The sequence below is a fragment of the Pelecanus crispus genome, chromosome 3 (genome assembly GCF_030463565.1).
Source record: "Pelecanus crispus isolate bPelCri1 chromosome 3, bPelCri1.pri, whole genome shotgun sequence".
Lineage (NCBI taxonomy): Eukaryota > Metazoa > Chordata > Aves > Pelecaniformes > Pelecanidae > Pelecanus > Pelecanus crispus.
In genome coordinates this window covers 44,275,857-44,347,945 of record NC_134645.1, presented here as the reverse complement: position 1 = coordinate 44,347,945, position 72,089 = coordinate 44,275,857, and the positions used below count along the sequence as shown (strand labels likewise).

General features: G+C 40.8%; 1 protein-coding gene across 1 annotated transcript; it reads right to left on the bottom strand.

The window, feature by feature from the left end:
- Positions 1–22,351: 22,351 nt before the first annotated feature.
- Positions 22,352–62,679, bottom strand: LRFN2 (leucine rich repeat and fibronectin type III domain containing 2). The gene is made up of 2 exons (XM_009482817.1): positions 61,307–62,679; positions 22,352–23,270 (listed from the first exon to the last, which is right to left on the bottom strand). Exons 1-2 carry the CDS (start codon positions 62,677–62,679, stop codon positions 22,352–22,354), a joined length of 2,292 nt encoding a protein of 763 aa, XP_009481092.1.
- Between the last annotated feature and the right edge of the window lie 9,410 nt (positions 62,680–72,089).

Here is a 72,089-nt window from a genome sequence, read left to right as displayed (position 1 = left end):
ATCAGGGGACTCACCTGTGCCATTGAATTTGGGTTCCCCCACTGAACAAAGTGGAATTTCTCATTCTGTGAAGAGTCCAAGAACCTAATTATTCATTCAAGGTCAGAATAATTTGATTCAGTTATGTTTTCCTGACCTATTAACCAATGGCCACCTCTCTCTCCTCTGTCTAAGGATACTCTAGAGAGGAAATCTGAAATGTTCTGAGGAAGAATAACACACTTTTGCCACTCAGCTTCTGAAGGAAAACAGTAGGTCTGGTGACCTTAGCTTTGTACTGGGTGAGAAGGAAGAAGTTTATTCCTATGAGTCAAAGGACTGCATTGAGCAGCATATTCCTCAAGGAGAGTAGACAACCTGCTCAGATTTCTCATGGAAATTAGTAAGTCTTGGTAGATACCTATCTCCATGAAACATATATATAGCCTTTTCTGAATTATGTATTCCAGGTGTTTTGCCTTGGACATGTTGAAAAGAGAAGAAGAGGGTGTGAGCACAACAAAGAAGGGGAAGGGAACTTGTCAAGATGGTATGGAATGAAGGAAAAAGGACATTATCAGGAGAAAAAGAATAGCATAGTAAAAAACAGGATGTGTATATGTGAAGGTGTAAGTTAGTATCTGAAGGTCTAATGCAGGTGGTTAAGGGGAAGCATGAAGTGAAAGATGTGCAAGTGGGAAAGAGAAAAGAATGAGCTTCAAAAAGATGTTTCAGTATTTTCACATCATAACAACCCTTTCTACAGCAACTGTTGTTTCATTAAAGCTGATTTCAGCTCAATTTGATTTTTAAGAGCAGAAATGGAAATAACAAATATTTTTTCCAGTTTTCATTTTAGTTTAAACAAATAGAAAGTGTTGTAAAAATACACTTAAAATTTAATTTTGAGGGAAAGAAAATATGACACTTTTGTCAATTTAATTTAATTGAAAATATAAACATTTGTTGTTTAGAAACTTTGGAAGCCAGATTGCAGCATTTTTCAGAACTGTAAAACACAGTGTGTTTGGTATGGTGAGGGTTTTTTTGCTCCAACTTGAAGGAAAAGTAATTCTGGAATATAGAAATCTCCAGCCAAAAGACATTCTGTTCTTGCACGGTGCTTTAGGTGCCACAGTCACCGTGAAGCTGAGTGCTTTCCATTTGCTGCTCTGCAACCCACCTTTGCTCATAGGTCACTGTAACTGTTCACCTGGGCTCTTGTGGCAGGGCTTTCCTGAGCTGCCAGGGCAATATTTTTTCCCTTGTTTCACTCTGTTCGTTTCACATGGTTTACCTCATGGCCTTGTACCTGCAAACCCACATGCCGATTGTATAGATGGTTCTTATGGGATGCAATTGCCATCAGCATGGAGAACTGCCCTTCCTGCCCCTTTCCTACATCTCATCTTATGGCTTTTAGTTTATATTTATGAAACCCAAAAGTTAGAGCATGGCAAAGTAGAGAGTGGCTGTCTAGATACCTGGACAGGATTATCTAATGAAACACATGAACAAAAGCTTAGCACTAATCCGTGTGTAATGCATGTGCCCAACTAAGCATGCTCCAGTCAGCATGAAGACTGTCATGAATGGGAACAGCAAATAGGATCTGGAGCAGGTCCTGATCAAAAGTACTAAGTGCTGGGAGACAAGAATGGCAATGGCTGTCATAACCTGCTGTGCTGGAGAGACCACAGAGGGGGATGCTCGTCTGGCAGTGACTCCCAGCTGGTCACAGGGAGAGGCTTTCCTTTGCTTTCCTTTTCTCTCTCTCTTTCTTTTCCCATTGTTTTTAATACCTTTGGTAACTTTGAAGTTGGCATATATGCCTTTGCCTCCAGACCCCACTAATAAGGCTTCGTGCATTAAGCCTGTCTCAATATCCTTCATGGAACACTTTTTCAAACAACTGTACTATTCAGTAAAGGCTGACTGTTGGTAAATGTGATTTATAGCAAGGCCTGCTTACTTTGAGTAAGAGAAACACATCTCTGTCAAACTCTTCCTGACTTGATCAAAAAAAGAGTTTTCTTCTCTCAGGACATAATAGGCCCCCAAGAATTTATCTGTGTCCTTATGTGGATTCTGAGTCATGAATTCCTGTTGTTCTCCCTACACAGAGTGAATTTCAGCTGGAGAGCAGAATTGGGCAAACCTGCACAGTCAGAGCATCAAGTGCCAATAGGTAGATTGCCAGGAAAGATCAAAGCCGAAAAGGAGAGCCAAAAAACCAAGCTGTTTGTTACTCTTCTCTCATCACTGCTTGTTTGCCCCCATACATTTCCACAGGACCTTCAGGTTTAAACATATTTTGTGTAGTCAGTTCCGGTCCTCTGACAGTGTTAATATATTCCTTGGCTAATATGGACTAATATATAACCAGTTAAAGGCAATGGAAAGAGTACGGTCATTGTTGACTAGAGTCAGATTTTGGGTCATGCCCAAAAGGGTTTCACTATCTTTGTTGCTGGTGGCCACCCAGAGAGTTTACATGACCTATTTATGGGGACTACGTCATCCTAATTCTGTGAAAGACACCCCTATATATTGCTAGTGAAGTGGAAAGGATTGATCAGCCTCTTGAAGTTCCTCCCTCTCTCCACAATGGCTGCAGAGGGAGCCTAAATGACTAATGTACGCTAGGCACTTAAGTTTTAGATGGCTAAAAGTAGTAAGACGAATCCCAGCATAAGTGCTCTGCTCCTCTTTATCGTGTGCTTTTCCTAACAGTGCTCCTGCTCTAGCCTCATCTAAAGAGCATGTAGCAGCACTATGTCCTGGCAAAGCACTTGCTTCTGCTCTCCTTGAAGTCAGTGCAAGTTTTTGATTGCTTTCCATAACTGCAGAATCAAGCCTAATGCCCCTTCTTGTTTGGTACAAATGCAAGTATTAAATAGCAAAGACAGATGCTGCTACCCCAGCAGCAGAGCACATTAAAGGGCTCAGCCTGTGGATATCCCTGTGCTTCCCTTGGCTGCCCAGTTCCCTCCCCACCCTGGCTGTGCAGGAGATCACACAGGGTAATTATGCATGTTTGTTTATTTCCACTTCTTAACCTAACCAAGAATTGATCACTCTTACGAAGTAGTTACCACCCAGGGGATGGAAATGGAGCCACATTTTTCTCCTGATTGGGTACACCTCGTCAGGTCCAGGACAGCCTTTGGCTGAATTCCCTGCCAGGGTAATTGGTAGTGACAATAGTATTGTTTTGCCACATAGCAATCAACATTGTAAGGAACAGCCAGATCAGAGAAACACGCAGGAGGAAGTGAATCAAAAAGATTACGGAGATGTCATGAGATTAGTAATTAACAAAGACCTCCAGAAAGGCGTGTCTTAAGTAACAGATGACTGAGCATATAATTATGAAGTGCCAGTTAATAGAATTAGCAGCAGACCACAGAAACTTCCAATATTGGCTGTAAACAGAGCTCAATAGAAGAGACAAACCGATCTTCCCTTTATTTTCCTCCTATATATCAACCAGAAAGATTTGCACGTGTGGGCTTTTTTTTTCCACTGTAAATAAACTTTATTGAGCTGTTTATTGGTGACTTCAGCCAGGCCTGTAAGACCTGTTGGAAAGAGTTTATTGTGAAACCAAAGAAGGGGGCTATATTTAGCTTACAATGACAGAGCTACCGTGAAACCGCTGTTAAAACTGTCAGCCTAGACTGACATTGCTCTGATCCAGTCTGATGTCTGCCATACTCTCTAAGCAATCTCATTTGACCTTCCTTGCGACACTTACCTATGATCTTGGTGCCGTATAGGCAATTAAAATATCACAACAGGCAAATTGTTCACTTCTTTCCATAAAATATGGGAAATTTTCTCAAAAACTTTATTTTTTTGGTTTACAAGTACAGATACCAAGTGTGAACAGAAGCCAGGAATATGTTGATCATCATTTCCAGGATAATTCTGAGAATTTGGCTGGAATGTCACAATAGCATTTTCTTCAAATTTTGTAAAGTAATACAGTTAACTTAACTATATTGCAGTAATATGCAGGAAAACCTGTGTAGTACCACTACTAGAGCCCATGCAGAAGTAAACCAGAAGACAATGCCTGTCACAAGGATCACAAAATCTGAATATCATGCTTAATGGATTTGCCTGCATAACTTTTTACTAGTTTATTTATATTATATACAGAGCTGCTCAAACAATGTGTGGTCCAGCCAAAACATATGCTAAATATATGGTTTCTATTAAGCTTTGCAGCATAAACAAACCACATAGCACAGCACACTGTCTGCCAAAAGCTGTCATGTGGCTGATATAGTCTTAAGGGACATATAAAATTAGAGCTTTTGGAAGTATGGCATTTTTTATGTCAAAGATGATGGGATTGAAACAAATATGATTGATTAGCCATATAGATGTCTTTATTAATACTTCCTAGGAAGTGGGTTTCTTGTTCTATGAAAATTTAATACTGATGGTGGTGGTGGTGGGGAACCACATTCTTTTCCAACTGGAATACAAATAGGAAGCATTCTTTAATTTATTTTTCATTGTTGAATTATATTTTGTTTCATTTCATAACAGAAAAAAAAACCATTTTAAATGGAAAACTATGCCTTTGATTTCTGAAAAGGAGCTGAAATGCTGTGTTCTGACAGTTCTGCAATATTTTCCTGAAAAACTGCATAAAAAAACTCAGGAGAAATGGCATACTCTCTTTTTTTTTTTTTTTTTTTTAATTTTATTAACCAGTAATTTCTGATTAATAATGACAAAAAAATCCTTTCAGGTCTAGTCAATATAATGTATATAAGTCTGGGATAATTCTATTGTCTTTAATTGCTTGTAATTTTCACTATTGTAAAAGAGCTCAGTATCATGTGTCTCAAAATTTCCTTGAAACTGTGTAAATCATTTAACGTTCTTGACATAATACTGATATATCTTCTCTGATAAAGGTCTATTTTTGCCCAGAATCTGGAAAGAAAAGGCATTTTCCTTCTTTTTATGACATTTTCTGAATCTTTAGTCTCTGCCTGTGTCTCTAGTGTTTCTGTTCTCCCTTTTTATTTTAATTTGTTCCAGTCTTGCTCCATTCTTCTGCATGGCAGCAGGCTCACCATTCCCCCTCCTTTGCTCCCAAACATTAGAAAGGCAAGGAGAGCTTTCATTTTAAAAGAATTGAACTGTGGGCACAAGTAACATGAAAAAGTGTGCTCTCCTCTGTATATTATTTGAGGAGGCAGGTACAGGGCTTGACTTGAAACTGTATTTTTTTAGTTTCTCTAAACTAAACATGGGGACCAACATGTTTGTTAGATATGCATTGCTTGATCATTCCCTTATGTTTTCCAGTGTGCTTCATTCACAAGGAAAAGTGGGCACCTTTAAGGCAGAGCCAGCAGCTGTTTAGAAAAGGAACAAGCAAAGATTACATCCACCAAAGGGGCATTATATAGATGTAAGCTAGCACAGCTACTGCCTCACAAACTTGAGTGCTGGGCAGCCATAGTGGGTAATGACAACTGGGTTCAGGACAGCCTCTCAGAGACTAATATTTATGCAGAAATAAATCAAAATAGTGATGAACTGGAGAAAATCTAAAGGCTCCTGAAACCTTCTTAACAACAAGCTTGCTCTACAGCTTTTTGTTGTTGTTGCTTCCATGCCAAGGCAACCACCTAGGAAAGTCAAGAAGGAAACAGGTATTTGTCTTTAGAGGTGTGATGGGAACAGTGTTTAAGGAAATATGGTCTCAGATTTGCCCATTCCCCTTACATACCCTTCCTCTCTGTAAAGCGATTATGAATCCAGTGTTACTTGCACTGACTGCTTTGCCTGCCTGTGTCCTTCCTTGCCTACAGAGAATCCTGCATGGAGCTTTTGGTACTTGCCCTGATTTTTTTGTTTTGTGCTGGGGCTATCAAAACAAAGACCTCCTGCCAAAGTGTCATCTCTCATTTGGGTGGATGTGTGGGGGTGTGTGTGTTCCTTTTACCTGGCTTTAGAAGCTCTTCTTTTATTAACTGCCTTTCTCTAGCATATGAGAAAGGCAGCCCTTGCCTCTAAGCCATATCTCACATTGGATAAACCTATGTCACACAAACAGCAAGAAGGGATTTGCCTATGCTGTGTCTTTAATCCAGTCTAATTCAGAGCAGATGGCTCTGAGAGCTGTGCATGGGTGCAGTACAAGCCTGTTCCTCTGCATGCCAGCGCCTGCTCACCATCAGCAGGGCAGTCCCCAGCCACCCATGCAGCCAAAGGGGCAGGAGCCTTCCCTGCTCTGTCCCCCACTTGCAGGAGTCCAGAGCATCTTTTCACATGCCTGCCTCATCTTATTATTTGTAATCTTCTGAAAGAGGTTAGTTAACGTTAAACCTTCTTCTGTCCCTTAAAATCCTGTGACCTCATTGTGGAGGAGGGATGCTATCCGGTTAGTGGCTTAGGGAGCCCTCAGCAAGGCAAGGAGCTGCAAGGTGCCCCATGCAAAGCTCAGCTAAGAGGTGACATCGAATCGACAGTGAGAAGTAATGGGTTAACTCGCTGTCTTCCTCTTTCAGAACTGGATTAAACGCACCCTTGGAAAATACCCAGTGATGGGTTTCCATAGCAGGCCCTGAGAAGGACTGACTGCTCTAGTGGGTCTTTTGAAACCTCTAGTTTCAGTGTCCTATAGCTGTCTGTCAACTCTGCTAGATGCTACAAAAGACAAAGTCAACAAGCTGCACCTAAACTGGGCTTTATTCTGAAGGGAGAAAGGATGTGGTTTCCCTCTAACCCAGTCTGGTACACAGGATCAATGGCCTCAAGTTTTCAAAAATCATGAGCAAGACTTACTCCAAACCAATCACAAGATACTATAGTGCTAAAATGATAACTTTGACATTTGCATTATCTTCTGGTTTTCCAATTCAGTCAAGAGGTTTTTTGCCTCAGTCAGGAGAGGTAAAAACTTCTTTTTTTTAATGGAAGCTGACAATCTGTCAGAATAATGTAAGTATAGGACCTTTATGAGAGACACCAGATATAGCAGTGTCATGATAAAAATCACTGACACTGGATCTATTTTTTGCCCTGAAGCACGCAGAGTGACAGCCCTTAGAATTTTTATGCCAGCAATAATAGCTGCAGATCCTATCATTATTTACCTAAATGAAATGTATAATCCTTTTACTGAAACATTTTCAGCTAGAAATCAGCCCTAATAATTTAGTGGATTCAGCCCAGGTACTTACACTGTCCCCATCAATCTGGTATCTGAACAGCTCCTAAAATTAAAACATACTAACAGTTTCAAGGTCACTGCCTGTTGGCAGTAATTAAAGTATTTTCCATGAAGAACTGATTGCTTTTTTTTTTTACATAGGATTCTATACTTGGTTTTGCATGTGGTCTGTCAATGCTAGAAGCTCATGGGATCAAAGAGATCAGATTTGAATCTGAAATCAGGCTACGTTGTGATTTTGGTCGTTCAGAGTAAGGTCAGCTACTCCACAAAATTTAAGTGTGTTTATGATTTCTGCCTTGGAGGGGAAAAAAAATCCCTTGCTCCAACAGAACAGGAATGCTAACAGTGGCCAGAGAGTAGGGAGGCAAGACAGGTTTTTTAAGTCTCCTATTCCTAAAGCATTGAGGACATGAAAAATGAGATCAGGAGACAAATAAAGGCAAACAATGAGATGTCTAAAGTGTTAAATAAATACTTCATGGATCACCTCCTGTATTTAGAGATTTGAAAAGCAATCAGACTCAATAATCTAGATGCTTTTGTAAATCTTATTCTCTATTTGTCTTCACAATTAGGTGGCCTAGATACCTTTGTAAAGGTCCTCTCTGTCCTAACAAGAATGTGATCATAATGCAAAGTTGAAAAAACATGAATAAGGTTTGGTTAGAGTCCCTCCTGTTAGGCCAGTGGCCTGCTTGATTCATGCACCAGGTCCAGCTTTTCAGACAGGTCTAAAAACACTGGATTCAATACTATGGGACCACAAATATGACACAATATCATGGTCATTAACCGAAAGGATGGGGGACAGTTCTCCGGGTAATCAGTGTTTTGTGATACTCTGGACCAAAACCCCTTGATATTTCTGCATGAATGGCTACTGCTGCATTAAATACAAGCTGTAAATGTATATCCTCTGTCACTAGCATGCTGCAGGGCTGGGCACGGGCCATCAGACTGTGTTTGTTGTCTTTCCTCAGCTAACCACTCTCATGGTATTAAGGACTGAAGCAGGGAAACTAACTGCATCTTCTGTCCCCTCGACCAGGTTCCTCTCCCTATGTGTTACCCAAATATCACTGTGTTCAACTGCTGTCCCAGCAATGGCAAAGGGAGTTTGTACCTAAGGGGTTAACAAGAAAACACATCCCGAGACTCAGCAAATCCACCTTTCTCTACTCTAGGAGTCTACCCCCACTGCTCCCCTGTGTGGTAATTAGCAACTGATTGTTTTGGACAAACCTGCTTTGTTTCCCTTGATTCAGAGATCAAAGTTGGGAGTACAGTTCTTTGGTATTTAATACATAAATCCCTCCTGCTTCAGAGGCATCCACTTAAAAGAGTACATTGGCCATATATATGTATAAGTATATATCAATTTAAGAGATTACATTTCCCACACAGCAGACAGAATGAAGAGCAGAATACCATGTTAAAAGGTGTATCTGGGAAAGGGATAAACTCAGTAATTAAATAGTCAAATTCCCATGCACCAGGTGTGGATGAACTTAGAGACCCAACACTGATGCAATGCGTTTATTGCTATTGAGTTTAATTTCACTCTTCTGCTCCAGAGTGTGGAAGAAAGTAATGGGAAATTCATGTAAACCAAGCCTGATACACAGGCAGACCCTTACCTGTACCTCTGTAAAACACTCTCTAAAACTGAAAAGTATGTAACCTGGTAGGTGCTTCATTGCTGCATAGCAGGAGAGCTATTAGGGAGCAGCTGTCCTAAAAGGCACCCCTTGTTCCCAAGTCACTCAATTTTAGTTGAACGTACCAGAATTCCCCATTCCCTCCCTTCAGCATCTTGGATGTGCGGTGGAGGGAGCTGCAGCAAGGAGCCTGCGAGAAGCGCTGCCGACAGCAGGTATGCGATAACATGTGGTAACAGGGATGTATGAGATGTGAAGGTGAGGAGACCTATGCAAAGCGCCACTGCTGCACCCACAAGTCAATAAGCTCGCCTTTCCTGCCCCACTTTGCTGTAGTCTCAGTTTTCTGTCTCATACTGACCTGACTCATGCCGGTCTTGCAGCAAAACTAGGATCCTGATCCCTGAAGTTCTTTAGGTACCCAGTCACCACTGAAATGAAGAAGGAAAAGGTATCTAAAGTGCTGTTAGGGGCAGTGTCTGAAGTTCTTGTCTCTTCTAAAAAGAGGAATGCATTTTGTGGGAATGAAGCAGTGGTGATACACTGCTAATATCCCTGACATTTAGTAAGGAAAGATCAGCGCAATCAGCACTGGAGCGAGCTGTTAGTGCAGTGTGTCTGCATTCAGACTCTTGCCTCTGACACTGTCCCCTTCTGTGACCTTGGCCATTTTACTTTGGTGCAGAAAAATGAAAATGTCATGGAAATACTTTAACAGGCTGGCAGTGGAAGCTGACAGAATGTGTGTGTGTGTGTGTGTGTGTACGTACGTACGTACGTATGTACATATGAATGCACACATAGTTTTATTTATCAAGGTTGGTTTTATTCCAGACATTTCCAAATCACCTGTGTATTTTCATAGGCATGGTGAAAGAAAGGAAACCAAAACCTGTACATATGCATAGTTTTTTTGTTTTGCACCAAACCTACATAAAGGGTATCCTAAAATGAAAGGAATGGTTTGAAATCTCCCTTGGAACAGAACAGTTGCACTGTCAGTATGTGGATCAATACAGGCCTGTCTAGTCTCTGAGCTTTCAGTTTCAGACAGAGAATAGTCTTATATCTACCACAGGTAAGAAGCATAATAAATTGAAACAAAAAATTTGTATGTGTGTCAAAGAAAAGGGAAGACAGATCAATGAAGACGTGATGCCATAGTTCATTTCTGCCAGTTCTTACTGTAAATTTAAAGAAATGCCCGAATAAATCAGCTGGAGTCCTCCTGTTCCTACCAGTGATGAGGACTATGTGTAAATCCAGTCTTCAAACAACATCAGAACTGTGCAACAGTCAGACAGGAATGGAGACAGTGCTTTTACTTTCGCTTTGGTGCCTGAGATTTATACACCCTGGAGGGCACTGTTTGTTTGATGTCCTGAATGCATATCATATATGAAGACTATTGAAGAAATATATTTTCACAGAAGTTAAAAACCTTGTGCCATACAATGACTGCAAAAAAACAAGCCTCCATTTTGCCTTCCTCCTATCCCACACACATCAAGAAATTTCCACGTGCTCGCACTCCAGATTTTCCTGCCAAGCCCAGTGCTGCCAGGCCATTGGCACCCTGCTATCGTGCTGGCAGGGACCCCCAAGAAACTGGGGGAACTGTAAAAAATGCACATTATCTCCCAGAAATCTGGGTGATCTCCTACTTTTGGGGCCAGGGGAAGTTCCTAACAAAATGTGTGCAGTTTGAATTCATTTAAAAGGCTCCCATTTGAGTCATGCTTTTCTAAGTGTTGTAGGCTGTCTGTAGTGATTTCTAAACACTGGGAGTAGACGTCTCGTACAGCTTAAGAGAGGTCAAAATGTTGTGAATAGGAGACAAGGTCAATATACACCTAGTGATTTGTTTTTGCCTGCTCGCTCAGGCAAATGCGTTTTTCCAGGTCAACAATTTTATTCATAGGCACTCTAGGCCAGATTCTTCAATTGGAATAAACTGGCAGAAGTGTTCTTGAGATTATACCCATATATACAAACTAAGAAGCTGCCCTGATGCCTCTAGCATGTCTTCACTATGTTTTAAGAGAACTCTGCCTCTGAGGGAGATGACAATACAGCCAGAAAAAAGTAGAGTGAAGTAAAACTTGAATACAGACTAATTTGGATGTTTTTATAAAGTCTTGCAGACTTCTCTCCACAAACCATTAAGTCCTAATTGCCACACTAATGTTATTTTATATTGTAAGTGCAGCTCCCAACTCCTGATATTATGGCACCCAGTGGAATTAAAGCAGGCACTTAGCTTTACCACCTTCTCCGCTGTAACCTTTTCAATCTGTGATTATTATTCTGTCAATGCATGCTTGTTCATTATTAGTTAAAGGTGTCTTCCCTTCCGCCAGGACGACATGCTGCTGTGTAAATTAGGGCCATAACTAACCTGGTTCAGTGCTGAAGCAAGCGTCTTTCTTCTGACAAGCCATGAATTAAGGGATTCTTTCCTCCCAGTGGAAGGATCCCTTCTCCTTCATTCCTAATAAGGGCAATGCTGAGGTGGATTTAAAAGGTCCTTTTCTGTTAAAAGGGTTTGAGCTGTGATAATCTCCTATAATCTGGAGACTAGGAACAAACTGAGCATTAGGCCTGGATTGCAAATCCACTCTCAGCCTTTTTAAAAATTATTTATTTATTTCAAAAGTCGTTTAAATACAGTACCTTCCTTTCCCCTTCCATAAGGGACATTAAGGAAATACCTTTCCAATTAGGAATCAAATTTGATTAATTATTATTAGTTAATCCCAGTTCCAGTAATTGCATTCCTCCTTCAAGAATTTCACAATCATTTTAGAAATTATACAGTGTTGGACTGCGAACTGCATGCTATAACTGTATGTTAGTCTCACAGCTGATTTTCTTGTTCTGAATGTGTATGGAGTAGATGCTGTGCAGTTCAGGAAACATCTTCATTTCTATTTTAACTCACTATTAAAGCTCTTAGAGATACATTTTCCAAATAAATCATCCAATGAATTTGATTTGTTTTGTTCTTGTTGTGTTTTCATTCATTAATTGCTTCTGACCTACCCTAATGTTAGTAAATCTCTCATTTGCACATAATTTTGGAGAAAGACATTTTATTCTAGGATTTATGATTATATTGTTAATTTCAGCTGTTACATTCCCTATATAGCTATTTGTGGTAGATCATATGTTATTACTTCTACTCACTTGCTGGATGAGAATAACTTTTTCTGTCTAAGTAATGAAGAAGACATGAAGAACCACAAACAATGAATGGAGAATATTTGTACTCATGCGGGAGTACTGTATGCTAATACAGGCAGTGGTAGAAGGACCATTCCCCATGCAGTCACATGAATGAAAAATAACTCACATAAATATTTATGAGATGAAGATAACATGGGATAGACAAACCACACTGGAACCAAACACATTTTGAGTCTGGCTGGGTTTTCACCAACACAGGTGGTAAAGAGAGCCTCATTCCCTCATCAGCTGCTTTATACCAGGTAAAAAATAACAGGGAACAAAACAGCCAAGGGACACTCTTACCAGTGCAGGAAAAGACTATCACCCAGCTGTTTTGGGAAGGGCTACTAAACAAATCATCCTGGGTGTGCTGAGAATGTCAGAAAAGGAGACAAAAATTTAGACCTGTAGAACTGCTATAATTTATACAGGTCTCTAGCACTGGCTAGGTTATATTGGGGGTTATAAGGCAGGTTAAGACCAGCAGAATGCAGATCCACCTCTGTTCAGCACATTTGGGGTTGAAGTTCTGTGCAGAAAGCATATGCAAATATTTCTGTCAAGAGTTATTTCATATTTAGCTCTAATTGTCCCACTCCAGTTTGTGCTTGGGCTATAAATCCAAACTAAATGTATTCTTGGAAGACTGGAGATTTACCCTGGTGGATTTTGGAGGATATTTGGTTTAATACACAGGATTTCATTCTGAACAGCAGTATGGCCTGTCTATACCCACCACAAGTATGGGGATAATGGGAACATGCCACACTGCACTCTTTATAATTATACTGATATATATAGACATATGCAATAAATAATACAGTAATTAGCTTATTAAACAGGTAGAGCAGATTCTCAGAAATATCCAGGAAAGGATGAGGCCTCTGAAGGGTATGAGATCCTCTCCTCACTAAAATGAGATCCAGGTCACCTGTCCTAGAGATTAATTCTGAAGCTCTTCAAAAGGTGTAATCCATATTAATGCCAGATACAATTTAAACATAGTGGCATTAACAGTCAATCTAACATACCTGACATAGTAATACCTTTTAGCTGTTTGAAAACTGGGTCACCAGTTTGATATTCCTAAGGGCTATACTTTGTCTCCTGTTGGAACAATGACAAACCAATGGGTCTGTTTAGTCAGTGTATTTACAGTTAATTAGTTTGTTTATTTTATGGTTGTTCTGAAGAAATCATCCTGAAATGGCCATCCCCAAACTACTAATCAGGAGTGAAAAGGTAGCAAGGCACCCCCAGTTTTGAACTGCATTCATGCCACCTCTTGGGAGAACACTGAAGGATGACAGATACCTCTCAGGAAATTTGGGTCCTCAGTTTGAGTGATGAAGGAGATGAGTTCATCTGATTATCTTGTTGCACTGAATAATTCAAACAACTGTAATTGTAATCATCAGTCACTGTAGTCAACAGGAAAATTGCAGCAGGGTAAGTGAGAAAGGAGTATGGCCAGAAAGCTGATCAGCCATGTTCAGCCTGCCCATTCTCCTGTGGTGTGTGGTTACTTCATAGCACCCAGTGGGCTGAGATGTATAGTAAATAAAAAATAGCCTCTTGCCTGAAATCAAATGATAAATCAGTGAAGAAAGGGAATGGAGGAGGTATGAAATTTGTGGGGGGAGGGTGAGGGGAAGGTGGTGGGTCCTGGGAGACCAGGCTAGTACAGTCTTTCCCTCTCAAATAAATTCAAGTTGTCACAGGCTTATCTAGATGGCAGAAGCAGGGGGCCTCCTTCTGGATTGAAGTCCTGGAGAAATCTGTAACCTGTATTCCCTAAGGAAGGACAAGTTTCTCAACCTCATTCAAGGTCATGCTTGGTGGTCTTTGTGGAGGAAGTCCAACCCAGGTGGCTCTGACCCTCAGACTGTTGGTGGCCGAGGCCAGCAGCATCACAGCGATTTGGGCACCCAGCAGCATGCAGGTAACTGTACCCAGAAGTTGCAGCCAAAACTATATTGCTCTGGTCTGTATTCATGTCTTCTAATCGATGTTAACCATTAGCCAGCACTCAGCATATTATGGGCAGTTACATTTCATTCATGTGAGTCTGTGTAGTCATTTTGGATGTGTTTGTGTAGCAGCCTAACTGCATAGCAAGCTGAGGCTCTCTGGCAGCTGTTAAAAGCATTTGTACTAATGGCCCCAGGACTGTTTACATTTTCATGCACCCACTGAGCTTTGCACTGGCCTTGCAACCCGCCTTTAAAGGTCCACAATCCCACTGGGGTGTCTTCAACAGAAAGCCATCATCATATGGCTTGTATTAAACAGGAAGACAGATAAGATAACATCTTCTACTGACCTTAAATCTAGGAATATCAGTTTATTTGGATCAAATTCATGCTATACCGAGTGTTTCCTGTTTCATCTCCAAATATTACTGTAAAACCTAGTACTGTGCAATGGTCTCTTGGAAGATGGGATCTTTTTTCTGTGTAATTTTTGCATTGTATGTATATCCAGAGGGGTATTTGAGTGGAAGAGAGAATATCTGGTCTTTTGTTTCTCAAAACCATGTAAGAAAGGCACTTTTTGAGGTGATTGTGGGGTTTTTTTGCATTATCATAGAATAGAATCATATAATCTTTTAGGTTGGAAAAGACCTTTAAGATCATCCAGTCCAACCACTAACCTAACATTACCAAGTCCACCACTAAAACAATTAAGGGTAGAGTAGAAATTTTGTGTTTCCTGGCTTGGTGGCTGGATTATTTTTAATGAAAGTAAAAACTAGGAATAATTAAGGTTGGAAAGGACCTCTAACATCATCAGTCCAACCATCAACCCAACACCACCATGCCCACTAAACCATGTCCCAAAGTGCCACGTCTACCCGTTTTTTGAACGCCTCCAGGGATGGTGACTCCACCACCTCTCTGGGCAGCCTGTTCCAATGCTTGACTACACCCTCCATGAAGAAATTTTTCCTAATCTCCAATCTAAATCTCCCCTGGCTCAGCTTGAGCCCATCTCCTCTTGTCCTATTGCTAACCACATGGGAGAAGAGACCAACACCCACCTCACTACAACCTCCTTTCAGGTAGTTGTAGAGAGCAAGAAGGTCTCCCCTCAGCCTCCTCTTCTCCAGACTAAACAATCCCAGTTCCCTCAGCTGCTCCTCATAAGGCCTGTTCTCTAGACCTTTCACCAGCTTCCTTGCCCTTCTCTGAACACGCTCCGGCACCTCAATGTCTTTCTTGTATTGAAGGGCCCAAAACTGGACACAGTATTCCAGGTGTGGCCTCACCAGCGCCGAGTACAGGGGGACAATCACCTCCTTGCTCCTGCTGGCCACACTATTCCTGATACAAGCCAGGATGCTGTTGGCCTTCTTGGCCACCTGAGCACACTGCTGGCAGAGAGTTTCATATTTGATAAAGTTGCTACTGGTTTTAATGTTATTTCTGTACACATTGGTCTGTGTTTAGTGACAGTGAGATACACAGGAGGTGCACTCTGGCCTTCTTGTAAATGAGGAATGTTTTTCATGATCTCTGTAAATACTCACCTGTCCATTTCCAAGCTCCTCAGGCAACCCAGTCTCAGATGACATGGACTTTTTTTTTTTTTTTTGGTCAGGCTTCACAGGCTTAGAGGCAGAAACTCCAAAACAGGAGTCATTCAGAGCTTGTTCTTGTCCCAGTTTTAGTTCTAAGTTGTGCTTTAATTGTTGGGGTGTGAATTTTGGAACAAATTCTTTGTTTCTTTATGGAGAATAGGATAAGGACCACCAGCCCATCAGGCTTTGGGACAGAGCTCTCTGAAGTTTTCCTGAAGGTAGTTTCTCTGAAGTAACTAGTGTTGACCACTATTACAGGATACTAGTATGGGAATGATTTATTGGACTAGCCAGGTCTAACGTGTTCCTACATTGCCATGCCTCCTGTCTGGGCTGTGACCTGTGCAGCAATCCCCTCCTGAGGATACTGCTTCACCAGGCCAAGCCTTTGCATATGACACTGGTTCCACAAGTGATCAGCATGCAACTCTCTGCTGCAGTAATACTTGGATCACATCAGTCCAATGAGTACCATTTTTCTGTCTATGGTAGATCAGATTTATAATCCTAATTATTTGAAGTTTCACATCTCTGAGTCATATTCAAAGGAAGGAAGATTAACACATCCCTTCTCTGGATTTCTGTTTAAGCCTCATTACCACAGGGTAAAAAGTAGACAATTCACCACATGCAGCCCTGCCTATGCTTTCTCAGATCCTACATTTCATACCAATGTACCAATAACATTGCCAAAGAGGACCAACTTCCCTGAAACAGCAGAGTCTCTTTTTTCTTGTGCAGACACCTATCTTGTGATTTGACTCATAAATGGTACAGGTGGTAATTAACTGCCCATTATTAAAATATTTCTGCATTGTTCATTGCAGGGAAGAGAATAAGAGTATTAATGCTTTTAAAATAAACTAGTCCCACAGAAGGAACTCTTAAAAGTGTCACAAAAGACATCCATTCAATTTCTCATTGCATGAAGGATATTATGGGCAAACATGGCTGAGCAACTTGAACAGTAAGTTGATGCCCACCTCTGTAACTGTAGTGGTAACTAATGGAGCATTCTTCTCTCCTATTTCCAGACTAAGATTAATGCATTTTAAAGTCAGGATTTACTTTCTCCTAGTACAGGCCATTGCAATATTTCTGTTTCCCACCAGTTTCTCTAGCCTCGTGTCCAGACTCCATATGACTGAGTATAACATGTGATGCTGTCTTCTCCCAAAATCAAACCAACTAACAAACTAAAGCACAACATTGTCAGCACGTTTAAGAGCACAAACGGGGCAGTGAATGCAGAACAGTAGCTCCCTATGGCTGCTTGCCTCCCTGCCAAACACGAGTCCTCATTGAAAGGAGACTTATCTGCAGCATGTGACGAGAGAATCAGGTGAATAAATGCTCTAACGTAGGAGTTGAGCCTTCGCTGTGGTCATATGAAACGAATGAATCCTTTTACCTCCAGTTAAGTTCATTTGAAGCACTGAACTCTCCCAGCTGGGATGCGATGCAGATTATCAACTAATCTGCTTCCTGGAAAGAGGAGGTTTCTGTTCCCTCTCTCTCTCTTTCCCATTAGTATTTCATAAAAAAATGTAAATGATCCTTTATTACCAAACTAGGAAATCTGTACATCACAAACCATACAGTTAAAGAGCACAACATGTACATATGTTCCCATGGACATGTATGCATGAATACAAATGCAGGCACTCGCTGATATATCTGTATCTGGATATAAATTTGTATGTCTGGCATTTGCCATCTGTTGGGAGTGTAATACCAGGAATAAGCATCTGGCACTGTTTCATATAGTAGGCCCTTTTGACAGCTGATGCTGGGGAATGCTGTACCTTTGGGGATTAAGGAGTAATTAATTAGGACAAGGAAAACATACTGCAGAACATAAAATTCCTATATTGAAAGCAAGAGTTTCAAGATACTCTTTGATTTCATTTGGCCTACAGCCTAAAACCAAATGTAATTTATTGTTTTTGGAGAGATCCCCTTGTCATATTTGGGGAATTTAAAGGTGAAACATGTAAAAAGTTAATAATGTCACTTGCTAATTCCACATGCAGAGTATTGTTACACATCAAGAACTGTCCAAGTATTGAATTACAAACGCTGAACACAGAGGGGAGAGTCACTGAGAAAAGGTTCCAGAGAAATAGGCTGCAAGGGGTAGAAGAGGGTGCTGCATGCACCATATGGTGTGCTGTGTGTTACCCATGGGTTAATGGGTACAAAACATTGCAAACAGATGTGACATTCAAGCTATTCAAAGACTAAAATGTTTTCTTGGTTATCAGGTGGAATTATTCATTGGCCCCCAGGTTAGAAAGTGCTTAAATCGTTGCTGCATTTATTGCACTGGCTCAGGCACTTCCAAGGGCTCTTTTTTGTCATCTGTCTTTGCAACACTTTGCTGTGTGAAGACTGAGAATGAAACAAGCAGAGTCTTTTGCAGTATTATTTTCTTCTGTTTCCAGAGTGAATCAATCCCATGGTGTGGGATATAACAGGGTTAGCAAAGGAAAAGATACAACCTTTTCAGTCTTGCATCATGCAGAGCAGAGGTACCTTTCATTGCTTTGTTGTTATGCATTGCTTTATGAGTGAATTAATCCAAATTGTAACTAAGTACTGGATATAGTTTGGAGATATATAAAAAGTTGTCTTCCTATAAGGGTACGAGGAAAGCAAATCAGTTGCTGTGCTCTAGAGCTGGCAAACTCAGAAAAGACATCTGAAACCAGAATTATATTCCAATTCATGAAATCTGTAAGGAGGATATAAATTGTAAGCAAATAGCATGGTCTGCTTTGCTACACATTTGTACATATGCAGACATATTCACACACACATACTTTAATTTTCATTTCATACAACCATTTGGTTCCTAGCAGACTTCAAATGAAATCCACATCATCACTAATTTCAGAAATTTCCATTTTGTCATCTTATTTAAATAGTCTCGAGGATTATGTTTTGGGGATTTGGGTATTTTTTTTTTTTTTAGCAGGACTAACTGTGTGCAGAATTTCACAGTGGAATCATATCCTGTTCTTTCAAGTAAATGGCATATCATCATTTTAGGAAAAAAGCTTATTCCACTATTATAAAAGATGTCAAAAAAATTAACTTCCAGGTGTTACATAGTCATATGCAGTTGTCTTTAATTATTCCCACAGGCTTCATTTTCAATTCTGTAGCACCTTTAATTTCACAGCCTTTTTCAGAAGGCTCTTGTTGATGTCTGTTGTCCTCCTTACTATCTGCTCTATTTATGAGACAGCACTGTTACTTAAGGCCTATATAAATTTCTCAGTGTTGGTTTGTGAGACGAGGGGACTAGGCCATTGGAGCAAGCTCAGCTCCTCAGTGGTGTGTGAAAATATTTATTACACCCAGATAAGTGAATACATCTTTTCACCAGCCACTGATGTGCAGCTGTGCTCAGAAGTGGAGCAAATAAGAATCCCTACCACATAGCAGCACTACAGAAAAATAATCAAATCCAGAGATGCTGACAGAGGTGTACACATGAAAATGGAGGCAAAACAAAGGCAAGGTAGAGATTGGTCAGTTCGTGTGTGGAGGACCTTGGGGTTACACTTATGCATTAGCAATTAGGGCATGGATTCAGGATGTAACCCAAAAGACAGAGCTGTCTTCAGCAGATCTCAAAGTGGTAAAGGGGAAGCCACAGGGTAATTTCAGAGGACTGCTTGGCCAGCTGTGTAAGCCGGGCAGTGGCTGGTGGCACCTGAAGGATAATCACAACCCAGGAGGTGCCTGGCACTGGCACCACCATGCCGCACTGGCTCTGTCCCTCTCTCATGGTTGGCCACTTGCTGACTTGCCACAGGGCTCCCTGCCTCACCTCTGAGTCCCTGAGTCCTCTTCCTCCCAAATGCTGTGAGCACCAAAGGTAATTGTTGAACTCTCGTTTCATTTTGCTCGGTACTTGCAAATTTGCTGATGTGGATTGAGCCTCATTCATTACAGCTAAATGAATTAAAGTCATGGTTAACAGTAACACATGCAGCTGTTAGACTGTGGACTTTATTACCTGGGTTCTTTGGCAACTATCCATTATTTTAAAACAGCATCCATTGGCTTATTTGCTCTAATCTTTTGTGAGAAAATGAAAGAGATGTTTTCCTTTTTAATAAAGAAAATAGTATAAGATATTGCTTTAGAAAATTCACAGCTGCATATGCTACTAGTATTGATGATGAACTCAATGGCTAAATTAAAAACAACCCAGATGTCATGTTCAAAGCAAAGCAGCAACATAATAAAAAAGTCCAACCACACCACAGCGTACCAAGGAAAAGAAAATAATTACATGAACATGTTTAAGAGACTTCAGTACAACATAAATGTAAATGTCATTAATGGTTAATGTGAAGGTGCCATCTGGACAGTTGGGTGTTGCAGATTCTGGCACTAGAGGTGTCATTCCTCTTGGAAACCATAAGAAAATCAGAGACTTTGAAAGATGTTGCAAACAAAGTTTGACTGGATCTCTTTTGAATATATTAAAGTTGGTTGTGAGCAATAGTCTGAGCAAAAACCTACAAAGTCAGGTCCTAAGCCTAAAAAGGCTTCCTCTTCTTTCTGTGGATTTTGGATCAGGGTTTAAAATATGTTAGTGATATAGATCTGTATAAATGTAATCACTGAAAAAGAGGTGAAATGCGTTTTCACAAGATCTTTTCTCATGCATTCCAAGAAGGTCTGTATTTCTTGATTCGTACTTTACACCTAAAATCCTGGTCAAAGATAGTTTGAGGGAAAGAGAAAGCAAACATCTAAATTTTCAAGATAATCTAAAAAATAATTACTGCTCCTTACTTAGGTTTCAAAGCAGACCACAGAACAGCAAATAAATGAAAAGCAGGTACTTTTCCCCAAGAATGTTTTTTACTGTACATTTTGTAGCAAAAAAAAGAAAATAAAGGAAAAAATATTCTGATCACAGGGATGCCATTTTCTAAAACTCCAAGTAGGAAACATGACGAATACAAGATCAAGTACACAGCCATGTCACAATATATCTCTGCACCTTTAAAAAAAATATACATAGAGTTTTTTCATGTGTTATTTTCTCTGTGCCTTGCACCCTTTCTCCACATCTCTTTTACAAAATCATAGTAACAATGTGCAATTTCAGAATGGTTCCCAGCAGCTGATCATTGGGAGCCAACAAATAAATAAACAAATGAAAGGACAGTTGCAGTAGCCACCAGAATGCTGGAAATCACCGTAAAGTCATTAAGGACAATGAAGTCAGCTGGGTGGGCCATGTGCATTTCCACAACCACAGCAACGCTCCCCAAAACCAAATCTGAGAATCAGTTTACATGCTCTAAAGAGCTCCTCTTCTTAGTTAGCAAGTACCTTAGTGAGGATGAGAACCAGGGGTGCAGGAGTACACTGGGGAATGAGGAAGGGCTATCTGTAATGGACGGGACACATGGGAGACCCCCTGCTCTGAGACACCCAAATTTAACTTGGTTTCCATGGCTAATTTGGAACATACCCAATCCCCTGAAATACACAAAAACTTACATTTCCTGCGATGCTACTGATACAGTCAAGCCGTATCATGACAACTATACAGACAAAGAGCTTTTGTCACAATAGGGTGGAAGTCTATGTTTTCTTTGTCAGTTCAACGGAGTGACAGTGTGATCTTTGCCAGAAGCCATTGGTATTCATAATGTGGAGAGTTCATGGGAGCTACTTTTGTTTTCCCTTTATCCTTTAATAGGAAATCTTGATTACTCTTTTTCCCATCTTTGATAGCAATGCCCCTACAGATACCAATGGTTGCTGCAATCTGCCTTGAGCATTGACAAGCAGAGACTATGAAGAAGCTGGAAGAAAGAGGATGATATTTTTAAAAATTTATTAGCCCCTAGATTTAATTTTTCCTAGGACATAAAGTGTTGGTATTGGAGGTGGGTTATACAGTACATCAGAAATTTGACCTTTGTACATATCCTTGTTTTCATCTGGGGGATTTGATAAGACTGAAAACAAAACCAAAAAGTGCACGGAAACATAATCTCTGCTGTGGGGAAAAAAACCCTCAAAAGCAGTAACAAGGCAAAACAGAACAGAAATCATTAAAACCCAACCAAAAGCCCACTCAACAAGTATTGTTTTCCCAGAAGTCACAGTTAACACCATGAGATTATGATGAATAATTTGCTCTGATCTGTCCCTGTGGATGCCCTGCCTGCACTTTTGAGAAAGTCACTTGCAATGACAACCAGATATATCCTAGCACCAGTCTTATATCCACAGAAGTATAGTTCTGTGGTTAAAAGAAAAGAAAGAGGTGCCCTTTAAGAAAAAAAGAAAAAAAAAAGAAACCCTGTAAAATTAAATTTGTGCTGTTAAACCCCTTTTCATCCTCCTTGTTTAACCTTGTGTGATGGTTCACCAAGAGGCTGAGTAACTTTTGGAAAGCAATGCTAAATACAACTAGAAAATTCCTTGAAACATTCACACATGGTTTAGTTGGGGCCAGACAAGAATGGTGCCATACGTGCCTATTCACATTGCATGACCTTCTTTCTCTTTTAGTATCCCTGTTACTTGTCTATTTACTTATCTTTTTGGCCAGTACAACTGAAAACATTCCCTCCCCTCTCTTTCCAAATGCATGGCCCTGCAGCAAACCACGCTTTATAACACAAGGGGAGAAGAGGAGGGGGGAGACACTGATATTTACACTGTGCTTTCCATTACCCACTCTGAGCTCCCGAAAGTCCCTTTTGCACCTGTTAGGTCATTGTCATCGTACTGCAAAAGCATGCCGTTCACTGAGAGGCTCCTCTTTGTCCAAATGTTTGTTATCTTTTTTGGGTAGGTGCAACACTGAGATGTGGCGAAGTCCCCCATGTCAAAAGAATGGCTACGTTTAGTTTTGCCCTCCAGAGGCAACATGAGGAGGCTGCGAAATTTGGACTCTGGCTGGCCCAGCAGTGGCTCTTTGTCCGAATGGCGGGCCACCGTGGAAGTTCTGGAGTCTGTCATCTCCTCCTTTTTCTGACATTTCAGTTCCAGGGAGGCAAAAGCTCCCATTAGCCGGTCAATATTGTGTTTTGACCTTGAAGGAGGCCTCCACTTACTGGACAATGTGCCCTGTTCACTTTGGAGGCTATAGTCATCACAGTCGTGGCTATTTGCAGAGCTGGAGGAAGAGGAGATGCTGCTCCGCGCAGACTGACAGTTAAACTCCATAAGTTCATTTCTTACCACTACTTTCGGGTTGACTTGGGGCAAGACTCCATTCTGAACTGGTTGTGCTCCATTTGTCTGTGAGTAGACATTGCTGACGTTAGACATCTTCCCCTGGGAATTGTTGCAGACCTTATAGCGGACCATGAGTATTACAATGAATACCAACAGAGTTGCCACAATGATGCCTCCAATGATCAGAATCATGGTCCCACCCAGGAACTGGCTGTGCATTGACTGGCACTGAGGGTAGTCTTCTTTGGTGAAGAACTGGGCGCATCCCACAATATTGGTGGCAGTAAGGGTTGTGGCTGTGTCATCCCACATTGCCAGGACACAGAGGTCATAGCCTGTTCCAGAAACAAGGTTGTTTACAACAAAGGCTTTGTTTGTAGCTGGAATCATCCTTTAAAAAAAAAAGAAAAGAAAACAGAAAAAAAATTGGTTACTCTTGACACTAAGGGGAAGGAGAGGAGAACAGACATAAGAACAGTGTGGTGTTTACTGTGCTGGGTACTGGTGGACAGGAGTCAGAGCCATAAAATTTAAACAAGCATTCAAGCTTCCCAGCTCCTGTGGGTCCAACATCCCAGCATTCAGTAACACACAAGTTTTGAGGGCCTTCTCTAAAATGTGCAACAAAGGAAATAAGAAAAAGCAGACCAAACTAGTCTGGGGTTTTTTTCTCTTCACTTGCGTCTGTCCTAATCTTAAGTATATTCGAACTTGAACAAATAACTCGGAATAAAAATATGTGCCTAGAAAGAGCTGTTCTTTCTGAGTGTGCAAATGACCCTTGTGTTTGCTGAGTCTGAACCTGGTAGTTGTCACATCACTTCACGGGTGCCTGAGCATGTACTGTGTAACATCAGGTTGCTTACCTAGTGAAGGCAAGAGGCTACATTTAATTTTCTCATTCCCTGAGAATGCAAGGCAGGCAGCCACTTCTTTCTCTTTCTCCACTCCCCCACTTACTTTCCCCATCCTCCTACTCCCCACTGTGGAAAATATCTCCTAGAAATGCAGCTATCATCATCTTTGCCAGAAATTTCTCCCTGCAACCACCTTCCTCTGTGTGAGTGGAAAAGAAATACTGGCATTGGCAGTATGGGCTGTGGAAATGTGAGGAGAGGTAGGAAGATGCAGGGATGGAAACAAGAAGGTTTCTTTAAAATAAAAAATTCTACACAAATACAAATCCATTTTCAACAACCACATAGCTAGGCCCAAGCTGTGCTCCAAGTTTGGTCAGATATGGATATTATTCTTCGCTGGCACAAAACTTAAGCAGTCATTTGAACTCATGCAATATTAGAGCATCACTAGCATTCAAAATTAGCAGATAGGAATGAACACGGTCTACCCCCACTTCAAGCTGGTGAAAATTGCAGCACATTAGTGGAATACAGTGGAAAATCCCAGATTCAGTACCTGGTGGGTAGCCAAGAATAAAACCAAAGAGGTACCCCATGCATGTTTCTTTTTACCTCTACATAACAGGCTTGAGTGAGAGAAAAAAGATGAAATTAAAACCAGCCCATTCTGATTTAGAGCTGCAGATCTTTAGCACCAGGAACAAGGGAGTCCTACAGGCACTTATACAACACAGAAAGGTGGCGCGACTGTAAGTGGGACGGTAAGGCCTGGACAGAGGTAAAAGGCATGCTCCTTGTGGGAGCACCAGGTTTTCTAGGCCTCAAATCTTCATCGCAGCTAACATAAATTGCAGCTCTGCAGAGGCCCTTCTGTGTAATGGGAGGGAACAGGCCTGCACAGAGAAGCAGCAACGTCAAGGCACTGCAAAGATGAGCTTCTGATCATCTTTGCATTTATGCATTCACACCACTTACACAACCCTTCAGTCTGGCCACAGGATAGGATGTGGCTCCTTTTTAAAGAGCAAACACATAAAAAAGTTCTGTAAGGAAAAGAAATATTGGTGAGAGACACCTGGAATATAAACATCACCTGGCAGGTTTACTTAATGTTATATTTGAGATTCTTGGCACGTTTGTCATCCTAATGGAGATGTTCTGCACAGACATAGATGAGCTATTCAGAATGAGCTGAGAGGTCATAAAGCAGCCCTCCTGGACATCTCCAGATACAGTTACTAAAATGGTTTCTAATAGTCAAAATGGTTGGTCTCAAGTTATTTCTAATGGTTCTCCTCTCTCTGTGGCTCTGAGAACAACATACCACTGGCCACAGCAGCTGGGGCAATACCTGCACTCTGCTGAATTGTTCAAGGAATTTCATATGCACACACCAAGGTTGATATATGGAATAACAGAATACTATTGATCTTCAAACATATGATCTTCAAACTCTTGAACAGTTTCACCTATTGCTTCATATCTCCTTCTGTATTACCTAGCACTATACTCCACTTTCCACCATCCCTCCCAGCCACGTGCTTAAAAAGTTCTGCAGTGCATAAGTCCTTCAGAAATTATTTCACTGTGAAACCTTATTACAAACAAGTAACTCTGTTAGCAGAACGAACAGTCAGCCCTATAAACTGGGTCTTGCACTTGGGTCATAACTCTCAAAAAACAGAGCTATAGCACCATCTGTTAGAGTGGTTCCTTTTGCTTTGCACTGATGAAACACAGAGAAATGTCTATATTCTTTCCAAGTGAACAGCAAACAACTGGGTTTACATCATATATAGCTTTGCATATATCTTACGCATATAGAAATAGTCTTTCAGCCTAACACACTATGCCACTGATAATTTCAATCATTTACAACTTGTTTTCTTCAAATGCAATTACACACAAGCTTCCAAGGAAATGTAACTGCCTGGAATATTTCAAGGACTGGCAGGTAGTGATAATGGCACAAAATGTAAAGCCAGTCCATTTTAAAAGGTACAGCAGTGAGGCCACAACCAGTCCTAAAGCTTGGCCAGGTTAACTCTGTTGAAACTTGCCATAAAAGCTCATCTTAGCTTTTAAAAGAAACTGAGTGATTTCTAAACTCAATCAGTCCTGGAAGCTACAGCTGTGATAATATTGGGACTAATAATAGCTTTATAAAAGATCACAGTTGCAATCCCAATTACGGAAAAAGCAATCAACTCTCCATATACATCTAAAATGAAGAATTTTGGATGTTTCCGTAAATAAACTTGAAATGTTCTTGTAAAATATTCAAATTAATGTTATTGTAAAAGAACAGCTGAGCATAGGAATAAGCACCAAGTTCAAGAGTACTAGGAGTTAAGTAATTAATCTCAGACTCAGTTTTCTGGCTTGCAGGGAAGATGATTTTGTTTTCATGAAGTTGCCAAATTGTAAGAGCATTTTGGCATTTCTCCCTGCTTTAGCCCACCCTCCCCAAACATACTGTCAGTCAGCTATGATGGATGACATCTCTTAATGTTCCACCTAAAATCAATGCAGACACATTTTCACTCTGGGATATTGATGACTGTTTGATTGTCCCCAACACGGGTAGCTGCAAGATGCCACTTCAATCTTTGCTTTGCTGCCTAACAGGGGGAGCCTCTTCATGGCTGCTCTGTATGTCTGGCACCATTAATCATGGACCACTGTGCCCTGCCATTGGGACTCAATAGCTAGGCGCTGCCACAAAACTAAAATGGGTCATTAAGCTGTGTCTAGGCAGAGATTCTGCAAGGCTTTGTTCAAACAACTGATCAGCTAAACACAGAAAGTTGGTTCCAGGTAGCAAGAATGTATAGCCTAGATCACTGGAGATCAAAAACAGGTTTTCAAAGTTGTTAGCTTTTGAAACTCAGAAGATCCTAATGCTCACTTGTTAGCCCTCAGAGAGCAAACATACTTAATTGCAGCAGTATCTTGAGGCAAGGAGCCTGATATTGTCTACCTGCTCTTCAGGGCAGTGTGATCTTGCAGAGTTGCTTCTTATCACAGAAGAGGAATAGAGATTGAAATTTTATACTAGCCTTTCTTTAGGGAAAAAAAAGAGTAACTGTTGACTAACTGCAAGAGGAGATCAACTAGCAAAACACTTGTTTATTTTTAAACTAATGATAGGTTACGGTAGGGTTTAATGTGTGCAGTTTAAGGGGTCCAGGAACAGTGAGGACTAGCAAAGCAAAACAATATTCAAATGTGTTAATAGTGTAAGTGTAAACGTAGTCCTAGCTAGGACAACAAGAAATTTGAAAATCTTCTTACAGAAATTTCACTGTCCGGATACATAAGACACAGTCATTTCCATCTTTCTCCTCTGGTTTATTTTTCCTGGGGTAGGAGGAGCAGGCAAATCTCCTCCACATTGGTGGCAGGATTTTGTTACCTGATTCTTAAGCTAGTTTCTGAGTCCTATCTGAAGATCAAAATACCCCAAGGAAAACTATTCATATAAGAACATGGATCTGACCTCTCTGAAAATCTTGCCTCTAAGGAATGAAATGAGCATAGAGGTCTTACAACTGACCTTCTTAATTTACAAAAAAGCCTTTTTTTCTCACCCTTTGGCACAATAGCATCACTAATTGGAAGAGGAGGAGATCTATGACCAGGATTGGGGTATGGTATAAGCATCTGAAATGGAACAGCAATAGACAGAGCCTCCTATGAGAGTTTATGTGTGATGAAGAGCCATGAAGCTCAGATTGCAGGGCTTTTGCAAACAATACATTCCCTTCAGTCGATGGACATTTATGTCCCATTTTGTGAAATGACCAAAATGAGACCATGAGACCCTTTTTTAAAAAAAGGAAGGATAGTGCTAGCACCTTTCTTTGAAGTCAACCTTATTTTCTACCACCACCACTAGAAAGTCCTTGTTATGTCCTTGTAGACACGACATACAGAAAGCAAGGAATTTTGTAATTACTCAATTCAGTGTGTGGTAATAGTAAGAAAATTAGAAAATAAATTACTTAGAAATGTAGGAGAAAAAGGTTTGCTGCAGACTTCACTCATAATCCCAGGTGCAAGTGAGCACTGAAGCTTGCAGGGAGTGAACTGTGCTGAGAATTTAGGAGACCTGAGTTTTATGCTCTACTTTATCAGTTACACTGATACCAGGCTCTACTTTATCAGTAACATTCAGTTCCTGAGAAATCATTTTGCTGTACTGTAAGTCTTCTTATTTATAAAATGGGGATAATGCCAGCAATCTCCTTTCAAAAGAGGCCTGTAGTGTATGGAAGGAAATTAGTAGATATTATGATTACACTGTAATATACAAATGGGTTCTTTTCTTCTTTGTAGCACTGGGGATTAGCAGGAATGAACTGCTGGTTAATACTGTGGTTATGCAAAACAGGCAAATTAGAGAAAAGACAGATTAGCCTAATTGGCTAGGCAATTCTGTTCCTTTTCTCCGTCGCAAGAGGGGTATGATACTATCTAGTTTTAGCCCCAAACTGCTTTAATCACAGAACTTGCAGGGAGCTGTCAAGGCAATTCCTTTGGGAAGGCACTTGCAACTCCTAAGACTAAGTTTTATACTGGCCTGCTAAACTGTGTTGCTTTTCTCACAGTCCTTTTTTTGTATTATCCAGAGCTATATACTATCTATATTGCAATACAATTTCTCCTTTTGAAGTGAATGCTAGGAGTTTAAAATGGAAAGTCATGCTAATTTATTAAATGCTGGGGGGGGGGGGGGGCAGGGGGAGCCTAATTGCTTGTTTGTGAATTTTTTGTGCCTAAGCTGCTCAACCTAAACTCTTCCTGTAAGATTCTATGTCTACATGCCATGTCCCAGGCAGACACCTCACAAGAAATGGTCCACATCTCTGGTGGTAAATTCTCTTTTCTTCCAGAGTGACTTCAGAAAGCTGTATATCAAAAATAGCCCTTGGAATACTAACTCCTGAACCATGCTGGAAAAAGCATGCAAGGAACTGTACCAAGACGTTAGCAGTATAGGTGATGGGCTTCTGGTGCATAGGAATGTTTCTGGGCCCTCATTAATTTAAGAGCACAGGTGTAATCTATACACTAATTATGAAGCAACTGCTAAACAGTAGTGCTAAACATTATCACTATGCACTATAGTTTGTAATGAAGAGGGGAAAAGGAAGAGGAAGAGGGGTGCCAAGGTGAAATAGCTAGTGTTCTGTAAAATCATAGTTCAGTTAGTTAGCACACTAACTTTCCTGTATAGTAATGCCTATATAGTAATCTCATTGCACATTTCTATTCTTAAACTTCCTCTTACACAAAGCTGAATTCACATAAGTGCAAAATATTACCCTGATTGCTCTCAGAACTAGAAGTTGATCCAGAAAAGGTTAACACTGGAATCTGACCAATTTTCCTTTTTCAGTGAAAATCTCAAACTGAAAATGTTAATTTATTTCATCAATAAGTTTGTCCCCTATTTTAAAATCGTTGGGTTTTTTCTTTCATTCCAGTTTCACAGGTACTTCTGAAAAAATGATGATTCCAGCTAATCTTCCTTTAAAGTATTGTAGAAGGGTCTGATAGAGTCCTATTTTTCAGGTGGATTGTCCACCTTCAGTCCCAGTGGGATTAAAGTAAGTTGGTAGAGAACGGGGAGAGGGAAGGTATCAGTGGTGACATACCGGACAAAGATTTGCCAAAGACCATGTAAAAAGAGTGCGTAATCAGAGGATGGAGTTCATTGCCTGAAGAAGGACCACATAAAGTATGCTTTAAAGCCTAGTGGGTGTAGCTCAATAGTACACAGATCTTGTTACTTACCAGACAGAGGTGGAAATGAGGTGTTATGTCATTGAGGACAGGTGAGGAAAGAAGAAGGAAGAGAAGGCTGAAGTGAGAGAGAATGCAAGAAGAATAGAGGATAATGAACATTGGTGGCTCTGGCAGTGTCAGAGCAGCAGAAAATGACAGAAAGACAAACGGGTTCAATGCAGCCATTGGCAGGGCACTATCAGGCATGTGTCTACCATCAAAATGATGGAAGAAGTCCAGGTGGCCACTGAATGGGGACCAAGATCACAAAACCAGCTCAATATGTGGTTGAGTGCACTCAAACATAGGTGAAGATCTTTCAGCAAAAACAAGACAATTAGAAAGATAGTGAAGTGAATCAAGGCAGTGGAAAGAGTTCAGATGGTGGACAGAGATTAAGAAGGCTGGAGAAAAGGGCAAAAAAAGATCAGAGGAAGACTAGAAGGATCTAAATTGCAGTGAAAATATCACACATGATGTATTGCCTGGGAGCAAGAGCAAGTAATTGACAAATTTGGACTGCACAGTTGGCATTCTTCTCTGCTGCCAACTTTTGTAATTTCCTTGAAAGTTTTATAGTGTATACAGTTGTCATTTTTTGCTGTGTGTTTATCCTGGAAGCCCCAGTTTCTGCAGTCATGGAATGAAAGTAGAATCTGAAATGTTATTAAAAATTAAGTAAGCTAGCAAGGGAGATTAATTTCTGACCCTTCAAATTTAAAAAAAAAATAATCCTTGAAATTCTATCTTCAGATCATCCTAAAACCTCAAGAATCAAAAAACAAATACAAAGTACCAAGTATATTACTGTGTGCGATCTCACAGTCTTTTGGCGCCTGATTCAAGATTTTTAATCTAAGAATCTGAGAAAGACAGAGACCTACTGTGACCTGCATCTCAAAAAACTGACAGTTGTATTTCTGGTGTCCTGGGAAAAAAGATAGTTGTTAGTATTAGCAACAGGGCGTAATTCCTCTGTCAGTCATTTCAACATAAGGAAATGTCAGATAATACCAGCAGGTAGCCAGACTTGTTCAGTAAACACTAACTCAACCCAGCATGAATAAGTTCCTGCATTTTTTATTTTATTAGTTTTTTGGGGGTTTATGACATACAATCATAATTTTGCCTTCAGATGGAACATTTATTATTAAACACAAATCCCTTCCTGCTTTTCTGAATCTTTTCTTCTCATCACTCATGCATCCAGCTGCCCTTCAGAGAATCTGCCTTGTCAAATGAAACACATAGTACATATAATTTCATTATTATTTCCTAATTTGCTTATGCTCTTTTCTGATAATTTGGAAAAGTGGGGTGGGAGGTGGGGAAGAGAAGACAGAGCCAAAAGCAATTGATATGTCTGTCACAAGATGGTGAGCCAGGGAGATACTGATAATTAATATATCCCCTGTGCTATAGGGGGGAAAAAAAAAAACCAAACCAAAAAAAACAAAACCAAAAAAACCCCACCAAACCCCAAACATTAAACTACTAGCTCAGAGAATACAAATTTCTGGTGATATCTGATAGGCTGCTGAATGGTGTCCCCTGGGAATGCACTGAAGTAATTCAGCAGGTGACAGAACAAAGCGTAAGCTTCTAGGGGACATTATTGCACAAGGCTGAGAAAGGGGAACCTTGGTACAAGGTATTCTGCTCCTCTCCATTAGCCATTGCTCTAAGAGGAAATGCTCCTCTCCCTGTTATTCCCAACCAGATTCTTGCAAACAGTGGGGAGCCACAGACAGGTAGAACTGGTGAGGTGCTTCTAGGTGAATGAAGACCACCAGAACCATCTCGTAATGCCCTGAATCAATGAAGGTGTTCAGTTCAGCTGTCCAAGTGCAAGCTACTGCACTGGGACAACCTCATTTTTGTTAATGTTGGTATTGACAAGACAAAATTAGACTTTCAAGCTCCCTGATCTATGCTATCATTTCTTTCACATGGACATGACAGCCGCAGTCATTTAGTGCCTTTATCATTAAATTTTACCTTTAAAGGGAATGCAGACATACCCTAGGAACATTTGAGAGCACAAAAGATAAACGCAGTCACACCCAAGCTATTCAGCTGCACACAGAACACCTTTCACCTCAATATATCTGAGATACTAACCGCTTGAGAAAAAAAATCCTCACACTAATTCAAATCCAACTAAAACATCTTTAAGCTCATTAGCAGAGTAATTGAAAGCCCACACAATATTTCTGTTAGTAAATGTGAAGCTGAAGTATTTATGGAAACAATGCATAGCCATACTAATAAATTCACTCTGCATCATGTTAATGTAGAGTTAGAAAGCTATCATAACTCACAGCAATGTTTCAGAAAGCCAGACAGTAAATTTGAGAGTAATCAAAAAATATCTAAAGTCAGTAAGCTATTCTACTCATAGTCACAACAACACTTTACAACTACCCCATTTCTAAAGATGGGAAGAGGTAACAGTTATCTATGAAAGGTGTGTTCAAGTCATCAAGCACAGTGTGGGACCTGGGACTCTCTTTTCCCAGGTTTTTATAGACAAATGGCCCATCCGCTTGGCTGAAGTGTTATGCATTTTCTCTCTGACTCAAGTAATTTTGAACTCTTATGCAGAGTTGGACAGTTACACCAGAAAAGTCATCCTACCATATCAACAGAGGTTCCCAGAAGAGAAGCAACATTAGAAGTAATGAGCATATTTAGGAGCTCAGAGGAAATTAATTTGCAAAAGGGATTCTGCTGTTTTCCTGGCAGAACACAGCTGTGAGATTCAACTATATGATGCCCTTTCTTGAGAGTTACAAGTGGGGCTTTCTGCTTATTTCTAGGCAGTGAAATCTGTGCAAATTATAATTACAGGATCAAAGAGAGCTGACTGGGATCCTACAGTGGTTGACAGCTGCCCATCCCCTTTTTCTGTAAGAGCTCATGTGAGCTGAGGTGAAGAAGAGGATCTTCAGTGACTTACTAGCAATTTTGTTCGTGCTTACTATGCAGAGCACTTATGCTGGGTTGCAACTGATATGTTCTGCAGAAATTCTGTGTCCTATCACACAGGCTAATTTTATCTCTGGAAGGTTGCCCTAGAATAACAAAAACTCCAGACACTGCTTGAAGTTATCTTCACCCATGTTTTGTAATTGACGGGTCAAAGCAAACTCCAGCATGCTGTTTCAGACTCTTCTGTCACAAAATCTTTGTGCACTGGTGGGAGAAGTGTGGCGCCAGCTAATAGCTGACAGGACTATCCTAACTATTCCAACCAAAAGAAAGAGTCTTATTGAATGAATCAGAGGTCTCACTACCCATAGAAACTGTGTATACACTAATATACCAGTCTGTATAAAAAAGTGTTTCAACATCGGTTTAAGACAATTTATGCATTATTAGAAAGTTTAATCACATAACATGTAAGTGTTCCCCTGCCTCAGTGATTGAACTTGTTGCGGATAGTCTCAAGAGATCAGGAATGGTTATCTACTAGAATCTCGAGCATCTCTCTCATTATGAAGTTGAAAAAATGAGTTTAATTCCCAGTGGAGAGGAAGGGAGAACTGCATTTGCCATTCTCAAAAAATGAGCTAAAGAAATATCAACTCACCAAAGATACAGTCAGAGTATACCTATATTCAGAGAAGAACATAGCCACGATTTAGAAACATGAAAAGGTGTTTATTTGAAGAGATTTTTACCATCACAGGCAGGTTGAAAAGCAAGCAGAAAAACTGTAAGATTGAGGACCCAACCTTCTAGCCTCTCAGCAAACATTGGAAATATCTTTTATTGTCTAAAATGGATACAGCAGAATTGCTTGCTTCTTGTAAATTAAGAAAACTTTTTGAAAAACAATATGGGAAAGCTTGAATAACAAACTTCTAGTATCAACCATCAAGCTTTTAGTTTCTGAGTTAGAAGAAAATCTCTTGCAATGAAAACCTCTATGAAACATGCACAACAATGCACAAGGTAAAGAGAACCAGGGTGACTTTTACAATAACACTAGCGAAAAAAGTGTTTTTTTCAATTGCAGAATGAGAACATGGGGTGCAAAAATCACTAATGGTCAAAAGCATTGTCTGCTAGGGGGGAAAAGAAAAGCAGGAAAAAAAAGCAGCATAGATATGTAATAAAGGCATTTTCTAAGGCAGAGTTTTGACATTTTACCACTTTCTAGGTATTGCAAATAAAGCAAAGGAAAAGGAAGGCTACAAGGACTAGATAGGCTAGAAAGACATAGAGACATTGAATTTCAGAATGCTCTACAAAAGGCCAGAACACAGTTACATCCTTTCAGTTTCTGATACCAAAATTAGATAAAAGCATTTCTCAGGAACCAGAGACACCCTGGTTCTTTCAAAGCTGAGCCTGGACTGAAACCATACTGTGTGAAGAGTGACAAATACATTACTGAAAAGGAAAGTAAAATCCATCCAGTAAGAAAACAGGTTTTAATTTATAATGACCCCAGGAGGAAGAAAAGGAGAAGTCAATGGTAGATTCCAATAGTAGCATGATATTATCACCTAGAAATATGTTTCTCTGCTAAAGGATCTTACGCAAGTGTCACAGATTTCTTCTACATGAACAAAGTGTACTAGAAAGTAGTCTACTAGTTCCTTACACGTTACAAATGAGACCCAGAAAACTGAAGGAACCTGACATGAGTCATCTGATAAGCTAATGGCATGACCCAAAAACTGAATGTAAGCAGTTCAGAATCCCAGCCTGTGCATCCCAACAGTGAACCCATTGCAAAGAGGAAAGCATGAGCAGTGTTTATTGGATTTTCTTCTTCCAGGTACTAGCCACATACTTTGTAAATACGTGTTTGGCCCTCCTCATGTTATTTCTCACTCACGGAAAGTACACAGAAGGTTTGGAAGTACTTGGAAAGGGATTAGATCCTACTTTTAAGCAAGGTTACCTATTACATGAGTTTACAAATATAAGACTGCTCAAATTTGGTGTCTCCTTTTTATTTCAGAGAACCACAGCTGATTTGTTTAGGTTTGAAGGTGTAACATTAAGAAGAGACTAGAATTTCTTCTCATGTTTCAACTTCTCCAATTGATTAAAGTTTTACCTGGCTCCTAAGATTTACCCACTTACAGCTTAAGTTATGCAGTTTTGCTGAATATGGTTTTAGGATCAAATAGACTTAGACAATGAGCAGCTGATCAGAAAGTTAGTAAGCTTTCACATAAAAACCAACTACAACAAATGCTAGGTATGTCATCAGTCTCTTGATATAGCTACATCCAGATTTGCTACATTTATTAATTCTTTACCATGACTATTAATCATGATACCTGAAGGTTTTTGCAGTCATGGATATTTCATTGTCCACCAGCACAACAAAAGCTTCTACATGTTATAGGCATCTATATGAGGTCATTACAGATAATGGAAAACAGCTTGTGAAGAATTTCATTGAAAAATTCTATAAATACCATGGAATCATATGTGTAATAGTGTCCTGTACTGTTGAAAGTGAAATGAAAGAATGCATTTTTCTTTATCTTTGGTTGAAAAACTTTCAAAGCAGTGAGTAATGAAGGAAGAGTCTGGCAGATTGCTCTGCTCTGCAGAGTTTCAAGTGTAAAGCCTGCAAAAGTCTCTCTTCTTCACTCTGTAAAATCCTCTCCGAGCTTTTCTGCTGTAACTCCAGATAGCATAAGACATACAAAAATGACCCTGAGAGCTAAAAAAGGAGAGCATGGAATAAAATGCAAATCAAACACAAAATGATACTAACCCCACAATTTTTTCCTACTTGGAGAATACAGAATCATTTGTCACCTCTACTACCAGACAAGGGAATGCTCTCCTCATCCTGTCAAAATGAGCAGTAATAGAAATTTGCCAAATGTTCGCTGATATTTAGGAGCAAAAAAGGTGAGCTGAACATTCTTCCATAACATCAGGCAGCATCAAAACCTCAGTGTGACCCCTCAGAAAAGACTAAGGAGTAAAAAGCCAGACTATTATTCCTAGAAAGGAGGGTAAAATAAATACTGTAAAAAAATCATTACATAGAAATACAAGATTCCAGAATTCTCAGAAAGCACAGCCAGCACTGCATTCTAGGGTACATTAGTTCTATGACTCTTTTTTCCCGTACATATGTTTATCATGAGTATTATCAATAAGGGTGTTCAACTCAACATTTCTAATAGCCAATGTAATCCTTCAGAGAAGACTTAAGCATGTTGCTCCTTAACCACTATATGGGCTGGGAGAGTTCCTTACATCTGAAGTCAAGAAAGAACAAAATCTGTTGCCCTCAGTAAAGCATTTTCCCTTTCACCCCAGAACTATTGGAGTGCAGCTCAGAGTGTATGAGCAAGCGGATAAAGTAGATAAGAACTTTACTCCCTTATGAAGTCTGCAAAGCTGTGCTCCAGTAGCAGAACTGCTTATTTTGGCTTCTCTGCAGTGGGCTGGGTTGGGAGGAGTCCTAAACTTGCCTCTGCACCACTTGATACACAGCTGCTGGTCTCCAACTTCCCTTCTCTAAATGATGATTGAGTCCCCCTTCTAGGTCACACCAAGACAGCGCTGTCCACGTGACATGTGGAATTTGGGTTGGCGCTATCATCAGTCTGTGGCAGGACTTCAGCAAGGCACAGGGTCTGTCTTTTTGCTTGAGGAGAGAATGAGGGCTAGACTTGAGCATCTTGACTGATGAGATGACCTTTCCTACTTTCTTGCTGGGGAAGTCAGCCAGCTTTGGAGAGAAGGGATTTATATTTTTTTTAAAGTTTAATTTCCTTCCTTATTTCTCTGCCTCACCAAAATGACAGAAGGAGGGAGAGTCACCAGCAGAAGAAATGAAGCTGCAAACCTTCTGAACAACAACTCTGACTAAACAAGAGGGGAGGATGTGGCCTGTACCCAGGTGTCTTTAAGAGGAATGCCTACATTTCCCCCAAAAGATGTAGCAGAAGAAGCAAAATGGGAATGGTCTAACAAAAGCTGTCTTTTTTTTTTTTTTTTTTTAAAGTCTGCTTTGGAGCTGCCTTTGTTTCCACAGTCCCTGGAGACATCTCTAGGAAAGTACACTCCTGTTTCGTTCCTTATGCCTTTCCCAGCAGATCATAAAGGTAAGAAAAATCCTGTGTCCAAGCACCTCAAGGGCTTTCTATCCACTTTAAGATTCAGGATTGCTTTCAGAAGAGACATTTAAGGTATAGTCCTTTCCTGGCCATGTGCACACTGTCTTTGCAGGTGTATATTTGTACTATCCCCTCACGTTAGGTGCGAATCCTTTTCCTAGACCTGACTTGGGAAATATTGGCCCTACTGTGACAGTGCCACAAATCATTATTTGGTGATTGAAAGGTGCTACATTCAGGGATGAAGTGAAGATAGCTGTGGCATTGCAGAAAATTTCTACAAGCTGCTGCCTTTTACATAACTTGGAGAAGTTACTAATGTGCCTCATGGGCAGATTAAAATTAACTTATCTCAGCCAACAGAAACTACAGACAGAGCCAAATGATTCCCCACAATACATGTGTTTCTCTCTTCCATATTAGCCTGACTATAAGCCACAAGTCAAAGACAGTCTTGTCCTAAATTCATGTGGCTATGCACCTAATGAAGGTATAACTCTGACTCACAGAGATTAAATTTCAATGAAATATTGAAGAATGCTTAATTGGTTTTAACACCTCAGCAGTAGAAAAGAATTTATTCTGTCATGACTAAACTTCATAGCTATGTTTCAGAAAATTAGTTGCTTTTTAATGACCATACTGGCAACTTTTTGCAGTGCCACAGAAAAGGTGAATGAACGGAAATGTTTTTGTAACCACTAGTGCAATTTTTCACTCCATAGTGTAAATACATGGTGGCCTGCCATAGGTTTCACCTAGGTCTTGTTTTCTCATGTGTACTCTGGGTTTGTCTCCAGATACTGGCCTTTTCATTCTCTGACGTGTCCCAGAACATTCATAGACATATTTCTGAATCCACTGCTCTGTGGATTTTTTTTTTTTTTTTTTTTACCTTGCTCTGGAATGAATCACTCCACCCTCCCTCCAGCACGAAGACAAATGTGATTGCTGCTCCTGAACATATGGTACAGCCTAAAAAAAGGGTTGTCTTGTAGGAGTGTATCTGTATGGATCACTTATCACACATTCCCCAATGGAGAATTTAGGAGATAGCATCTCTTTTTCTTCCTCAAGCTGTTCATGTTCAGCATTTTTCTGTCTACTGCTTTCCAACATGCTAATGATTCCTCGAGAGAGAAAAGCCTACTCCCATTACAACTGGCCTTTTACATATTGCTCAGCAAACTTGGATCCACTCTACTGCCAGAGACTGGTTGCATAAGATGCAAAAACAAATATTAAAAAGTTATCCTTCTTTCTGGGTTCATCATCCTAGATTTGTCTAGATTCATTCCTCATAAGAATGAAATTCAGATTCTGGAGTATTTGGTGACATGCCAATTTTTTGTCACTGAAGAGAACAACCTGTAATCACGTGAAAAGACAGATTTTCAAAGTTATAAATTTCTATGCTGCTCTGAGTTTGAGAGAAAAGATATTAGCATGATATTTTATCCCAAAGAAATCTTCTCAGATTACAAGGTTTGTTTCCCTCAAGAACCTATAAACATCTTCAGAGAGACACATGCGATGAAAGCAAAGGGTCATTATTTCACAGGAACTCACTACAGTTTTAGGCAAATACTTTGAGGACTTCAGAATGCTTTAACCAATATTCAGAAGTATCTAACTAGAATAGTCTCTAAAGGAAATCCTTTATAAAATTCAAGAGACAGCTACTCTGAGTTGAAGGAACACCTGGCTCTATTCTTGGCTGTAAGACAATCATATACAGGTGGAGTTGGCTCCTCCAATGTTTCTGTGCGTTGGCTAAAATAGACTTAAGGCTTGGCAGAGCAATGGCTACTGCAGTTGCCCACACAAAAGTTTAAGGCATAACAAACGCAGACCTAGCTAGGAAACCTGAAACACAGACCCCTTATCTAAGCAGAAGCTGTGAGTTCGATGATGGCTGGTGTCAGGAGTGCACACTTTTAAGGACGGGAGCAAGAAAAGTTTACCATGGAAGCAGGATGACTCAGATAAAGGTGAATTGGAACTGTATTGGACAGTATGGCCATAAAAGATGATACAGCAAAAAAGCAAATGCATCAGCTGATTTCATCATGGTTAAATCAGAGTAGAGTCATGGGGATGAGCACAGTGGTCCTAGGGAGCCTTTTGGTACTGAAACTGTTCACCCAGACACCAGCACACTATGCCTTAACACTACCATCAGTGAGTATCAGCAGAAGTGTTTTAAGGCTGTGCTTGTGCTCACTAAACTTGGCCAAACCTGTGCCACTGGACTAAGTCTGTGATTATTTCTTAAGAGAAACCTGATACTGCAATCTCTCAACTGCAGCCCTGCTGGCGTTGCAGTACTTGAGATCTTGACACAGGCATGTCAATAACACCAGCAGAAGCAGCAAAGAGGAAGACACTGATGAATGGTGGCCACTAAACATCCCAGACAACAATACACCCAAAAAGACAGACCTAGACCAAACCTTTTCCACAATGACTAACAGCACAGAAGGCAGGCTGAAAGGCAGAGAGATGTGTCTGCATTGCTCAAAAAATTATCAGACACAACTGTCCAAGGGACTGTCTAGCAAAGAGCATCCCTACAGTCAAGCAAGAAAGAAGTACACATTTTCATATTTTTCCCTCTCTTTGCAGCCCATTGCAAAGTATAATACCCTCTTCTCAGTTTACTCACAAATACAAATGTTTCTTGCAAGCTGGATCTTGCTAAGATAAAATCCATTGAAAATATTCCAGAGGAACAGGACAGGAGAGACTTAACAGGTCGTAGCTTAATAGTTTACCCAGGGAATAAACAATGATAGAGAGAGACTTTGATCCTGCCATGTGCTTTCTGCACCTGCGGACATTGCTTAAGGCTTGGTAGGATCTTTCCTACCAGAATTCTAGACCAGGACTCTCTGAAATTATCAGTACCTGTTGTTTCCATCAGCCTTACTTTCAGGACTGTAAGGGGAGGGTTGGTACTTGGAGAAAAGCACTGACTGAAAGCTTGACAGCCTTCTACCATGTCAGTTAAAAAGGCTTTTCTTAGTTTTCAAGGAAGATGAGGCCAAGTAATACTTATTTTTGATACAGCCTAAGAAGATCCATTTGGCATACGACTGCTGTGATACGACTGCCAGTTAAAGTAATGAGCATTCACAGTCACAAAAGTTAAGGCAATTGAAATCTTAATATGTACAATTGTAGTATTAGTGTACACAGAGATGTTCAGTTTTATTGAACCTGCTGACTTTACCAGAAGACTTTGATTGACAGTTTGACTGCTTTTACGTTCTTGCCTTTGTAGGGGGCTGGTTCCCAAATGTTAAAAGCAGTATGCGTAGTCATGTTCATCCAGTCTGACATTCTGGACAGCAGAGTCCAGCATAGGTTGAGGATGTTATACAGTGGTTCTTCCACTGAGCCCCAGCACAGAGGTTTACTGGACATACGGTCCTAAGGATTTCTTAGGGGATGAGGAGTTGGTGACTCCACCTCCTCCTACTGGTTCATACCATAAGGTTAAAATGTCACAGCTCATTTTGAATTTGAATGTATAGGTCTTCACCCTGAGAAATATAAAGAGTGGTTTACACATCTGCATATAAAGACAAACCAATAAACAAACAACAGACTTTGAGGCAAGATGGAGATAAAGTCAGCCTATTTAAAGCTGTTGTGAATTATTAAAGTTGTGAATTTTGCTTATGGAAGAGTCAGAGGATGGTATGAGCTTCTATACTTGGGGGAGGAGGGCAGGGGTTGCAGAGATTTGGAATATAAAGAATAATGTAATGGATGATGGATGGTCTGTTATTGGCCAAGGTGACTGGCTGAATAGTCAATGGCTCCTCATAAAATGGTTGAGGGATAGGCTTGAGAAAGCCCAGGTGGCCACAGGCAATCTGCCTAAGGCCATGATAAATACGAAGTATACAGAGTTTATTTATGGGAAAACACCTAGGACAAATGCTTGAAATTGAAGGGGATGCAAAGACACTATGGAAAAAGGAAGACTATGACATTTCCTGTGTAAAAGGAAAAAGAAGGTAGTCCCAGGTATTTAAAGCCAGCTCCGGAGTGTCCAGAGGTAGGTTATTTGTTTTGTATCCAGCCAGTTCCACTTGAAACATGCCTGTGACTGTGAGGTATTTCTGTGTGTTATTATCACTATTAAAAGAGACATAGAAAAAACCCCCAAACATTTAGAAGCTTTTTCTGAAGGTCACAGGACCACATGAACAGAGAAGAACATAAACCCAGTGTCTTTTCAGCTTAGCACGTTAGTTACAGTTTCTACAGTACTACCTAGTTCTAAGGTGCCTCTACTATCACTTTGATCATCAGAAAGCCTGAGGGGGAAGCCAGTATCTTTCAGCCCAAGGGTTTTGTGCAGCAGATCTTTAATGCTTTCATGAAAAGCCATTTTCAAAACTTTTGTTGTGTAGATGAAATAAAGATGGCCTTTATCCTTTACTTTTCTCCATTCAAGGTCAACAGCAGTTCTGTGATCTACTGACAATGGCACATGATGCTCATGGAGGATATCCCATTGCTGCCCATGATTAATAGTTGCATTTCACTCTCCTCAGGGCCATAACTCACTCTAAGCTTCAGCATTTGAGAATGATGGAACATCCCTGGAACAGATAAATCCATAAATCATTCCAAGCCAACAAAAAATTGTCAGCTCTCTAGGAGTTTCTTCACAAGTCAGGCTATAGTTTTCAGATTAATATGTGCATGTAACACAAGAGGGGGGAAACCAGATCACCAATAGGAGAAATCAGAGAAGTAATTTAAACCTGGTTATTGTCACTTTCTATAATCTGTTCACTGTTCACTTTGCAGGCAGAAAATGTCAGACAGGCAGACATCACTTATTGTCCACAGTATGTGCATCTGCAGCAGTCATTTCATCTGCAGTTGTGCTGCGAAGTGCATTCTGAAGCACATGACTTATCCCAAAAGCAGCTGTATAATAACATCACGAACCAGCCTTCAAAAGGACTGCCTGTGGGAGTAGTAGTATCAGTCACATCATTTGGAGATATATCTGCTGATTTTATCCACCAAAAGTTTTTATTTCTGATAGCTCTGTAGAATTCATGTGTCAGAGAGAGCTGGACTATGTTTAGGCTAGTGCAATGTCTACAAATGGCTCAGCCACTAAAAGCTCCACCTTCCTGATTGGCCAGAGCTCAAACTCTACCACTATGGAGAGGCAGAGTCTTGCCCCCATCCTGGCAACATGGGGGGACAGCCCTGCTGCCTGGGGCTGTGGTGAGTCCAGCTCACGGGTCCATCTGAGACGTGAGCCCCAGGGAAAGAGAGAGCGGCTGTCACTCTGCTCTGACCGTGCACTGGAGCTGGCGAGAGGGGGAAGGGCAACCTTCCTTGAGCTGCCTCTGCAATCACTGTCTAAGCTAGATGCTGGAGCTAGGTGATATAGAAACCTCTCCTGGGGAGCCAGGCGGTCTGTTTGTGTAGGTTGTCAACTACACTCAACTTTTTCATAAACAAAATGGAAGGCGTGTGAGATTGCCAAAATGCTAACCGTAGGAACTCTCAGCTACACACCATAAAGTTCTGCTTTGAAGTTTAACAGAGCTTTCCTGGACTCATGACAGAAAAGTCTCCCGTAGTTCTCAGAAGCCTTTTTTTTTTTTAAAAAAAAATAAAGTAGTTCTATTTGCATCTTTTATTTTTAATGAGTGTTCACAAGTTCAAGAAAAAAATTAGCCTTTTCAGCTAACCATTTTCAAAAGCAGAACTTAGGAAGCTCTTGTTTACTGCTCTTTTTTTCATTGAAAACCTTTAAAATTTTAATGGAATACAATATTATTTCCTTCATATTTTTCTTACATGTTGTACAATTTCACATTTCATTTTGGGTAAAAAGATCTACAATTTTCTGAGTTGTTCTACCTATAGATATTTAGAATTAGCAATGGCCTAATTAAGAAAAGCTTGAATATTTCTTTGAATAGTCAGTCTCTTCAAAGTTTTGGTACTTATCCAAATCTGACTGAACAGCAGTGAAATTTCCATAGCTTCTGAGGATGCAAAATAGGACTGGAACCCACAGAAAAGGCTGTTCTGCTTCCATTCCTGGCCCACTCTACAGCAAAAAAAAAAAGCACCTCATGTTACCCCTGTGCTGGAGTAGAAAAAATACCGGATTTTTAGAGAACTGTGTGTGTTAACCCATCCTTGGAAGCAATATTGCATTTCTTATCTCTGAGTCCTCATGGCAAGTCGCTTACACCTGTGATATCTCAAGTGTAGCTGCCATTATGTATATGATAGATACATATATCAGGAACATCCTATGTTGACTGATTAAACTGTGTCCTAGTTATGTATTCCTCTACTTGTGATCAGTAAAATAATGGTTAGCATAAAAGGTATCTCAAAATAGTGGGGTGAGAAGAGAGAGCATAAGAATAAACAGTCAAATCATGAAACACAGTCCCAAATGATTTACCTAGCAGAAACATTTAAACAAAAAAAAAATCTCTGCACAGAAAGTCAAAAGTCATAGCTTTCATAATTACACTAGTTAGCAAAAAGTCTCACAAAACCTCCAGCTTGATAACTCTGAATAGAAAATAAAGCTGAAGAACTCTCTTTTTGGTCATGGATTAAATCACAAGTGGAAAAGAGGTCCCAGTCATGACAAGTTGTCTGTTGTGACTTAGGTCTACTCAGCTCTTGATTTGCAGAAAAATCCATAGAGCAACAAAATGAAAAGAAGTAAGGGTTACATTAAGCAAAATTACATGTAATTCATATGTGGGAATGGAAAGGGGGAGGAAAGATAAAGAATTTTTTCCCCCCAATTTGATCCTTCTGCCTTCATGTACCTTTTTATGTGTTCACGTCACCCTTTTTGTATTGTGTCTTCCATCTTCATTCCTCTGCCTTTAGCTAAATGTTGTGCAGCTCTCTGCCTTTTTGAACTGTCATTAAAAGAACATGTAAGAGAGAGCACTGCAAATAAATAGCAATGCATGTCACCTGGTAAGTTGTGCTGTCACTGCAAGGAGAAAGACAAAACATCATGTACTCAAAATTGAGCAAAACATCTGAAAATGTAAGCGGGGCTTATTGTTTCACCTAAGTGCAAACGTTAGCAGGGAGGGTGCAGCTGGGATGGGACAAATGTGGTATCTGTTGCTAGTGTTGGAGAACAACTGAAAAATGTGATGGCTCCCAGGACACAAACTTCAGATGGAGGTTTTCGGCTCCTGCAGCTGCAGCTGCGTAAGGCAGAGCTGTTCGGTTTCTGTCTGGCAGAGGGATTCATTACTCACACCAAATCATCCACTCCCTGAGGGAGCTTGTGTAAAGTACACAAGTATTTTGCATTAGTTGGATGTCTCTCAGACCACGTGTTCAAAGCTCTTACAGGCACTAACACTAGATGCGTCTAACAAAACCTTGGTATTCTGATGGCAAAGCCAGTCGAATACCTTAAATGAAACAGATTTTTAGTGTTAAAATAGGGAGTTCTGCTAGATCCAGTTTTTTCTTTACTCTTGTCAGGAAAATTAAAATGAAAGCTATAGCTGTGGGGAGCCACAAAGCTCTTCCTCTCCCCGGGGTGCTCTGCTTCCAGCCCTTGCTCTGTTCCTCCACCACATCATCCGCTCCTTTCCCACTCCCACACAGACAGCTGCCCCTTCTCCTTGTACGCCATGACCATCCCTTCACCACTGCAGGGGCTGAAAGCAGGGACAATATGCAGGGAAGGAAGACCTCTCTGGTGAGGGGAAAGAGCAAAGTGAATGTGATGAATTTAGGGAGCATTGCTTCCAAGGGGAGAATAACTCCCCAAGGGGCATGATGTATGGTGGGGATGGGGCTGTCACTCTCAAAGCTGTAACATCCACGAAGAGATTGATAGCAACATTTCCACATTTTCAAATCAAATACTTTTAAAGTTTTCTTTCCATAAGCAAACAAAGCAACTGTTATGGAGAATTTTCAGCCTGATTCTTGGCAGAAACAGATGTTGCAATATTGGAATTTCCCATGGGACAGATATTCCAGGGTTTGTTCCATTTGAAACAGGGCTAGAAAATAAAACTGAGTTGATATATGGTTTTCTCCTTCATAGTCATTGCAGACGCAGGTGGTTGGAGGGTGTGCTAGACAGATGTTGCATGCTGCTGCAATGACTGTGAGATGAACTATTGTGGATTTTTTTTTTTTTTTAATGAAATTTTAAATCTGCTCCTTGTTCAATGTAAGGAGCAATCAATTACTTTGTGGTTTTGTCCCATTATATGGCAGATTAAGTTTTGCTTTGGGTAAACTGAGGCACTAGCTTAAAAATTTCCCCAAGATAACATCTCTTGTTTGGGAACTAGTAAATGTGACCTTGTCTGAAAAGCAGCCTGCAGCGTTTTTGAGTATATGCCTCCCTGTCATCAACAAACTTAACCAGGGTTAAGCAGAAGAGAGGAAAATAACAGAAACCAGGAAAACACTTGCAGATCATGTCCTGAGGAACTTTCTCTAAGTAGGAAGAAGGACTCTGTTTCTATGGCTTTTCCCGGACTCCCTTTGCTACCCTAAAATCATGGAAAGTTTCTGGACTGAAATCACATAAAGAGGGGTAGAAAACAGGTTTTAACGTAGTGCAGACATACAGTTTCACTAACTGATAGACATGAAGCTCAGCAAGCATGTTAATCCAGTCTTAACTGGGGAGATATGGAGACCAGCAAACTGCCAGGAGGTGGGTCCCCATGATTAACAAGGCTGGAAAATTCTCAGCACCATGCATCTGTGGAGTCACAGCTTGGCCACCTTGAGCTAGAGTGTGATCCTGACTAAGTTCATAGTAAATGCAGGTTCCCAAATGTTTCTTCAAAGCCCTGGCCTTGTTACTGTGACTAGCCACATCCAAGGGGTGCCAAGAAAGAAGAAAATTGTCTACAGCACAATCCCACATACACACAGCAAAAGCGGTGAGGCAGCAAAAAGTCTTACTAAGACTTCGCTCAATACCGCCTTCGGTAGTGACTCTAAATTGACAGCTATAAAATAGCAAGGAATGGAGAAGCATGATCGGCCAGCGCCACTACAAGGTTATATGGTTTTGGACAGGAAGTTGTAGGACTTTGCCAGAGTTAGGCACCACTGGAAAAAACACATTTTACAATTCCATGTTGCAGCAACATAAACCTTTCCACTATGTGTGCTAATCAGGCCAAAGAGCAGCTCTCCTTGCCTGTTTCTCTGTGCTACTCCTTGTCTTCTTTGGGTTTTTCAAGAAAAAACAGACAGGTTTGATTCCATTCACCTGTAAACTTTAGTTCAACACCTCAGTGAGCACCTAAATCTTTGCCTACAGTACAGCTAGAAACAGGAGTAAGATTTAGATACTGACAAACTAAGCCTGCTAAGGAAAAGGGATATTTTATTGTTGTTGTTGTTTGGAGATGCAAAGGCTAAATTCAAAAAGTCTTATATGTGCTAGGTAAAATGTGTCTTTTAAAGGTGTTAATATGAAGGTTAAAATCACTTTTTCTGGAGTAAAGCTGTATTATTATTATTATTTTCTACTCTAAAGCCAAAATATCAACTAAATTTTGCAGGAATTTTTATGTCAGTGTGCTGCTCCCAGGAGTTTACCACCTCTGCCCTCCAAAGTGCTATACCTTTCACTCTACTTGGATAACCAGCAGGTTCACAAACCCCAGTGAAACCAGTTATAAACACCTGTGCTACCACACAATGAAATACAAAGAAAATTCTAGGAGAAAACCCAAATGGAAGCTGCTTAAGAATAACTAACTAAAAGGATTTGCTCTGAAAAATACTCCAGCCCTGGCATAATTAGGTAATTAAACCACAGCCACAATTATATTATAAACAATATAATTATCTACCATGAGAGAGCCTGGATAGGGAAAACAAAAGAGAACAGGTGAAACAAAAAACAATATTATGTTTTAGTGGGGAAAAAAACCCAACCAGCTAAAACCTTTTATGCTTCCATTAGCAGAGTTTGTATAGCACAAGGTCTCGCCACCTCTTCATCCCACTCCAACCTGGGATTGTACAAAGGTGCAGTACTGAGCCCTGAAATGGGACTGTTGCAGTCCCTCAGGCTTTTGTTAACACTCTTCACAAGCACAAGTCCTGCTCCCAGTGTTTATTTCATCCTTCCCCTTGCAAACAGTCCTTCACCTCATAAAAGGCATTAGTGTCTCCAGAAAAAGAAACAGAATTTAAACTACTGGCCATACATATAGCCTTGTGTCCCCAATGTGGCTCATCCCCCTGAGCAAATCCTATAAGAGCCAAGCGTCTATCAGATGTACTTCTGCATTGTTTTTCTCGCCGAGAGACTGCGGCACCGCTAGTGCCACTGAAGGTGCAGGAGGTTTGTCTGACACGACCCAGAGAAGATGGGGCTGTCACTTCCCTCTGCTCAGCCGGCAGCCTGTCACAGTAGCCACCCCAGGCACTATGAGGCCCTGGATGAGAGGAGCCAGGTTCTGAAGGTGACTTCTTCCATGGTGGCCATTCCTTCTTCTGCCTACTCAGAGAGCAAGGCACTGTCACGTTATTGACTGAAACAGAAACCAGAGGAGGCTGCAAGGATCAAGGGGTGGAGGAGAGAAGCAGGGGTCCTCTTGGCTTTATTGCCTGTTCAGCTTACATGAACATCTGCCTCCCTTTTAAGGATGAAAGGAAAGAGGCAGAGAGACAGGATGGTTTCAAGCCAATTGTCTTCATTCCTCCTCCCCTCTCCCATTGCCCAACTTTGGCAGTGCTGTTGAATTCTTCCCCATGGCACTCCCAGGCCTTGAACTTCTGCATGCAGCTGAGAGAAGAGCAGACACCAGGCTAGCAACCCACCCTTGTCTCAGAGTAACCAAGCTGAAATTCTGCCTCTGCGTACTCAAATTAGCAAGACTCAAGTTCACTTGGACACTGCCATCCCAACTCTGCAGTACAACATGTGGGGAGGCTCAGCGATCACTGCCATGTATCTTTCTCATTCTGCAATGGCCTTCTGGAGAAGAGGTGCAGGCATCCCCCACCCTCTCAGCACCAGCAGAAGGACTGATTCATCAAGCCTGACTCTCTGAGGCAATCTGCCAGACGACGGCTGCTGGTGGGGTGCCTTGATGCTGTCAGCTGCCCATATGTCTATCGGGCAGCTACTGCCTGTGCAATCCCCACTCTGAGAAAAATTCAGAGCACGGTTTGGGATATCTACATAATGACCAATTCCACAATCCAAGCCAATTAAATAAACAAATAGATAATTAAAAAAAAGTTTTGGGTTGAGCAAACAGCTCTATTATTTGTTTTCTTGTCAAAATGAAGTAAATTATAAGGTAATAAATATAACACAAAATTTAAACCTAGGCAAATTCAAGTGATGCAAGGGGAAGGAGAGGGAGGACAGATGGGCAAATTCAACAGAAATTCACACCTAGTGCTGGCTGTCTCAAATTGTTCATCTCTGCAAATAAACTAATCTGTAAACCAGGAGCAGCTGAACAGAAGGGGGTTATGGTATAGCCTTACCTTGCTGTCTACAGAGATTTTTCAGCCACCCTAAAGCACAGCTGTAGCCTCTAGTGGATGAGCTCTTTCCCATCTGAGGGTGCCAGGCTACGTATCTCTCGCTCTCGTGCACAGCACCAGCGCATCCCTCTCTGTTGCTATAGCACACAGGTAATTTTGCTTCCACTCTACAGTGCCCTCCGCCAAAGGCTGAAACCAATTCCTGTTTCCTTTCTGGGCAGCATCACTTTCGTGGGATTCTTGTCAAATGCTCTGGGAACTAATAGGATCGGGCTGTGACTCTGAGACATCAGCAGGGCTGTGGCAATAAGGTGGATCAGCCTGCTGGCTGGGCTGCTTTTTCTCTGCTATGAAAATCAGAACATTTAATTTTAAACATAAAAATTTCTCAATGGCAACAGTTTCAAGGTTTCTTTAGATTGCAATACTAGCCTGTTATCTTCAGCTAGGACTGGATTACCTTTGTGCTTGGCCCTATTACAGATTATTATGGATTACAGGGTACATGTCTGTACTGCCCTCAGATTGTAAAACAAGACACGTTTGGGGGGAAAGGGTAATATGGCGATGAAATAACCCATATTATGTTTTCAAAGACATCCATTACCTCGCATTTTCTTTCTTTACCATTGAAAATTTGAAGTACATTTCTTCCATGCCCTTTTAAGAATAAAGAAAGCATAAATGACTTCCTTGTAATACAAGCTTTAATTGAAAACCTACAACACTCAAAAAATTACATGGAGTATGAATCTGATTTCTGCCTCAAATTTTAAGTTCCTCAGCTTGTCTGAAATACTCCTCTTCCATCCTTCCCTGACCAGAGCATTAACACAAAGACTACTCACCATCAATGTCTCAATTAAAGCCTCAAAATAGGTTTAAATGAGAAACAAATGTTGCATTCACCTTGTACTGGATCATGTGAAAAGAATGTTTTTTTTTTCACTCTGAGTGCACGTTTTGCTCAGAAAATCTACCTATTATAGGGAAATCCAAAAATAACCAGACTTGTAAAAGCTAAAGCTAATGAAGACTTTATAATATAATTTCTTCAGTCCAATGTATACTTCTTTTTTTATTTTTCCAGTGATGTGGTTTTTTCAGTTCTATATTTTTCAAATGATGAGTCTTAAGTCATTTCTCTAAGGAAACAAGCTGTATCATTACTATCATATGTGAGGGTTAACGAGTGCAATCATTGTACAAAAACATACAGTTTTTCTGAAAACAACCTGAGCATACAAGCAGAAAGCATGGTATGAAAGAGAGAGGGTATAATAAGAAATTCAGAACCAGCAATTAGATAGGTGAGTCTCCAGCTACAACAGTGAAATAAGGCACTAGGTTTTGGCTGTGTTTGTAACTTTGCGTTATTCTCCCCCTGCCATCCTCCTTGTCCTGTCTTATGTATTTGATAGATAAAATGGTCCTACATAAAAAATTAAATGTAATTTCTTGCACAAACCCCAAAACAATGCCTGCAATCAGAACTCAACTGGTCAGCACTGGAGAGACAGGGAGTATTAGGAACCTGCTGCAGGAGGAGCAGGTGCCCTCCTTCAAGTACCTCCTACCAAAAATCTAAAACAAAGACAGCTTTGAAATGGGTAAAAAGCCTTGCTGTGACTTCAGAGGGGGGCTGTACCAGGTAGGGTGGCTGGAGCTGTCGAGGCACCCTGTTTCACCTACCCACAACATGGAGCCTGCCCCTGAGCAAGTAGGAGCTAAGTTAAGCAGAATGATCTCAAACTGGCAAAGGCAATTTTAGGAACTCAATATGGTTTAGGATACAATATGCTTTTAAGCTTTTCTTTTTTATTTATAACTCTCTTGCAAAACACCTGTGGATAAAAATAAATATCCTCCCCTCCAAGCAGGTAGTTTTCAGCCACTACTTTTACTATAGGGCCACCACTCTTGAAGGAGATTTCTTAGTGGTCTGGAGATTACCTGGATTGCTAGTGTCCCAGTTAAAATGAAGGGTGAAGTGAGGGGAGGGAGGAAGTCCTCAGATAGAGATTTAGAAAGGCTAGGAGTAGCTGTCACGCGCTGTGGTCACTGATACTTTTTCCATGTCTCCTAAAAGGACCCATATGTCACTAGCTGTGACCCAAAATGAGGAAGGAATTAGAGTGGGTCTGGAACTCAGTGGATCAGCTCTGGAGAGACAGGGAATATTGGCAACCTGCTGCAGGCACCACCCGAAGAAGTGAAAACTCGAACATCAAGTGGAATATCTGGGATGCTTAAATGTGCATTATGCAAACAAACTATGGAGGAAATCAAGCCTCATTGTTTTCACTATTCCTTTAGGTAGACGACATGCCTCTGTTGTATAGGTAGATGCTTACAGTGAAGCCCTGATCCAAGTTTGATACTATTGAAGATGCTTTTCCCAAGTCAAACAGATTTATAACCTATATTTAACAACAGTAACAACACCAAGAATGCTATATTTTCTCCCCAGATCATGACATTATGAGGGGAAATTATCCGATTTGAAATGTGAGGAAGGACTTTATTAGGAACACATTGAAAGCTAAATCAGAACTACTCCCAGCTGTGATTGTGTAGGCATGTTGTTTCTTCCACTGGCTTACCTTGACTTACCAAACTATTTAACCACCTCCTTCCTCCATCTACCTCTCTAGAAAATAATTGTAATCCCTAAAATGCAAGATTTATAGGCTGAACCAAAGCCCATCAAAGTCAATTGTGGCTACACATTTCTGAGGTCTTTGAGTCAAGCCTTCAGTCAAGCATTTGATCAGTTAACATTTGTAACTATCAGTGCTGACTATTATTACTTTACATGACTACGAATGACAGGTGAGGCTGACACTGTTAAGCAGTGAGCAAGTAGCAACAGCTTTTTGCACAGAGCAGCACATGAACTGATATAAATCTGCCCTAGAATTGAAATAGGAAAGACAGTTGTAACTGTGCAGCTGTGTGCTGGCTTCTTAATATTCAGGAATGGTATGAATCTGAATATGTTAAAACTTTTCATTTAGACATCAAATTGTTGACTCACCTGAAGCTTAATCAAAATCTTATTTCAATAGTTCATTTTGGCATCAGATGTGTAGCTTGTTATTGCAATGACGGGTGGGGACAGCTCCTGGCATTTGGGTTTGGAGCAGCTGAGAGAGAGGATGTGGCAGATGTTGTGGGTTACCATTAGCTCATCCCGAATTCCCCTCAAGTAAAAATGCTAAGCCTCTGATGTGCTAAATAAATAATTAGCAGCAGAGATAAAATGGGAGTACTGCTATCTTATGCTGAAAACCAATTCTGATTTCCTTTCTACCCTGTGCAACACACTTGGCTGTGGTGGGGTTACTTCCCAGCAGCACAACAGGGGCTGGGATAAGAATCATGCTCTTTGCCTTTGTATTCAGCTCCTGAGGCAGAGCTCAGTGTAGAGCTGTAGCATACAACTTCTCCACATACCTCGCTAAATGTTATTTGACAGTTGTTAAACTTTGAAGAAAATGGGAATGTCTCCAAGTCAGCAAAAGGTGCTGTCCAGCCCTTCTCTGCTCTGCTGGGGCACTGTGGCTTGGGCAGCAGTGATGCAAGTGCCCTCTCACATGCCCTCACATACTTCTCACATATTCACATAAAGGGACATATCTCCAGTGGGCATACTTTGCCTTTCTGTGGCAGTTATCATGCAAGAAAATATTGGTCTGGGTAGTGTTTGCGTGGTCTGCCTCGCTCATGATGAACTGGACTGGCTCTGGCCAATAGATTTCTCATCAGTTTCTGTACAAGCATGGATATACAGGTGGATGACAGTTTGTCACAACAATCTAGGATAACTAGATGTACATTTACTTTTCATTAATGCTTGCTTATTTTTGTATGCTTATTATATTTATATTTATTTCATAATTTATATTTCTATTTTCCACTTCATTATCTGTCAATACATGTAATTTTGGCATTTTCATGGCATTTCCTTTCTTATTTTTCAAAGATTTCTCATATTGTAAAGGGAAAAGTAAGAAGAAGAAAACAAACACAAGCAAACAGACAAACAAAAAACATCCCTAAAATACCCTTTGTCCCTGTACTTCTACCAGTAAAAGAGACAAAATAAAAAGAAAGGTCTAGATGAAAATTTTTTCAGCAGAAGCAAATAAAACCCCACAGTCCCAGAATACATGCTTCTATGAAGCATCTTCTTCATTATGTCTGATGCCTTTCAGCAAGCCTGCACTTGCTGAGGGTCCTCTAGAAATCAATGCACACTACTGCTGCAAACCACCCTCAAATGACCTGAAGTACCAAATGTCCATGTCAAACTTTCCCCTGCTCTGCTTATATAAATTTTGCTTCTCTTTGGGACTGTGACTTCATGTTCTTATTTTTATACAGTTGCTGTGTCAACCTGTCAAATACAAGTGATTAATACATGATGATTAATATCTTCATGTGATGTCCTTCCTCCCAATGGTTGTTTTAACCAGTGTTTAAATATAAAACGCTTTGACCAAATCAAGGTTTGTATCCTGGATACAATGCAACCGGAATAGCCTAGCTCATGTGTTGAGGGTGAGGAGGGTTTTTTGCACCAGCTGTGAGCCATAGAGGAAGATCAGTGCCTAGCCAGGTTGGAGACAAGGGTGGAACTGAAAAGGGGGTAGAAGAGTAGCAGGCATTTACCCATAAGTCTTCATCTGTGTGAACCCACTGTCCAAATCACAGGTAAGGATAGATGTTAGGGCCTTTCAGAATAAATTAATCCTTTACCTTTTCTAAAATTACCAGAACTATGTATTTCTAACTTTCCTTGGGAGAAAATAATGTAATCACACTTTACTATGGCATCAGGATGTTGAGATTATTTGCCGTAACAGCAACAGGACACGGCTTCCTCTGTTTTCAGTCTTTAGCTGGTAGACCTCCACACAATAAACTTTTGTTGCAAGAAGCATTAGCAAGCTAGACAGCAACATCCCCTCTGATGCATGATGGTGTTCACTGTGGCACTGCTATTTGAGAGAACATCCTTACACAACTTAGATAATTCTGAAGTTTGCAGTACCTTAGTCTTAAAGCATTTTCTTATTGACATACAATTGACTAGAAGAGTGCATGGGTGTATTTATCCCACTATGCTGTGGGAAATTCAAACTCAGTTAATTACTTCCTACCTAGGATAAAGTATCCATAAGTGCAAATGCTGAAGTTATTTTTTGCAATAAAATGGAGTTGCACTATCACCTGACTGCCAAACTGAAGCTAATATTTTACTGAGAGGTGACAGGATAGCAGTGGTTCATGGAGCGATCTCTGCTCAGCCAGTCTGTAAAGCACTTGCAGAAAAAGGAGCTGTGTAAATGTAAATCATTATTATATTGTTTAAGTAATCAAATCCATGGCACCATTGTTTAAATAGACTGGAGATGTGGAGCCATTTATTCATATTTTAATACTTAGACTGCCTGCTACATAAAATATATATGGAAAAAAAAAGCTTTCAGAGATATATAAAATACTTTTTTCCAGTCTTGAATTTATAAGCTAGAGAGACTATAGTGCTACAGTAATTCTTAATTTGTACAGTTGTTTTTATCACTCTTAGTATGAAATACCACAAAATAAACCAGACCTAAATCTCTCATAAATCTAATAGCAGTGTCACAATTCAGATGCACATTTTTAAATGTGTGCATCATTGCTTTAATTCAAAACACAGCCAGCAGGCTCAGCATGACCTGGGAAGTTCTACAAAACACTTGCAGATTTATTCATCTTTTGAAATAGTGGTGAATTTATATATTACACCAATGCCCGATGGCCAAAACTGAGGTTTGGTCCCACATCATGTAGGGTGCTCTACACATAAAAAAGACACAATCTCTGTCCCCAGATGCCTTACTTGAATTCAAGTGTTGCAGTTATGTAATGCTCCATCTTAATCATTCATTACTATCTCTGTTGCTGCAGACCACACAATGACTTCAAAGCAACAGTCTCCATATTAATTTATGTGGGCTCCTGGTTCCACAGTATTTTCTAATGTGTTTATCCCTATGAGGCAAGGCAGCGCTGTCACCCCAGGTTACAGACGGGAAACTCTGGCCCAAAGATACTATATCCTAAATTTTTATATTTCGGTTCAACCCCCTATTCAAAATGAATTAAGTGTGCCAGTACCTAAGTTGCACTGATCATAAGTCTGATGCTCTTAAATGTCTAAAACACTTTTGAAAGGAGTCTAGGCTGAGAAAAATGTACTCAACTTTTCCAGGAGTAGGTAAGATTACTGTGATAGAGCAGATCTGCCAGTGTTTGCTCCTTTAACCCTGAGTCTAAGGGCAGACCTTGCTTTGCAGACCTCTGGTCTTCTTCCATCCTTTTCTCTGTTGCACATAGGTTACTATTCCTGCATGTTTTTCCTTCAAATAAGAAGTGATTTTCAGTTGTGCATTTTGTAACAAACTTCTGGTTTTGGCTAAAAGTGATGGGTACAATACACATTCACTGTCATTGGTATGTGTTTAAGGGTGATTTATATTACAGAAAAGGATGAAAGAATGGAAAAGCTACTGCATTAAAACCCACCTAACTGTCTAAGCATACACAAATTCACTTGGCTCTGGCCTTTGCAAATTGTATTGTACTTTTCTAGAGGGACAGTTACAAACATCTTTTCTTCAGTGATTAGCTCACAGTGTCAAAGGAAGTTCCCACCTGAGTGGCACTCAGGATTACAGAATCACAGAATGGTTGAGGTTATAAGAAACCTCTAGAGGTCATCTTGTCCAGACCCCCTGCTCAAGAAGGACCACCTAGACCCAGTTGCCCAGGACCATGTCCAGATGGCTTTTGAATATCTCCAAGAACAGAGACTCCACCACCTCTATGGGCCACCTGTGGCTGTGCTCAGTCACCATCACAGTAAAAAAGTATTTCCTGGTGTTCACATGAAACCTTCCATGTGCCTTCAGATGGTGCCTCTTGTCCTGGCACTAGGCACAACTGAAAAAAGCCCGACTCTTGTCTTCTTGCACCGTCCCCTCAGATATTTGTACACATTGATGAGTTCAGCCCTGAGCTTTCTGTTCTCCAGGCTGAACAGTCACAGGTCTCTCAACCTTTCCTCATATGTGAGGTGCTCGAGTTCCTTTAGTCATCTTAGTGGCTCTTTACTGGACTCTCTCCAGTATGCTCATTTCTCTCTTGTACTGAGGAGCCACAATTCAACACAGTGCTTCAGGTGTGGCCTCATCAGTGCTGAATAGAGGGGAAGGATCACTTTCCTCAGCCTTCTGGCAACACTCCTCCTAATGCAGCCCAGAATACAATTAGCCTTCTCTATGGCAAGGGCACATTGCCGGTACATGTTCAATCTCGTGTCCACTAGAACTCCCAGGTCCTTTTTTGCAAAGCTGCTTTCTAGCCAGGTGGCCCCAGCATATCTGGTGTATGGTGGTTATTCCTCCTCAAGGGAAGGACTTGGGATTTCCTTTTGTTGAATATCATGGGGTTCCTCTCAGCCTGTCGAGGTCCCTCTGGATGACAGCATGACACTGGTCTATCAGCCACTCCTCACAGTTTTGTGTCATCAGCAAAACTAGTGAGGGTACATTCTGCATCATCATTAATGAAGATATTAAATAGGATCGGATGTTAAATAGGTTGTGGACCAGTATTGACTCTTGGGGTATACTGCTCGTTACTGATCTCCAACTAGACTTCATGCCACTGATCATAACCCTCCTGGCTCAGCTGTTTGACTAGTTTTAAATCCACCTCACTGCTCATCCAGCCCATACTTCCATCAGCTTCTCTACAAGGATCTTACAAGACAGTGTTGAAAGCCTTGGTGAAGTCAAGGTAAACATCTACAGCTCTTGCCTTGTCTACCAACCTAGTTATTTTATGGTAAAAGGTTATCAAGTTTGTCAAGCATGACTTTGTGAATCCATGCTGATGACTCCCAATCACCTTCTTCTCCATCATGTTCCTGGAAATGGTTTCCAGGATTAGCTGCTCCATCACCTTCCCAGGGACTGAGGTAAAGCTGATTGGCCTGTAGTTCCCTGGGTCCTGCTTCTTGCCTGTTTTGCAGATAGGAGTGATATTTGGTTTCCTCCAGTCCTCAAGTATCTTTCCCAAGTGCCATAATTGTTCAAAGTTAATGGCCTCACACTGACCTCAAGCCAGATCCCTCAGCACTTGTGGCTGCATCCCATCAGTCCCCATATATATCCAGTTTGCTGGATCAGAGCAGCATGAACTATGGCTACATATGCCAGCCAAGGCACCTTATTATGTGACAGTGGTTTAAAAAAATTACTTGCAGTTCTCAGAGAAATTTTAATTTCCACTTTAAAAGGGCTTGCTCTCATAACTTGTGTATATGAACAGAAGATATAGATAGCAATCTATTATCTTCTCTCTGTGGCACCTGCTGGCCATGATGTGGCTTCATAACATTGCCAACAATTTCCATTTTCTCCATCCATGGTAACATGGGTTTGAACTGCACAAAGAGGAATAGGACTGTTAAGGAGAGTGAAGAGGAAAGAGAAGTTAGAATGAATAAACAACATAAATCAGAAAAGGGAAAAAATACAAAACAAGAAAAAAAACACAAGAAAATAAAATAATAATTAAAAAAAACCAAACCAAAAAGCAAAACAAGCTTTCCTCTCACTCTGCCTAGAAAGAGAGGAATCCTGGTTCTGCTCCAGGTGAAAAGATATCATTATCTTGAAAGCAGAATTACTAAAAACATTGCAAGGACAAGTCAGAGAGAGAGAGAAAGAGCTTGTTGGGAGCACACATAGATCAGTAAAGCAATGGTGTTCACCTGTGTGTGACACATGACTCCAGCACAGGCCCCCCTTGTAGGATCTTTTTCAGTATGAGCGCAGATCAAGGCACAAAAATGAAGCTCTGAAATACCAGTAAGGGTTAAGTGCATGCTCCATTAAAAAGGGAACGTTCTCTTCTGCTAATGGTGTGAAAAAGATAATATAGCATGTCACCTCTGAGCAGCCTCAGGTTATTGATTTGGTGCCAATGTTAGGGGCAGTCATCGTCTCTGCAAGTTGACATTGACCAAGCTGCCTCTTTGAGGCATTTGCACAGGCTATCACTCCCTTTCCTCCAGCTTCTCCTTCTCACTCTGGGAAGCTGTGTGGAACAGTGTTGATCCAGGACTGTGCTCATTAGATTGGTATCAGAAACACGCATCCTGAATCCACTGAAAGAGATAAAATCCTGCTGCTAGTTTCAGCAGTGGCCCTGAGGCAGCAAATACAGGGAAAGGTCAGATGGGGGAAACAGACAAACTGTGCTCCTCCTGCTAATCCTCATTATGATGGCTCTGGCGTATCCAGAGCCAAACTTCAGTTCTGACACCATTTCAGCTCAGTGAAATCAGGAGACCCAACAGCCAACACTTGACACTATCTCGCACACCTTTGAATTTTCATGGGGCCATTACACCCCATTGCAGTCTGCTTTGCACCATCTCCAGCTCCTGCAAGTGGAAGACCACAGCTGGGGTGGAGGCAAGAATGGGACTGGTGTGCTGGGTAATGATCAGGAGAGATGTTAATGTCAATGGAGAGGGAAGAACTTCTGCTTTCAGTCTTTCACTATGAGTACAATGTTCATGAAAAATTCTTAGCAAAGAATGTCTTTTGTGCATACAACATTTCTTACTAGTGAGGCAGGATTCCTTCAAGCTGAGCACAGCCAGTGTGCCTCAGTCCTGGCATACCAATGTATCTTAACGTATATTAAGTGCCCATCATTTTAGCAGCTAAGCAGTATCACATCCCATTTAGCACATACACAGCATTTTATAGAGCAGAGTGCTGTAGAAATCCTTTTCCCTTAGGTTTTTCTACACGCTCATCGCAGTGACATGCATCTGACCAATTAAAGCAAAACAGCTTCAGTTAATTAACTCTAAGGGACTGAGTGGTTCCCTGGCTGAAAGTCATAAGGGCTGGTTTTGATATTATGAGTGCCACTGATTAACTCTCGGATGCTGGACAATTCACTTCATCTTCCTGTGCTTCATTTTTCCCTGGTGCAAAATGTAGAGAAATAAAATTTGTTTTCTTTCATGAAGTGCTTTTGAGAGCTGTGAAAGAAAAGAACTATGCATCATCAATGAATCCTCAAAAAGCTCCGATGGGAGATTTATGGAAATAGCACTGTCCTCACTGTGCTTCTGGAAAACCGAACGGCAACCAAGTAAAGCAGCAAAGGGCCAAAACCTCACTGAGAGGCAGCAGTGGGGACAGGATAAGAATTTAGGGTTGCCTGACATCTTGACAGCCACCTGTTCCTCCAGACCAGGCTGGCAAGTTGGCACCTTTCTCTCATTTCTGCCCAGGTGGCCAAGAAGGCCAACAGCATCCTGGCTTGTATCAGGAATAGTGTGGCCAGCAGGGGCAGGGAGGTGATTGTCCCCCTGTACTCAGCGCTGGTGAGGCCGCACCTGGAATACTGTGTCCAGTTTTGGGCCCCTCAATACAAGAAAGACATTGAGGTGCTGGAGTGTGTTCGGAGAAGGGCAGGGAAGCTGGTGAAGGGTCTGGAGCACAGGCCTTATGAGGAGAGGCTGAGGGAACTGGGATTGTTTAGTCTAGAGAAGAGGAGGCTGAGGGGAGACCTTATCGCTCTCTACAACTGCCTGAAAGGAGGTTGTAGTGAGGTGGGTGTTGGTCTCTTCTCCCATGTAGTTAGCGATAGGACGAGAGGAAATGGCCTCAAGCTGAGCCAGGGGAGGTTTAGGTTGGATATTAGGAAAAATTTCTTCACGGAAAGGGTAGTCAAGCATTGGAAGAGGCTGCCCAGAGAGGTGGTAGAGTCACCATCCCTGGAAGTGTTCAAAAAACGGGTAGACGTGGCACTCTGGGACATGGTTTAGTGTAGTCTACCCTTGATTGGTTTAGTGTGGACTTGGTAGTGTAGGTTAATGGTTGGACTGGATGATTTAAAGGTCTTTTCCAACCTAAACGATTCTATGATTCTATGATTCCATGCCACACTCCAGCTCCTAGATTACATGTCTTCGCTTCTACGTTGTTTGGTTTACCCTGGCCATCCTCCTCCTCAACAAACTGATACATCCAATCACTTCAAACACCTGACAATCTCCACAAACACCTCTTTCTGGCTGCAGGGATATTCCTGTTCACAGGGCCAAATTCACTATACGGTGTCATATGATTATACACATCCTTCAGAGTATTATTGTAGACTTCCACTGGGCTCAAGGTCTTAAATACTGTTGAGTTTTTTGCCAAAAGCTTTGTCTCAGGAAGAACTGACACTGGCATATTTTCTTTCATTCTGTTCCTATTACTCTATCATTACTTAGTTTTATCTTATCCTTTCATTCTACTTAACTCCACATAGTTGCAAGTCCCAAAGCTAACACACCAGTTCCACAGTACATTATCCAGAGCAAGGCAAATAATTCACTCCTGTTAATTGATTTGGTTTTTTCAATTATATTTTTATAATTAAGGAATGGAAATGAACAGAACTAAATTTCCTCGATTTTTTTCAGTATTTGAATAAATATCCTTTTAAAAAAATGCTCTTTGGATTGGCTTGTCAATATTTCTTCTTTTGGCAAAGAGTGGCTAAGTTTGGAGCAGTTAAATAAATCACTTTATTATTTCTGTTCTACAATTGATTGAGATAAATGTATTTCTGGAACAAAATTTTGTCCATGTCAACTAAACATTCAGTTCTGAAAACAACTTTAAAATTAGATTTCATTGTAGGAGAATGGTCAGTGAAAAACATCACATGAGCATTTACTGCCTCTCGTTTTGACTTTCTCAGATTAAAGAAAACTATGCTATGGTAAAGAAGAAAACAGCAAGGTCTTGTCTGGGATCTAGAGGCTGAGTAACATGACTTGACTGGTGTCTCAGCTCTCACTGCAGGCAGTTGGAGGACAGAGTGGTTTGCAGGCCAGCAGACAGTAACCCCAAGCCTACCGAGGAAATTAATGGCTTTGACTATATTTTGGCCAGAGATTGCTCTCAAATTACAGTCGAAACCCAAATCCCATTATTCCTCTACCAGATCCAATTTTTCTTCACTGGCTTCAGGATGCTTGTAAAGTTATAACCGTTTATGTGTTTGGTTCTACTTTGCCCTGAGTTTCTAACTTCTGATGGTAGCTAAAGAACTATCCAAAGACAGACTTCAGCTCAATGCATCTGATATTGCTGCCTCTGCAATAAAAAAGCAGGGAAGGGTGCTTTCTAGGGATTCATCATTAGCATGAACATACTACATCAATCATTCTTCCAAGATAGAGGGGGAAAACAATTAACACTGTTTTCCTGTTCTGGTAAGCAATTTCCGACCCATTTTTTAATCCCTAAAATTTATTGCTTCTTTCTTTTTCATGGTTAGGATCACTGCAAGAACAACTCTTTTTTTTCATCAGTAAAAGTTGGAGGAGTTGGGGAACTGGAGGAGTGTAATGAACATTCAGGGCTTGCTTTTCAAATTATCTCTATCTCTTCTTGGATTTAATATGGTATAAAACATTAAATGCTCTGAAGTTGTCAGCCATTACAGTTGTGTAAAACAGATGTTAGTGAAGTAAGAAACGATCTCTTTCATATAGGTGAAAAATCTCTTGCTAACAATCCTGAATCTTGAATCACAGAATAATTAGAGCCTGTGTTATGGGTAGACAGCACAAACTTCCTCCCACGTCCCACTTCCTCTCTCAGTAGTATGTTTCAGTCCCACCTACAGGAGGTAGAAAGGGAAACTTCTGACTTCTAGCCTGTCAAGCTTTTCTTTCTTTGTTAAGCCTAGTAAGGAGGCTACTAACTGCAGGTACTATTTTTTCCTAAATTGGACATTTTACTGAAAACAGCTGTTTTTAGGGAATGAATACTACAGAGTTTTGTAATGTATGTCTTAGACAGAAAAGTGATGAACAGACCAACAGATAAACTGACAGACACAGTGCAAATTTATCAGGCTCTGCTAATGCTACCAGTGGCAGCGGTAGTACTACCTAAGTTTAAAGTCAAATCAGTGACCTAAGAGTAAAAGACTTTGTATCCTGCTTTCCTCCCCCTGCCACCATCAGAGGACAAAACAGCAATTGCATTTACCTGTAGATCAGGACTTCATCATCTGAGCAATTATACTGCAGCTGATACATTTTTACCCGAGGGGCTGACTTGCTCACTGTCCACTTGACCAAAGCTGAGGTAGTGGTCACATCTGACACCAGGACAGCCCTTTCTGGTGGGCCTTTTGTTTCTCCTCGATTAGACTTGCTGGAGCTGGTGATGTCCGAGAGCCTGGATTTCGGTGAGGCTGCTCGGCTTGTGCCATTGCTGAGATGGGGGAGCTGAACAATTGAGAGCTCAATCGTTGCAGTGGACTCTCCAGCAGCATTGGCTGCTATGCATGTGAAAGTCCCATAATCCTTGGAGGTGGTGATAAGGATATCTAAGGTGCCATTGTCATAGACAGCTGTCCTCGAAGAGTTCCCAATGAGACGGTCATCGGGGGCGACCCAGTGAATGATGGGGGTAGGATCCCCAATGGCTTTGCATTTCAGTGTGGCAGTCTGCCCTTCTAAAACCAGCAACTTGTGAGTGTGTTGTGTAATAAGAGGAGGCTCACAAACAAATTCTTCCTCCCGTACATACCAGAAGTACCTTCCCTTTAGACCTGGAGGAGAAGCACAAGTTTCCATATCGTCGTCTCTGTCAAGTCGCCTTAACCACAGTAGCTCACAGTTGCAATGCAGTGGATTGCCCCCAAAGCTGAGAGACAAAGGTGGAGAAAATGGGGTAACGGCTAATGGAATTACTTGAGATCTGGCAAATATAGGGTCAGGAGGGAGCTTCTGAAGTCTGTTGGATGTTAGATCCAATCTGGCCAATTTCTGAAGATCTGCAAATGTTCCCTCTGTAATATAATCTATCAGGTTATGATCCAAACTGAGCTGGTGCAAGTTTATCATCTTCCTTATAGATTCCCAGGGAATGCTTCGGAGGTTATTGTAGGAAAGGTCTAAGTCTTCCAATGTCAGCAAAAAATCCTCAAAGGCTTCATCAGAGATGCTGCTTAGCTGGTTGTTGTTTAAAATCAAATGCTGAAGGTTAATTAAGCCTCTCAAAATATCCTCTCCAATGTCAGGCAGCCTGTTGCTGTCCAGATGTAAGGACCGAAGGCTCTCCAAGTCAGTGAAAGAGTAGGGCTGTATGTAACTGATGGTGTTTCTGGACAAAGTAAGGTCAACAAGTCCAGACATATTGGCAAAATCCTGTCGGCTGATATTAATAATAAAGTTGCCCCCAAGTCGGAGTTCAACAGTCCTTCGATCTATGTCTAGAGGTACAAATAGGAGACCCTTGGAGGGACACAAAGTCCCCAGTGACTCAGACAGGTTCTGGCAGACACAATATTTGGGACAAGCATTGACCATGACAGCCATTCCAAACACCAGGATGCTGCAGAGCAATTTTTCCATGGTAAATCACGCAACAGTACCTGCAAGAAATGAAAAGAGTTACAAGGAACATCAGCAGTTATGATACAGCTACCTTCCCTCTTACATTTTACCTAACATCTACCTCCAGGGAGACTTCTCAGTGCCTCCTCTCAGGAATTGCACCTAAAGTGATCAGCATTCTGGGACGGGAATGTTAAGTGTTATAGCAACATGTTTCCCCACATAATGCATTTCTTTCTAAAATAAAGTGGTTTTCATTCCACATCTGAAGGGGGTAGGAATTGTTAGTGCTTACGCCTGGTAATAGGGTCTTGTGACTACCTATTTTCTCATTACAGTTTTATAATTTTTATTGGGTAGCTGGGAGAGGACAAATCCTGCTGTCAGATTGCATGGCTTACTTAAAACCCTGAAAGATTACATTTGGAATAGTGCCTGCTTCTTTGAGGGTAGAAGCTGTCTTATAGTAATTACATACTGCTGCACAATAATGTGGAATTAGTCTTAGGGTTGAAAGAGCTGATTTTATGGATAAAAATAGCTGCATATTTACCCTTCAGTAATGTGGTTAGTAACGACCATGTAATTATCTGACCAGTCCTGGGGCAAGTCAGTTCATTTGCCCACCCATAATAAAATTCATGATAGGCAGCATAGGAAGCAGAAATCACTTGCATAATTGTCACCTGGATTCACCCTGTGCTCAGACAACCTATGGGAAGGATGACATTTTCTAGCTCGAAAGAGAAAAGATGCAGGGTAAACCTGTGCTACCTTAGGCTCCTGGCAAGCTTTCGAATACCCCCATGCTCACATGCTGCAATCCTTTCTATTGTAGTGACAGCGGGGTTCTTACCTGCATCCACAGTCCTCCCTTGCATCCTGCCTATTTCTCTTTGCACCATTATCTCCCCTTTTTTTTTTTTTTCCAGCTCTCACATGCTTTTCCAGCTTGAGCTGTAAGATATGTGTCTCTGAAGAATAAACAAAATGTATTTACAGGCTGACTTGGAGGGCCAGTTGTGGCTGGGAGAAGTTGCAGCCCTGCTTCAGGTTTGGTTCTTACATAGGTTCTTACACAGGTTCGCTGACCTTCTTCCCACGCATGCAGGATATAGGTAAAATTGGGTTTTTTCTGTTTCTCCCTTGCCCAGACCCTGCTATCAAGGAAGGCCAAGGAATGGGCAGACCATCCATTTTTAACCCTCATTCTCCCTTTGAGGAAAGGGGCAGGTTGACAAAGAGCTATATTTTTGTGAGGGATCTCCCAGGCTTTTTTGCTAAGATGGTGTGCCCTAGTCTCCAAGTCCCTCACTTGCGGCAGTAGCTACAGGCACAGTTCAGGCTATAGTTTCCAAAGTGGCCATTTTGCCGCAATTTAACCTACATCACCCCACCATGTAAGTTTGCATCACTGTCCTCAGTCCTTGGTATACACCTTGGTATACACACATCCCTTCTCAATCATGCAGATGCTCATACGCTTAGCAGCTTTTGACACCTATGTTTCAAGTGCAGTAATAGCACAATAAGAGATTAGACACCTTCATGCTTCATCAGTTGCCCCTCCAGTGCCTACGCAGTGAAAGGCAGACAGTCACCTGTGCCTAGGCTGGTTCTCTTACTGTTGTACACATGATGAGGTAATGCACAGTGTCTCATAATGACTCCAATAATTAGTACTACAAGGCCACTCAAACTTTAGCAAACATATGACACAAGAAACATATTTCACAAAAAAGTCACATTGCAATTATTTACACTTCATCACACAGCTGAAATGACAGTTATGCATTTCTTTTATATTAATTAAAAGAAATCATAAAAGTTAGTTATTAATCCCCCAGTAACACACACCAAACACAAAACAAATTTTATCTGTCCTGGTTTCAGCTGGGATAGAGCTAATTTTCTTCCTAGTAGCTGGCATAGTGCTGTGGTTCGGATTTAGTATGAGAGTAATGCTGATAACACACTGATGTTTTAGTTGTTGCTAGGTAGTGCTTACACTAGTCAAGGACTTTTTCAGCTTCCCATGCTCTGCCAGGTGCACAAGAAACCGGAAGGGGGCACAGCCAGGACAGCTGACCCAAACTGGCCAAAGGGCTATTCCGTACCATATGATGTCATGCTCAGTATAGAAACTGGGGGGGGGGGCGGGGGGGGGGTTGGCCAGGGAGCAGCGATCGCTGCTCAGGGACTGGCTGGGTATCGGTCAGCGGGTGGTGAGCAATTGCAGTGTGCATCACTTGCTTTGTATAATATTGTTATTATTTTCCCTTCCTTTTCTGTCCTATTAAACTGTCTTTATCTCAACCTATGAATTTTACTTTTTTTTCCAATTGTCCCCCCAATCCCCCTGGGGAGAGGGAGAGTGAGCGAACAGCTATGTGGTGTTTAAGCTGCCTGCCAGGCTAACCAAAACATTATCACTTCAGGAAATTTTTTTAACTCTTTAAACAGGTCTTGCTCCACCTCCTTGTGAAAAGAATGAAAGCAAGGGTCCTATGTTTGGGGCTCTGCCCAAAGGTGGCCAGTTCATCTCCTCTGTAAGGTGGTTTGGTTTCCCCTCTATAGAATATGTGACATGACTCAGAAAGAAGGAGCTGTAGAAATGCAAGATGTTATGAGTGTCGAACTATGTATAGTATGTTCTTTACAGCAAGGTTTTCTGCATGGTGTGATGTTAGTAATTATATACCATTATTACTATTTCATAGGAGAGGAAAGGATTGAAGCATCTGTGTTTGCTGAACTCTGCAAACAGGATGAAAGCTAGATACTTTTAGAAAGGATGGCTTGAGAAGAGTAATCTTACCTTCAAAAGTAAGTAAAAGGCTACTGAATAAAATGTTTGGAGATTAGCAAGTATGTTATTGATGCAAATCTGTGGCATACTTAGCAAAGAGTTATAAATATCCCTTACATTATTATCAATTGGTAGTTTACTAACAGTCAATTGGCTTTTTGAATCTTAATTATAGTTGTGTTCTGCAGCTTTAATTTAGTGTATTACCCTACCAGCTGAAATGATAAACAAAAAGCAGTTTAAAAGGGGGAGAAATAGATACAGTTAATTAGTAATAAGCCCTTTCATAGCTTCTCCCTCATCTACATTCCCACCCTCTGAATATCTATTCAAAAATGTGAATGCACACTTACGAGAGCAATGTCTCCTTTAAGTGTCCCAATTCTCTAACCACATTTTTTCCGGATGCTGTTAAATATCACAGTGCTTTGGGGAGATGGTTGACTCTAAGCATCAGAGTGAAAAGCGTTTGTAAAAAAAAATGGGAGGAGGAACAGAAGTTAATTACAGAAAATAGGGACTGCAACACCGAGAGGAGGATGTGAAGCCGGAGATCAAAATGGCAAAGTAAACCCTGATGGGGAAACCATCTGCGGATGGCTTGAAAGCGCATCATCTGCCTGTGTGTGCTTGCATGTGTGCATGAAAAAGACACAGCGAGCGCAATATGTTCTTTTACCAGCAGGAGGACAAACCAGTAACAACCGTAGTAGGATGGAAATACCATGGCTGCTGTCATTCCAGTTACTGAATGCATTTGAAAGTATTAATGTAAATATTGGTTGTCTGCAGAGGAAATTTCTAGCCTTCGTGATCTGTTGCCAGCATCGGTATTTCAAGCTTCTGAGCCTGGGGTTTCTCCACAAGGTAGTCCTGAAGCGACCAGTTCATGACACAGCAAATATGGTACAAACTCAAACTACCTATAGGACATTGGAGAGAAGAGAGGTGGACAGGGCTCCTTAAGGAGAACATCTGGGGTTTTCACAGGGCAGCTGGTTTTCTTCTTTCTCTCCAGACAGACAAAGCATCTGGGCCACAGATGTGGTAAGAATTTGTGAGTCTGCACAATTGTAATAGTATCTTCTAAAATCTGGACTCTCCCACAAAGTCATGGTAATTGCTATTTGCCAAGGGGCTGGATGTATAATAAAAATTGTTTTGATTTCCATTCCGGTAACTTTCATATGAGACAGAAAATAAATTCTTAAGTTTAGGGTCTGTTTTTGCTGACCAGTTTGCCCACCTTGTTCCCAAAATCTCTTGTGACCTGCAACTCCAAGCATTTTATGGGCTACTAATGGTAGCTTTGTGATAAGCCCACCATTCTGATTTACATTTTAAAGGTATCTATCAGCCAGATAAAGTAGATTCCTCACAGCAAGTCAGTAAATCTGGGAGAGTTCCTGTCTCAGCCGAAGATGAAAAATAGCCCCTTTAGTCCTCTTATAACATGGATTGGTATGAATTAATATGTGCAAAAGTCATAAAACTTGGTGTTTTGTATTCAAATTTTCCTCATAAAGATACAAGTTCTGAGATTTGGCATCTCATTTCAGGAATGTCTCTGAGGCACTTTTTAATTCTATATTCATTGAGCTTTGCATATAAATTCCAATAACCTTTACGTGCCACAGCACCAAGTACAAGGTAACTGTCAGACAAATAAGCTACAGCTGCAGCATACAGGCTGGGAACAAAAAGAAAGAAAAAAAAAAATGGGGGAGCTGGATGGATAGTGGCTCTGATTCTACTGTCTCCAAGTGCCCCGGAACCCAACTTCCAGGGACTGTATGGGTGAGTTCATATGCTTTTCTTCAGCTTTGTAGGTGCTGTGGAGGAATCAGATTTTCTTTTCTCGGAGCTGCCCTTTTTCTTCACCCTCTCTTAACTCTGTTTTCAGTGAACCTCTGTGACTAGGAAATCTACCCCTCACCTACAAAGCTTGAAGGACCACAGCAATGGGTGAAATTTCATGCATATTCTCTGAAGCAGTTTAATCTACAATATGCAAAAGGGGATAGGACCCTCAGGACAAAAATTACTCCTTAATCCCTTGCATTGCCAAAAACTGTGTGTGGGAGGTAGGTCTTGTGTACTCCCTGATGTGTGCAGGTAGTTTATGCCTAACTCACCAAGGGATTACTATAGCAGTAAGAAATGTAAATGTCTCTGCATCTGCCCTCAGTGCTACATACATTAAAACACAGACTGGGTGTTAAGCCACTGCTAGCTTTGTGAGCATCTGTGAGACCATTCAGGTGTTTAAAGTCAGTTATGTACCTATGTGCTTACAGGCTCAAACTCAAGATAACTAACACTGCTTTTGTTTAGCTTTTGTCTTTTGTGTTTGCCTAGGTTGCTGCACTCCTTGGGGGTAAAGCAGCTTATCATCAGGTGTGTGTATGTACCGTGCAACTTAGATTTTGGCTAGCCCTTTTTAGGAGCTAATTTTATTGAAAAGAATGAATAGCTCTAACATGTGAAGTGCTTGCTTTCTCCAGCCACCTTACATTTTATAAATCACAGAGGGGGAACATTTACAAGCACACATTTCTTCAGGTATTTGTGGCTGTCTTTACTAAGCTCCACTCATATTAGTTTGACTGATATTGCTTCCACAGTAACAGAAAAAAAAAGGAACTCTAGGTGAATGGTAACAAATTTATTGCCCTTTGTACAACTTTTTCTTGAATACTGTGCTATAGGAAGGTTGCAACAAAAAATATTTTACTACCCCAGTACCATAATGAGGTTCATCTGTGCTTCATTTGAGTGCTGTTGCCCTGTTTTCAGCTTTCCAAGCAGTTGGGGGTCTGTCCTGTCTGCTCTGTGCTCCCTAGCCCTGGAAGCAGTCCCAGTTTGGTAGCATTTAGGAAGAGCTATGCTAAAGATGTGTATGCCTCCAAAGGAAATTGACTCATACGATGGTCTTAAATGTAAAAACATTTCTGTTATGGTTGCAGTCTTCAAAGAACTGGTTGTAACTGGATCCAGAACAGAGGTAAGGATAATCCATAAAAGGTAATTTTCAAGAGGGTTTACTCTGAAGTCTGATTTAATCCATCCAACAGATCCCCAAGGAAATAACTGAATATTTTCTTAGGCAGGTCTATCACACACAGGAAGATATTGGTCTCTTTCAGTCTTTCATTGGCAAAATTCGTGTCTGTTTGTGTGCATTTTTGGGAAGCTTTTCTTTATTTTTCATAATTCTTTCCTGATCTTTCCCTGGCACTAGTCATGTCGTTTCTTTTTTAAGTATTAACTTTACCCAATTCCTTTACCATTCCCAAGACTGAAGCAATGCATTTATCAAAAGCCCAAATTATCAATGTAGCTAGTCAGGTACAGAGCTAGGTCAGATGTAATTCACTTACAATATGAGCATCCTTGCATCACCAGGCTATGAGCGTGTTGGAACATACATTACTTTACACACTCTGCAAAACTCTATTCACTGTGGGATTTTGGTACGGGAAGCTCTGACCTCACAGCAGCTTTTCTGCTGAAGTAAGGGGCTATAACACTCCTGGCACAGGAGTCTCACAGCTTTAATGCAGGTAGATGTTTTCATCCTTTCATGTCTCCTAGTTCATTAAGGCATCTCATTTCTTTCATTAAAAGCAGTACTTTCCATATACCCTAAAAGAACAAATCCATATGCTAATGTTCCAGCACAGTTAACCTCTGCAGTTAGTCACCTCTTCACATTTCAGGTTACTTAGGCCAAAAAAAGAACCTTGGACACTTCCATGAAGGTTTAACATCTGTGATACTTGAAAGATAATAGTAACCCCAAATTTTATCAGGCAAATTTCAGAGTTAGTAAAAAATATCAGCACCTTGCTTCTGTTGACATAGTTAAACGACTAGCAAGTGCCGCTTAGGTGAGCTCTTGAAATACATGGTACAAACTCCCTTTCTAGAGTCACTTTCTTGAAGTATATAGACATGACCTGAAAAGGGCATTTTAAGCACTAATGGAAAAGTGTATGTGCTCACATACATGTGTACGTGAGGATTTTCATTTTTCACAGTGGTTTTGATCCAGGAGAAACATCATATATTTGTAGCTTCTCTGCCAAAGATATGGACTCCTGGCTGCTGGACAGTATGTGTGTCTAATAGCCTTAGTGACCCTACAACACTTACATCCTAGGATGTGTTTACGTCCTAGTTCCTAAGAAATACAGCAAGAGATCTTAAGTCAAGAGGAAAACAGGTGTAAGTCTGTTTGATCCCACCTCACTTTCACTAGCACTTCACTGAAATTAAGACATCATTATAAACCATTTGGTTTTAAGAAATGTGCAAAATTAGTCAATCTTTTGATTCATTTTGTGAGAAAATAAAACTTAGTGAACACATTCTGTGTACTTCTGAGCATCTGCCTGTCTGGCACTTCCCCACAATACATTTGGGACATTTCATCGCTTCAGATAAAATCTGAAGTGCAGAAGCCTCGGAAATATTTACTACTCACACATTTCAAGAATATACAGTAAGTTTCATGAAGCAGAGGAGAGAGACTTCATTAGCTTTATTAGACTTCTGCAAAGGAAATAATGCATCGTGAGTCCACCTCTTTTTGGGCATCAGAGAATCTACATGGAAGAGAGACATTATTAATATCCTGGCTGCTGAAAAGGCTTTAACCTGAGTTCAGCCTTTTTAGACAAGAGGCAGTCCACTCTGCTGTTAAGGTGGTCTGAGCTGTACAAGTTCTGCAGTGTCTAATGAGCAGTAAGCTCACTCTGCAGTCCTAATACAATTCAGGAGTAGGTCAGTTAGGGACACACATCCTTTGGAAGCCAGACTTTTCTACTAACTTACACAGAAAAGTGCATTCCAGACAGCTCAGGTATGTAAATGCTGATGAGGATGCAGACCTGGAAAACTGTTCAGGGAAACTGGATGCCCCATTCCAGTTCACTTCAATGTGCCTTGAAGGTCCATGTTCCTGAGATGTTTTTTAAAGAACTGGCACTAAATAGTAACACTGTTCTGTAAAAATAGCTACACTGCTGCTATAGTGGGGGCTGCTGTTTCTGCAAACACACCGTGCAAATTTGAGTATTTAGTGATCTAGTTAACAAAATAAAAGAGTTTCCACCCAAAGAGTACAGGTGCCACTACTTCATTATAACTAATCTCTAGACCTTGTCTGATCTGGCACCATGCTGCTCAAAGCTTGGACTGAAAAGCCTTTATGCACACACAGAGAACAGAACAAAAGAAACGTGGGCTTAAAACTCCACTTAGCAATTATCCTAAATCTCTTGTGCTGCAGAAGATGGAAATTTTACTCTAGAGTGATGTTTACCTTCAATGCCAAGGTCAGTTTAATTTGTGTCTGTCCTGAAGCTTATGGTTCAGTTTTTAATTCCTGAATGCTGATTGTGGTAACTAAATTAATTCAGTCCTGCAGCGTGAATCCCATAGGCATGTTTGATTTACTCATTCATTAAAAATTCTGCTACTTTAGGCAAATACCTACACAAAACACACCATTTCAAAATGAAAACATTACATCTCAGAAACACTAGAAACAAATATTTTGAATGCTTCATTTAATACCTTTCCTAAAGTGGTCTCATGAAACCCGAACAATCTCACAAATAGTTTTTGTCAACATGGACTGATACATATCGGTGGGTAAAACTTCTGGCCAAACAGAAAAAATTATCTAGCTCTAGCCAGAAGTTGTGAGTGGCACATTATAACCTTAATAATCATAGCCTGATTTTGTTGACAAGTGTGATTTTACCTGTGAAAATAGCTGCACTTCCATTATTCTACCTTCACTGACTGGAAAGCATAGGCTTTAACTGCCTGGTTTGTTTGGACAAAAAACTGCTTAGCTACCTGTGTGGTTTTTGAATATGCACAAAATTTACACATGCAGACAGTTATTTGTAAGCATACAAAAACAAACTGAAGGGAAAGAGGCCATTTAGGAAATCCAAGTGTAGACGTTTGGTAAACAGACAGACTTAGGTAACACCACTTGATGCCTGCATGTGCATCTATATTTACTTCAGCTGCATGCAGTGCCGCTTTTCTTCAGGGGCAAGGCACTGTCCCTGAATTGCCTGAGCCAACTGACAAGAAGCTGCAGGTTGGGGTAAGAGAAGTTCTGAAGCAGCTGAGCAGTTATCTGGTGGCTCCTGCCCAGGGGAAGAAATCATCCATTCCCCAGGCATGGGGATGTGTTGCATCAACAACAGGTCTATTTGACCTGTTTCTTAGAGCTTTCCAGTACAGCCACATCTGTGGAGGATGGTGATTTCCCAATGAGAGGGACACAGGAAATGCAGAACAGCATTTTCAATGGCACTAATTAGAAATGGCTTGGGTTGGTTTGGTTTTTTTCCCCGCAACCATTTGCAGGTCCATTCATTTTTGTTTGTTCATTTAATGCCCCCCAGCATTTATGTCTGCCTCCTATTTTAATGCTGTATGCCAGTCTCTATCAAAAAAATCATGAGTCAGCTAAGATGAGCCCTTTTGCTATTTTTAGCCATCCAGGTCATTTATTTATCTAGGTCTTTACAGCAATCCTGCATTTTGCTTTATCAGCACAATAGAGAGGTTATCAGTTATTCCACCTCTTACT

Bases quoted from the DNA above. Each gene is read 5' to 3' on its own strand.
- LRFN2 (XM_009482817.1), bottom strand. From the start codon at position 62,679: ATGGAAAAATTGCTCTGCAGCATCCTGGTGTTTGGAATGGCTGTCATG. The intron at 23,271-61,306 runs GTAAATGCAATT...TTTTTTTTAAAG, and splicing joins GATGAAGTCCTGATCTACAG to GATGATTCCAGCTACAAACA.